General features: G+C 51.9%; 1 protein-coding gene across 1 annotated transcript; it reads right to left on the bottom strand.

The window, feature by feature from the left end:
• Positions 1 to 30,753: 30,753 nt before the first annotated feature.
• Positions 30,754 to 61,122, bottom strand: CUNH1orf127 (chromosome unknown C1orf127 homolog). The gene is given in 11 exon segments (XM_029227063.1): positions 30,754 to 30,836; positions 41,473 to 41,542; positions 49,303 to 49,453; positions 49,776 to 49,893; positions 49,896 to 50,081; positions 50,084 to 50,129; positions 54,890 to 55,009; positions 55,244 to 55,328; positions 55,330 to 55,431; positions 57,270 to 57,356; positions 60,961 to 61,122. Coding segments are annotated over 11 exon segments (1,140 nt in total). The 5' UTR covers positions 61,053 to 61,122.
• Between the last annotated feature and the right edge of the window lie 10,331 nt (positions 61,123 to 71,453).

The raw sequence follows: 71,453 nt of genomic DNA, 5'->3' as shown, positions 1-71,453 counted from the left end.
TACTTTTAGCCTTTTAAAATTATCCCAAACATCCCCATTTAATGGAACACACATGCCTTCAATTTCAATGTGAAATACTTTTTTTCTGCTAAAGTGTGACCTCAATATATTTGAAGACATAAATTACACCATGTATAAACCATAAAAAATGAATGATGAATTTAATTCTGGTGAAGCATGAGGGATTGAGGAGGCAGGCGGGCAGAGGTGCTGTTTATCCAGTGCAGAGGGGACGGTCAGAAGCAGGAGGGGGCAGTGGGGGCCAGAGGGGGTGCCTGACCTTCAGGGGCACAGGAACGGGGCTCGGCGCTCTCCAGGACACAGGCCGAGGAGGGACTGTCTGAACTTGTGGCCACTTCCTCTGCCCACCTTCCCTGGGGAATGCGTTTCCAAAACCTTGCAGTTGCATGGTCTGACTTGAGTCTCCAGCCTAACTCTGCCCATCATAGGTAGTGTGGTGTGGTTGCTAAAATGCCGTTGCTCCATTTTATCTATTCCAGCATACAGATGAGCAAACTAAGGCTGAAGGAACTCACCTAAAGTCACTTGGGGAATAAGTGGGGGTTTTGGGTGCTGGCTGCAAAGCCAGAATTGGGTACTCTGCAGCCCAAGAGCTTCCGGCTGTCAGAGAAGAGCCTGTAGGAACTGCATTCCCATGGACCTCAGGGCAGTGAGCAGAGTGGCTGAGGACACAGGATTTTGAGCCAGACACCCTGGGTTCAAATCCTGGTCCCCTTATAGTGCTATGAGGACTCTCTACCACTATAAAGCCCCTAGCATGTTATTTCTGATCTTCTCTTGCCCAGAGTCTATGCTGGGGGTCAGGGTGGGGGGCTTTGGGCCCAGCAACAGGGGTTTTCAAAATCTGGGTAGGGATTTCTCCTGCACCCTCAGGGTACGGCCTCCAAACCTCTGTCCTGGGCTTTCCTGGTTCCTGTACACTCCTCTTCCCCAGGTGACTGGTAGCTCATTATTTGGGGACCCTCTTGCCACCCCTACTACATCGTGAGACGCCAGAGGGCAGGGGCCAGCTCTCCTTGTTTGTTGTTGTATCTTCAGCAATGGCACATTGTGGGAACTCGAGAAAACTGCATGAATGAAATGCTCGGTCGGACTTCCCTGGTGGTGCAGTGGTTAAAAATCTGCCTGCCAATGCAGGGGACATGGGTTCGAATCCTGGTCCAAGAGGATCCCACGTGCCGCTGAGCAACTAAGCCCGTGAGCCACAACTACTGAGCCCACATGCCACAACTACTGAAGCGCGCCTAGAACCTGAAGGTCCGCAACAAGAGAAGCCACTGCAATAAGAAGACTGCGCATCGCAATGAAGAGTAGCCTCCGCTTGCTGCCGCTAGAGAAAGCCTGCACACAGCAATGAAGACTCAACACAGCCAAAAATAAATAAACAAAAATTAATGAATTTATTAAAAAAAAAAAAGAAATGCTTGGTCAACTGGTCACTTTGCTAATTTCAACGTTCAGTTCTCAGCCCATACGCAGCACTGGTCACGGGCGCCTCCCTCCTCCCTGGAACACTCTCTTGCCTTGGCTTCCCAGCTCCCACTTTTCCTCTAACGTCCTAGGTTGCTCCTGTCACCTCTGGTGTGTTTCCTCTTCACCCTCTTCACCTCAGGGGTTCCAGGGCTCATCCTTGGGGCTTCTCTCTCCCATGGTCACTCCCACTGTGACCCCATCCTGCTCTCACTTTAATGACCATCTAGACCAATGCTGTCCAATAGAAATAGCATGTAAGCTTCTTAGGCAGTTTAACATTTTTGGATACCTACATTTTCAAAAATTAATTAATTAATTAATTACTTTATTTATTTATTTTTGGCTGTGTTGGGTCTTCGTTGCTGTGCACGGCTTTCTCTAGTTGCGGTGAGCGGGGGCTACTCTTCGTTGCGGTGCACGGGCTTCTCATTGCGGTGGCTTCTCTTTTTGCGGAGCATGGGCTCTAGGCACGCGGGCTCAGTAGTTGTGGCTCGAGGGCTCTAGAGCACAGGCTCAGTAGTTATGGCGCACGGGCTTAGTTGCTCTGCGGCCTGTGGGATTTTCCCGGACCAGGGCTCGAACCCGTGTCCCCTGCAGTGGCAGCCGGATTCTTAACCACTGCACCACGAGGGAAGTCATCCCTACATTTTAAAAAAATGAAATAAAAAAGAGTAAGGTAAATACTGTATTTTATCTAACTGAATATACCCAAAATTATTTCATTGTCATTTCAATATAAATGATCAATATAAAAAGATCATTAATGAGCTATTGTACTTTTTTTTCATCTAAGCGTGTGAAATCCAGTGTGCATTTTGTACATACAGCATGTCTCCATCGGACCAGCTGCATTTCAAGTGCTCAGTAACCACGTGTGGCTTCCGGCTACTGTGTGGGGCTGCAGAGGTTTATACGCTGACCGTTTCCAACACGTATCTCCAGCCCAGATCTCATGTCTCAGTGGTGGACACTTATTCCTACCCAGTGTCTCCATCTGGAGGTCTGAGAGGCATCGCAAACTCCAAACATCCATAGCTGAGCTTCTGTTCTTCCCCGCACCTGCTCTACCCACCGCCTTCCTGCCTCTACCAACGTTAGCTCCGGCCTTCCAAGGCTCAGATCAAGATCCTCAAAGTGACCCTTGACTCTTCTTCCCAGCCAATTCTGGTCCCCCATCTGATCCATCAGCAAATCCTGTCTGTTCTATCTTCAAAATACATCCAGAATCTGACCACTTCCCACTCCCTCCATTGCTGCCACTTGGTCCAAGCCACCAATACTTCTCACCTGGATAACTGAAATCGCCTCTTCCCTGGTCTTCTCAAGCCCACTCTTGCCCTGGACGCTACAAACAATGCTCCACCCAGATCACAGAGTGGTCCAGTAAAAGCATCAGTGAGCTTCTGTCACACCTCTGTTCATAGCCCTTCAATGCTGCCGATCTCCTTCAGGGTGAAAATTCAAGTCCATGAAGCAGAAAACACATAAAACATGTTCCTGCCTCAGGACCTTTGCCCTGTCTGTTCCCTCAGCCCAGATGGCCCTTCTTATAGATATCTACAAGGCCAATGCTCTCATCTCCTTTGAGTTTTTGCAGAAATATCACCTTTTCATTGAAGTCTTTCTTAATCTTTCTATTTTAAACTGCCATTTCTCTCCCCATCCCCTACCCCGCCTTTATTTTCTCCTTTTATTTCTAATACATATAATTTACTTATTTATTTGACTGACTGCCTCTCTCACCAGAATGTCAGCTCTACAAGGCCAGGAATTTTTGTCCTTTTGTCTATTTTATTCACTATTCCACCTCAGCAGTGTCCACATGCATGGTGCCTAGCCTGTGTTAGGCATTCATAAATATTTGATGGAGAAATGAATAAACATTCACCACTAAATGGATAGCCATTTGAACCAAGACCATTTATTGAATTCTGTTTATTTGAAATGTCATCTTTATCATAAACTACACTTTCATATAAACATGCATCTGTTTCTTTCCATTGATTGATTTATCTAATCTCATTCCAATACTACACTGTTGTAATTACTATGACTTTATGTTTTGCCAACTGTTAAGGTTACTCACCTTCGAAATTTTTTTCAATATTATTACACATTTTCTTTCTCATACAAACTCTACAAGTGGACTATCATGTTTGATAACAATTTATGTCAGGAGCTTCACTGAGACTGCAGTAGATTTATTAATTCAAGAATTTATTATATTTCAATATTGTCATCATATCCAAAATATGTCTTTCCTTCTTTTTTTTTTTTTTTTGCGGTATGCGGGCCTCTCACTGCTGTGGCCTCTCCCATTGCGGAGCACAGGCTCCGGACGCGCAGGCTCAGCGGCCATGGCTCACGGGCCCAGCTGCTCCGCAGCATGTGGGATCTTCCCGGACCAGGGCACGAACCCGCGTCCCCTGCGTCGGCAGGCGGACTCTCAACCACTGCGCCACCAGGGAAGCCCTCTAACATTTTTATATTTAAAAGATGTAGAGACTCGCATACTGCAAAAAAAAAAAAATATATATATATATATATATATATATATATATATATTAGAGGAAAATATTTTCACAAAATTGGAGTAGGAAAAACAACACCTGAAACCAAGGAGCCATAAAGGTAGAGGGCTGCAATCAAAATTTAACATTTTTATGTCACAAAAGATCATCAGCAGGCTGGGAGAAAGATGATCCATATCCAGGATATATAAAAATATTCCATTAGAAAACTGGACAAAAGATATAAACAGACATTTCACAGTAGACGAAATTTAAATGGCCAATAATCATATTTTTTTAAAGTTCACACTCAGTAACAGGCAAATGAAAATTAAAACAACAATGGATTTTTTTGTTTTGTTTTTTGCCTGACAAATTGGCAAAAATTAAGGAGACTGATAATATCAAGAGCTGGTAAAGATGCAGTTAAAAAGCAGTCTCATACAATGTTGAAGGGTGCATGAGTCAAATTTTCAGAGAACAATTTGTTAATATCTATTGAAATTAAAAAAAAAATTTCACCCAGCAATTCTACTTCTAGCTCTTTCTTTACCAAAAAGACTCACTTGGGTGCACAAAGATGTGTATAAGGGTGTTTATTATCTTGTTTGCAATAGAAAACATTTTTGAAAAAACGTAAATGTCCATCAATCAGAGATTGGATAAATACTTATAGCACAGCCGAACTATGAAACCTTGAATAGGTACTTAAAAATAGTGAGGTAGATCTATAAAAATCTATAAAGATCATGGAGAGATCTCCATAGCATGCTGTCAAGTACATAGAAGCAAGTGAGAACGATAAACATGGTGTGATGCCACTTAAGATATTTGAAAAACCGGCAAAGGGTTTGAACAGAAACTTCTCCAAAGAAGATACACTAATGTCCAAAAAGCATGTGAAAAAATCTTCAACGTCATTAGTCATTAGGGAAATGCAAATCAAAATCACGATGAGATAACCACTTTACACACACCAGGAAAGCTATAATAAAAAAGACAGATGATAGCAAGTGTTGGTGAAGATGCGGAGAAACCAGAGCCTTCATAAGTTGCTGGTGGGAATGTAACCTCGCGTACCCGCTTTGGAAAACAGTCTGGCAGTTCCTCAAAAGGTTAAACATGGAGTTACCATATGACCCAGAAATTCTACTCTAGGTATATACCCAAGAGAAATGAAAACGTTATGTCCACACAAAAACTTGTACATGAATGTATGTAACAGCATTATTCATTATGGCAAAAAAGTAGAAACCCATATGCCCATCAATCGATGAATGGATAAGTAAAATGTGGTATAGCCATACAATGGAATATTACTGGGCAATATAAAGGAATGAAGTATTGATGCATGCTACAGCAAGGATGAACCTTGAAAATATTATACTTAAGTGAAAAAGCTATACACAAGAGACCACCTCTTGTATGGTTCCATTTATATCACATACACAGAATAGGCAAATCCATAGAGCTGGAAAGATTAGTGGATGCTAGCGTTGGGGAAATTGAGGGGAATGGAGAGTGGCTGCTAGTGTGTATAGGGATCCTTTTAGGGGTGATGAAAATGTTCCAAAATTGGTGTGGTGATGGTTGCACAATCGGAATATACCAAAACCCATTAAATTGGACAAATCATATGGCAGCAAATTACATCCCAATAAAGCTGTTTTTTAAAAAAAGACAATTAAGAGGCTTGCATTTGATACTTTCTAAGTAGTTAACCATGATCATGGCCATAGACTCTTGCCCACAGTCCCAGTACCCCCTGTATCAGTCTCCTTTAAAATCAAGGTGAACAAACCATGATGGACAAAATATCAACATTTTAAATAAAACAGGATCATATTCCTGATTGTTCATTTGTCACAGGCTCCAACATGGCTCAGTTCAGCGGTTACTGATCTTGTCTTTAAAGTGTTGATATTTTGTTCACCACTGAATTTTTGGCATTAATATTTCTTTTTAAGACTATTGCATTAAAGTATCATTTATCTTGGTTTCTGAGAGGTTTTGGGGGCGCTCCTTAAGTTTGGCCCCCGAGTGCCTCATTCGCCCCACCCTTGTCTCTGTCCTGGGTCCCAGGACTAGTGCCACTGGCCTTGCCCTTGTCCCCAGAGGTGCCACCTGGGACTCCCAGGCTCCCAGCGGCTAGAAAGTGGAGCCTGGGGTCGGGAGCCTGCAATGCCACTGTCCCAGGCTGTGGACAAAGGCCACAGCCTCCCGCCTGGGACGGCTGACCCGTCCTCCCCAAGACCTGTATAGGGAGAGATGGAGAGACAGAGACCAAGAGACTCAGACCTCAGAGAGATAGGAGATGTAGGGGGAAACGGACGGAACCCGAAGAGGGGGAGAGAGAGACAGAGAGAGCCTGGGGAGGCGGAGAGGAGCCGGGCGGGCGCGGGGCCGAAGGTCCCACCGCGGGGCGCCCCTCCCCGCGCCCAGCCCGCCCCCGCCCCACCCCCAGCGCGGGAGGCCCCGGAACAACCGTCAGAGGCGCCCGAGGGAAGGGGGCGCTCCCGGCCGCCCGCCGCCTGATGCGTATCGATCTGCGCCCGGGGTCGGCGCGGGGGCACCAGCTACCAGCGGGAGGGGCGACCGCACATTAGCGCGGCCGGGGACCACTCCCCGGAACGCGGGCCGGGCAGCCCATTAGACGCCCTGGCCGGTCGACCGCGCGACCACCGTGGGCGGGGCGAGGCTGGCCGGGAGGGGATGCAGCAGCCTCCGAAGCCCCACCTCGCCCCATTGCCCGCTCCGAACAGCTGGTTTCCTCTGTTTCCTGAACTCCTCTCCAGCCTCTAGGGCTTTGCACATGCTGTGCCCTCTGCAGGGACCCGATCTCCCATCGCGCCTCACCCAGCTGAACCTCCATCGTTCTTTGGCTCTTGCTTGGAAGTAGATTCCTAGGGAAGCCTAGATTCCTTGGGAACCCCCCAGACCCAGTTGGGTGCCCACCTTTGCACCGACCTCCTGAACAGCCCCCCATGAAAGCTGGGGGCTAGTCACAGGGATCAAGGATTGCCCTCCCCAGGTGGTCTGTGAGTCTTTTGGGGGCTTCTCCCTGTGTCGCATCTTGGGAATCCTGGCACCAATAGTGGCCCCAACTGGCACACCTGTAAATGAAAGAATAAACACCAGAGCTAGTCAGGAGGCAAAACCTGCACAGCCCACGGGGACCTTTGAAAAGGACCTCTTGTCCCCCTTACTTATCCTTGGAGAACGGTGTTGGGCATAATTGGGGTCGAGATCTAGTTCTGCCACTTAACGGCTGCATGACCGCGGCAGGTTATTTAACCTCTCTGGACCCCCATTTCCCCATCTGCAGCTTTATCAAGGTCTGCATTCTAATTGCTGCTCTTACAGGAGACCCCCAGAGATCTATACCCAAGCTGGGGAGGGGACTGGAAACCGCATAAGGGGTGACTGCAAAGGGCACGAAATGCTTCACCGGGGTGTAGAGCATGCAGGAAAAACAGGCCACCCTCACATGCTGCTGCTGGTGGGGGTCAGGGAAGGGGGACTTTCTGGCCTCAGTGACTCTCCCTCTTAGGGGTCTTTCTCATCAGCCTCATTTTTCTCCCGTGCATCACTTTTCCCTTGACACCACTTCTCTGCCATCTACCACCCTGTTCTCCGCCCTTTACCCAGTAAGATTCCGTGAGAGGTGCCCCTGAGCCCACTGTTCTCTGGTTCTTCCCTTTCCATCCTCTCTTGAACCCACCCCCACGCAACTGCTCTGTTCCAGAACACCAGTGACTCCACAATGTGAAGTCCAACAACGGTCAGTTCTCAGCTGTCGATTTACTGGCCCCTCAGTGCCCTGGACCCAGGTGGTCCTGCTGTCCTCCTTGGAACCCTTTCCTTACGCCGCTGGTCCTCTCCCTTCTCCCTAGCTGTTCCTTCCTGTCTCCTCTGCAATATCAGAGGCTTGGTCTTCTGAGTCTTCTCCATGTACCCCTCCCTCCGTGATCCCCCCCAGTGCCATGGCTCTTTAAATGCCAATACATGCTGACAATTCCCAAATGTATATCTCTAGCTCAGCCCTCTCCCCAGAGCTCCGCGCTTGTCTGCCTACTCAACATCTTCACTTGGGTAATAGGCAGAGCTGCCTCTAACTCACACAGCCCCATGCAAGTTAGGAGAAGGTGCTTTTCTTAAGTAATTAATAAAAACAAAAAACAAAAAAAAACCCACTTCATACTACATATTATTCTGTCCAGCTGTGGGCAGGCCAGCCAGGAGAAGGCAGAAGTCACTGACCCGCTCCAGGCCCTGCTAGGCAACGAACGCCAGGCTGGCTCTTGTATAAAGGAGGGGGATGGGAGGAGAGGGAAGAGAGGCAGGAGCAAAAGAGGTGGACGGGGAGAGGTAGAGGGGGCACTGGGTCCGGGGTTTAATCAGTAGCATCCAGCTTAAATTCATCTGAATGGCAGGTCCATAAATCAGACTTCTTGTTAAATCTGTGGCCAGAGCATATGCTTCCCGTTAGGAAGCAGTGAAGCTTCTGGAGCATGGCTGTGCCCCCTTGCTCATCCCCCTCAGCTTGGCCTGGATCTGCCCCAGAAGACTTTACTGGGAGCGACAGCCCTGGCTGGGGCTCGCTTGTACCCAGGCGCTAAGGCAAGTCACACAGTGTACAGTCCTTCCACTGCCCCTGCTCTGTGAGGTGGCTGTTGCCTGTTTAGAGTTGGGTGGGGGTAGGGAGTGGAAATCAGGCCTCTGAGAGAGTCTGGTAAACAAGAAGAGCAGCCTCAGGGGATGCCCCGAGCATGATTGCAACAGGACATAATCCTTCACACGTGTGCAGGATCTAGAAGTTAGACAAGTCTATGATTATAATGAAACCTCCTCGGAGATGCTGCTGTTGTACAGTGTACAACCTGTGCAACCTTACATGGCAGTCCTACTGACAGGTGCCTGTATTATTCAGGATAGGATAAATTATGCTGTGTTAGCAAACAACATCTAAATCTCAGCGTCTTAGAACAACAAACATTTATTTCTTTGTGATGACACATGTCCAGGGCAGGTGGGCAGAGGGCTCTCCTCCATGAGTCACTCAGGGTCCCAGGCTGATAGAGCTTCCACCTCGGCCAAGCTCCGGAGATAGTCTCCACAGGGCACCAGCAGAGCCGGAAGTGATTAAAGCTCCAGCCCGGAAGTTACACATATCACTCCCACCCACAACTCTCTGGCCAGAGTTCATCCCCTGGCCACATCTAACTTCAAGGGGGCAGGAAGTGCCATCCTCCTGTACACCCAATGGAGAAGAACAGGATATCAGGCTGGCAGTGATGGCTGCCTTAGCTCCCCAAACCGAATTCCTCCCAGGGTTTTCTCTGCTGTGCTAAATGCATCTCTCCCTCTCCAGGGTTCAAGCTCCAGACTTTGGAGGCATCCTTGATTCCTCTCTCTTTCTAATATCCCATAGACAAGCGATTTGCAAATCCCGTCAACTCCATTTTCAAAATATATCCAGAAGGAAACCACTTCTTTCCACCCCACACCACCAGCCTGGTCTGAGCCACCATCATCTCCAGCCCAGCTGTCACAGGGACCTCCTTGCTGCCACCCTGGCCCTATACAGCGATTCTTCACCCAGTAGCCAGAGAGATCTCATTAGATGTAAGGGGAACCACATCACTGCTCTGCTCAGAACCCTCATGGCTCCCACCTCCCTCAGAGAAAAGTAAGTGTCCTCACAGTGGCCCTCAGAGCCCCGAGATCTGTACCCCCTTCATTACCTCTCTGACCTCACTGCTCCCACCCTCTACCTCTCTCCCTAGTCTAGCCTCACTGGCCTCCTTGCTACTCCCTGGACAGTCAGCTCACTGTTGCCTCAGGGCCTTTGCACTTGCAGGTCTCTACCTGGCATGCCCTCCCCTCAGATCCCAGCCTACCTCACTCGTCCTCCTCCTTCAAGACTTTGCTCTAATGCCCCTTCTCAGTGAGGCCTTGCCTGGCCTCCTTATTTTAAATTGCACACCCACCTCTGCGCTCCCATTCTATTGTTTTTGTTTGTTTGTTTTTGGCCAGGAAACTTACTTCCAAAAACCTAAGGATTTCACTTATTGTGTTTACCATGTGTCTTCCCAGCTAGAATGTAGGGCAGAGATTTTTATCCGTCTGGTACACTACTGTGTACCTATTATCTGTAATAGTACCTGGCATATATAGTAGGTGCTCAGCAAACATTGTTGAATGAATGAACAAACCAAAGCATGGCATAGTGGCTAGGAGCTCAGGCTCTAGAACCAGGCTGCTGGTGTTCAAAACCCAGCTTTGCCATTTACTATCATGTGATTTGGGGCAATTCCCTGACCCTCAGTTTGCTCATCTGTACAATGGGAATAGAATAGTACCTACCATGTGGAATTGTAAATTTGAATGAGCTAATGCATTTAAAGCTGTCCAACGCCTGGCAAAGAAATGCTTGGCATACGTTGGCTATTACTATTTTAAAGCATTGACCCTACAATTCTACTTCTATCTACTGAAACGAAGAACTAGTGAGAGGTTGTTTTGATTATGGGCAAAGATTTACATATGACTGTGCTCATCACTGTGTTCTTTTTTTTTTTTTTTTTTTTTTTTTATTTTTTTTTAAACATCTTTATTGGGGTATAATTGCTTTACAATGGTGTGTTAGTTTCTGCTTTATAACAAAATCACTGTGTTCTTTTACTAGTAAAAAGTTGGAAACAATCTAAATTTCTAAGAAGATAAGATTTGTTAAATAAAATATGGTACACCCTTTGAAGGAATACCAGGCAGCCATTAAAACTCAAGTTCTCAAAGAATATTTAATGGCATGGGAAAATGTTCAGAGCCTAATGCTAAGTGAAAAAACAGGATGTAATTCTTAAATTAAGTTGTGGCTATCTGGCTGTTTTATTTATTATTGTTCTTTAAAATGTACATATACTCTTTCATATGTATTAATTCATAAAAATGCAGGAAAAAAAGCAGGACACAAAGCTACATGATCTCAATTTAGATTTACATGTTTTTATGCGCCTTCCTACACCCCTACACGTTCAGAGAAAAAATTAAAAAGACTGAAAAGAAATGGACCAAAGTGTTAACAGTTGTTCCTTCCGGGTGATCAGGTATTGAAAGAGCTAAACAATCTTTCCTATTCCTTATTTTATTTGTTAGATTTCTTTCAATGAAAGTGAAAAACTGAAATGCTTTAGTAATCAGGAAAAAGGAGGGTTTTAAAGATTCAGGTCAGAGTTTTCCAAATAGCACATTAATAGGTGATCATTGAAACATCAGTTCTGCAGGATCAGAGAAAGGAGACAACGGTAGGGTAAAGGGAGTACAAGCAGTTTCACCCCTGCAGGACGTCTCAGAGCATTTACTGTAGCACCCGTGATGGCTGTCAGTAAGAGGGGGCCCTTTGCTGCACAGTAGCTCATGGCGAATCCCTGGGTATGAACTGGCACTGGGGGGGCTTGGTGCCACGCTTACCCGCTGTGGGGCCTCTGTGCTGGTCTCTACAGGCTCCCCACACAGGATCTGGAGCCTGGGCCTGGGTCTGCCTCTTTTAGTCCCTTTGCCAAGCCTCTGTCCATCTGGAATGTCCTTCTTCTGCACTAACCCCAACCCTACCCATCCTCAGGGCCTCTCTCCCCCTGGAAGCCTAAGGCTGCCCAGCACCCTTGAGTGCCAGTGACAAGGACTGAGTTACCAGACTGGGTTTGGGGGGTTATCAATGCCTCCACAATGGTTTCATGATTGTATTTAAAAGGGGGAAGTGATTTGTCCTCCCAGATGACCTGCAAGAACCCCAGAGGCCAGGCTGCCTCTGGGGGCTTCCCCAGGTCTTACAGGGCACCCAGAACAGCCTGGACAGGTGCAGATGCCCCATGAGGAAGCCCACTGCATCCCTGCTGCCCACCGCTCCCAGAGGGTGCCTCCATTTGCTCAAGCCAAGACACTCAGGTGACACCAACTCTCGCAGGATCCCATCCCCCAGTTCCTGCTCTCCTCCTTTCTGAAGGCCCACTGCCCACCCCCTCCTCAAAAAGTCCCTCATGATCCTCGGGCAGGCAGAAGTCATCCCCTTCTCAGTCATTGCTAGAAAGAGCTGCTTCTCTGAACGCACACCTGTGCCAGGTCCAGGGGCACCGAGACAAATGTGACACATGGAGGGGCACTGGCCTGTTTTTCTGGAGGTGACTCACCTGGAGTCTGAATCACTTTCCTTTCCTAGGTTTCGGTTTGCCTATCTCTCCAATAGCAACAGGGAGGAAAAATCCCCTTTCTAGTCATTGAAGACTCTGTTGTCTGTGTGCACATACCCAGACTGGTCTGGAGGGGGCCAGTTATTCCCGTCACGTGTCTTCTTGGGGTACACGGATCCGTCTGAGTGCAATCCTGCAACAGAGCACATCTGTGTAAAGTGTTCATTTTTGTGGCTGTGATGCCTCGAGGACCTGACTCTGTCCCTGTGAATCCTGCTGTGCTCTGTGTGTGTGTGTGTGTGTGTGTGTCTGTGTGTGTGTGTGTGTGTGTGTGTGTCTTGGGTCCCTACTGAGCTCTGCAGTTCTCTGGGCCTGGATCACAAGGCCAGAGTCCCAGCCAGCCTGGGGTCTACAGGGGGTCATGAGGCAGAACATCATCCCCCTATTCCTCCACTCCCTGCCCAGAGAGACACTACAAAATTCCCACCAAGCAAGGGAGGGCTGAGGGGACCACCCCTCCCAATGCACATGTGTCCTGGCATAACCTGGTCCCTGAACCCAGCCAGCCACGTCCTCTAAGGGGCTGACCAGGAGCCCAAGGTGTCAGAGGCTGGGCAATACTACTGGGTCCCCCCCACGGTCCAGGACTCACTGTGGTGGGTCCCATAGGGCCCTCCCTGTCCCACGCAGCTGGGCTGAGCTGCTGGGGAACACCTTCCACCCTGCCTACAGGGACCTAGCTTTGACTCGCAGCCACAAGCAAAAGCAGTGAGGACCCCTGGCGCCCCGGCTCCCCGCCTCGTGGCCGCTCTTCCCGCAGAATCAATCATCCTGCCACTGTGTTTGCGGGAAGTGGGGGGTGGGGCTGGGCAGGAGGCTTGCAGGGTACCTGCTCCCCAGTGGGGTGGCAGCCCAGTTGGGGCAGTGAATGGGGCTCGCGGGCACCAGCACTCCCAGCAGACCCGCAGCCCCGGCTCTGGGCCCCTTCCCTGCTGGCGGAACCAGACCCTGAGCAAAAGGAGAGGAGTGGGTGGGAGTTACCTCAGGGGTGTGGCCAAGGGTGGGGCAGACGAGGCTGCACCAGAACAGGCCCCCCAGGAGGTGGGGGTGGAGGGAGGTGAGGGGAAGGGTGAGAGTAACTGCTTAAGCCGTGTTAGGTGTCCCCCGAGTGGGAAGTTAGATCAGATTCTTTCATTCATGGGTTCAGGAGTCTTCCCCACGCCCCCGCAGACCGAGGAGCCCTCTCCACCCTCCCGGAGCTGGCAGGTCATGACCCAGGAGTCTCGACTGTGGGTGTGGGCTGGGCCGGGATAAGGAGGAAGAGCCCCAGGCACCTCCTCCATGGTTGGTGGTTGGCCTCTGCTGCCTGGATTTTACCATTAGAGAGCCATCTCCCCACCCCAGGGAGGGTGACCACCCCTGCCCCTCTTTGGTTACAGGGAACGCCCCACAGTTGGGGAACAGATGAGAAGCTGTCAGCTCGACTACACCCTCCACTCCCACCATCACTATTAATAAAGACCACAATTAACGCCTAACATTTACACTGGGCTTTAGCAGGTGAAAAGTGCCCTGTGAGGATGGGCAGGGGAGCAGGCACTATTATTTTCACACCCATTTTACAGATGAGGAAACTGAGGCTCAGGGAAGTCCACCTGTTTGCACAAATGAGCAAATGGCAATGGGCTAGAACAGCTAGAGGTGCAGGGAGGAGGCCTGAGTACGCGGGGCGTGTGGTGGGAGGTGGGGTGCTGAAGGGGCGGGGAGGACCAGCTCCCAGGAGACGTGTTCTCCTGGGAAGAGCAGCAGACTAGGAGTCCTGCAGCCTGGGTCGCGCCCTGACTCCTGCACTGGCTCGCTGAGCAAGCCTCATCTCCTCCCTGGGCCTCTACTTCCCTCTCTGTAAAATGGAGTTAATAATCCCTGCCCGGCCCTGCCCTGTGGGATGTTGCAGGGACCAAACCAGTGTTACTGGCTGGGAACTGGCTTTAGAAACTGCAGGGAGCTGCCAGCCTGTAGGAGTAATCAGCCCACGTCTGCCTTCCAGCAGCTCTGGGCCCAGAGGAAGGCAACCCAGCTGGACCCTGGTCGTAGAACCTGGAACTTTTCCCAGCTTGGAGTCTCAGAGCCACACACCTCTGAGCCCCATCTGGCTCGCCCATCGCTGTCTTCTCCAGGCTTCAAGGGCTGAGGTGGCGACGGAGAGCGGCAGCCCGAGATCCACGGGGAGCTCCCTCCACCCTCCTCAGATCCTGGGTTGAGGAGGGGGCGTGGGGAGTCCAGGCTGCCAGTGTGAATATTAGCTGGTGTGAACTAATTTGATGGTGCTGATAAAGACTGGGCTGCCTGGAGCCCCTGAGCCCCACCCAGCCCCCCACTCCACCCCCGCTGAGAACATCAAGGCTGAGCTGTCCCGGCTCTGTTCTCGGTGATGAAATCCCAGCTCAGTCGGGCTGGCTAGCGCTGCAGTTACCAAATCACTGTAATTGAGATTAATTTGGGTGCCAGATTGGGTCGGTCCTCACCGGCATCCATTAATTAGTGGGGGAGGCTCAGAACCCCAACAGCTGGGCCCTGCCCCCAGCAGGAGCTGGGGCCTGGGATGAGGGTGCTGAAAGATGCCCAGGTGGGTATGTGGGGTGGAGCGGCCAGCTGGACAGAGCCTCCCCCACCCCATCCAGAGCTCTTCCTCCCCTGCCCAGGAGGGGAGGGTGCAGCGGATCTTTGACTCAGGCCCAAAGGCAGCTCTGGGTCTCCAAGGGTTAAAGGGCTCATTACAGGGGTGGGGAGGATGGGTGGGGGGCTCAGAGGCTTCTTGGACATCAAACAGCTCTTGCAAAACTTCTAGATGAGTTAAGTGCAAATGAATTTGAAACAGATAATGACGGTCCCTTTATTGACACCTGGGCAGAAAATAGCAGGGAAAAGCGCCCCAGGGGGGAGCTCAATTAGGGATTTTTTTTTTTTTTTCCCTGAACCCAAAACACACAGGGAAAAACAATCCCACCCATCTACACAGGCTACACCGGTGCCAGAGGCAGGCTGGCACGCCCTGACTCAGGGCTGGGCTGGCAGTGAGCTGGGGACACACGTGAGGCCCCAGGCACACGCAAGTGAATGGAGAGCAGCAGTACAGACCTGTGCAGAGCTGGGAGCACCAGGCACACACGTGTGGAGGTGGCACAGCCCTGGGAACGGAGCGCAGCCCGGGCTCGCTGGTGGAGGATGCGGGCATGCGTGTGTGGGCAGCTAGAAGGAGGCCAGATGGGGGTGGGGGCTCAGGGTCTTCTGGGGTGAGGCGCAGAGCCCCAGGGCCCCCCAGGGTGACAGTGAGCAGGGCTCCCCCAGTCATGTGAGTGCTCCTGGCCTGGACAGGGCCCTTTGGATTGCCAGGCAGGTCCCCACCCGCCCTGCCCCACTCACCTGACTAGCTCCAGTTAATTGCCTGGGTGTTTTATTTTTTCCCTGTGAATCTCACAGAGGGACAAAAGCAGGTTCTGAGTCACCAGGAACCAGCCCCCGCTTCCACCCACTCTGGAGCCTTACCCTTGCCCCTACCCCAAGGACCTGAGGACCCTGAGGCAGCTGGGGCCTGGCCCAGGGTGACTGCGGGACCGCTGCCCTGTGAGGTGTTCCCGCTGCTGACCAGGAGCCAACCCCCCCCCCGCCCCCCCACCCCGGGGGCCCAGGGCGTGTGACCTCCCTGGGGGCCTAATGGAGCAGCCTCCCCACTGCAGCATATTTACAATTCATGGCTCCAGCTGAGATTGCATTAGGGCCTGGCTGTCACTCTTGATGAATGTCGCTTGTTTTCCAGAAAAAAACGGGCTCTGGATGCAGAGTGACAGGGCGGAGGGAGGCGCCCGGCCCTTCCCCTGGCTGAGGACCAGGGCAGGGCCTGCCTCCTCGGCGGCCTGTCAGTGGCCTCGAAACTTGACCCGTCCACGGGGCTCTCAGGGGTCCCGCACGGCCTCTCCGGTTCGCCAGGCCCTTCGTGTTGCCTGCCGTGTGGGGTTCTCCCAGCAGCCCTACAGAGGGACTCTGAGCAGCTCCACTTGACAGATATGCAAACTGAGGTTTGCAGGAAGAGGGAAGCTGATGAAAGTGTGTTGGCTGGAAGTGAGTTGGAGAGTGGTGAGGAAACTGAGGCAGAGTGCTCATGGCAAAAGGCAGGGACTCTGTCTTGGGCTGTGAGCGCTGCTTTGCTCGCTGTATATCCCTGTCCCTAGAGCAGCGTCTGGATTACAGTAGGTATTTGCTGAAAGATTGAGTGAATGAATGAATGAATGAATGAGCTAATGGCCTCAGCAGCTGTGGGATGCTGGAGAGGCTGAGCCATGGGTCCAGGCACTCAGGCCCTTGATGCCCCCTCTCCTGACCTCCCTGCTTCCCTCTGCCCTCGGCTTGGGAGCAGGCAAGCTGCTGACACAGCCTTACGGGTCCCCTCCCCCCCACCCCGTGGCAAAGGCCTCTGACAGGGGTGGGAACCCGGCTCTCACCCAATCGGAGGCCAGGTTTCTTGGCATTCAGCCCCACAGCCCCAAACCCACACAAAGGGACTGGGGCAATGCAAACCAGCAGAAAAAAACCCCTATTCTTTGGGGGTCTGGAGCCCAAGTCGGATCCCAGATGTGACATCGTAATAGCGGCTACTGTGGCCACGCACCATGCTTGTGTCATTTGCTCTCCGGGACAGTATACCACTGGGAAGTGCTGTCTTTCTCCCCATTTCACAGTTGTAGAATAAGACTCAGAGACTGAGAGGCAGGTTGGGACCGCAGCCCATGTACGTGAAAACATCCCTCGTGATGACTTGGATCCTCCTGCCAGTCCTTTCCGGGCTCATGAAGCAGCAGGGTGCTACTCCTCTTGTGGTCCTCCCCTCCCCAGTTCAAGCTGCTGTCCTGGCATTTTTGTCCAGTGCGGAAAGCCTCACCTAGAATACCAGGCGTCCACTCCCATTAGCTCCCTGTCCATCGGTTCCAGAGTGGTCCCAGGGTCATCACTGTCATAGGGCATCCCTCACTGTCCAACATGTGGGTTTCCTTAGCAACAAGGCCAGAAGTCCAGCTCCGGAATCCCTTGAATGACCCTCCCTGGCTCCCCAGGGACCAGACAGTTTTCCAGAATCAAGATGGGCCAAGTCCCTGCCCCTTCGCCATGTGGGCAGATGTTGGTCTTGTCTCCCTGGGCTGTAAACAGATGCATAGCAACTCTGGAGAGTGTCAGAGGCCATGGCTCAGGGCCAACACTGTACCCACCCTCCGACTGTATCTTCCAAGCGAACATGGAGCCAGGCAAAAAGAGCATTGGCTCTGGAGTGAGCTGGCTCTGCGTTCAAATCCTCCTGTTGTCCCAGCTGTGTGACCTTGGACCAATTCCTTCACCACTCTGAACTCCAGCTTTCTCATCTATAAAATGGGCATGACCGCGCCTCATATCGCATGGTGGATGTGGGACTCACATGGGCTATATGTAAAGCACCAGGCACCCAGTAGGCGCTGGCTAAGTGGGGTGGAGGATGACCGGTTCTATGGACTGGGGGTGCAGTTCAACGCTCTGAGCCAGCGGACACCACCCCCAGGTCCCTGGGTCCCGTCCACTCCTGTCATCAATCAACGCTGCTGGGCCGCTTCTACAGCCATCTGTCAGCACCAGCTGCTGCCTACCGCCACCAGGGCACCTTGCGGGCCCCAGATGCCCCAGGGACCCCGCCACACCCTGTCCTCCCCCGCTGACTGCCCCAGCCCACCTTCAGGCTTTCAGATGCAGGGACCCCAGCAGCTTCCCCCCATCCCAAGGGCACCCTGTTTATCCTCACCCCAGGGCCTTCTGCATCCCCAGGGGCTCCTCATGAAGGCCTGGGGCCCAGGGACCAGGCTGGAAGGCCCTCTGCTCCCACAGCCTGGCCCCCGCCTGTCCTGCCCGTCCAGCCCGTCTGCTGGCTCTTACCACATCCTGCCTCAGCCCTGCCTCTATTTCATCAGGCCAAGGATTGCTTTTTAAGTAAATCTAAAAAACTCCACTTCCTCCTTGGCAAGTTCATTTTAAGTCATTTTATCTCTTTCCCCCCTATATTTTTCCCAAATAATGTGATTAAGTGACTCAGCGCCGGCTGCCTCTGGCAGGCCTGGCCTCTAATTCAGTTTGAGGACGGCCACCTCTGACCCCACTCCACTCTGGCTAAGAGAACACTTAAGCGATATCCTACCGCTTCCTACAGAGAGAGGCTGGCGGGGTGGGCGGGGGCGCACGGGGGGGGGGGGGGAAGCGAAACAAACTTTCACATAAAATTATGGTATATGGATAATTGAGAAGTTTAAAAACATGAATCTAATTGTACAGTCCCCGGAGAAACCCATATCGAGCCACCCTATAAGAGGCCTGGAATCTCCCGATGATGATTTATTGCTAAATCCTAGTATTTTTCAATACATTATAGTTTTTAAATTGTGTTTAAATTGAGTGTAGAGGAGCAGAGGCCATTAGGAGATGCAGAAATGATGATTATATTTAAATATTCATGCACGCAGTACCTTATTATTGAATCTGAACACTAACAAAATCAATATTAAGTGCGGTTTGACATGAATTTATTTATGAATTTCGACTTTCTAAGTACTGTATTTTTTCACTCAAAAATTGTGAGTATAATGTAGTAATGATATCAGAACACAGTGTCGGGGAGCGTTGGCTGGGGAGGTTATAAAGCTCTGGATTAGGGGCCCCGATTGCCCTCACAAAACCCAATGCCTTTTTTTTTTTTTTTACCTTCCCTGTTTCTGAATTGTGCAAATCCACATACACTCAGAGAGGGCGGTGGGGCAGGGTTGGGGAGGGAGGGCAGCTCAGCTGGAGTGGCAGGCGGGGCTGCGGGCACTCAGCTCATCCAGCCTGGGGTGCCGGGGATCCAGGCTTCTCTGTGGGCTCCTCGCCTGAGCTCCATGCCCGGGGAAGCAGCCCTCTGGCCAGGGGGGCTCCTAAGGGTCTCAAGGAACCTGCTGCCGCGACTCCCTAAAGGGAGATGCCATGGGGGTTGGGGAGGGGGGTGTATGAAGGTCTCTTTATTTCCCAGACTTTTGATTCTGGGGGCAGGGTGAAAGCTGGTGGGGTCTGGCCCCAGGAAACCAAGACATACGGAGCTAGGAGAGCCTTTGCCCCTGCCCCCAGATTCTGGGTCGGGCCCCCAGGTGCATATCCAGGGCAGGTTTAGGGCCCCTCCTGCTGCTCGGGCCACCAGGACCCAGGCTTGCGTGCTGATGTTGGCCAAAGTGATGAGTGTGCCGGCCCCCACCCTCCCCGGCCCCCTTTCCTTCTGTTCATCCACAGCTTCTCTTTCGCGTGGCCTGGGACCCTTCCCCTGGCTGCTGCCCTGATGCCACCCGTGCCAGGAGGCCACCTGCAGCTGTAGGGTTGCCCCTCCCTGTCCTTCCAGAGATTTGATGTCTGCCTGTTGGCTTAGGCAGCATCCCAGCCCAGCACAGCCACAGCTGGCAGTGGTCCCCATACATGTGGAACCCCCTTGGCACGCTCCATTCATATACGCCGAGGCCTTACAGAGCCCTGTGTAGACACACACACACGCACATATACACACCACTAGAGTGAAAAGGGACCAGTGGCCAGCTGGGGTGACAGCCCATTTTTCAGATGGAAAGTGACTCCTGGATTTGTAGTCTTTTGGAAAACATGCAACGTGCATTTGAGAAGAACCAAGTACAGAAATACAGCTAACGATCCCTGACTTAAGTTGATACATCTCAGCCCACCCCGCACTGTCACGCAATCCTGACTCTAATGATCAGTGGCCACAGTATCTTCCAAATAGACTCATGAACCCCCCATCCATAAACCCACAAACACCCCACGGCCCGGCACTCACCACATCCCCCCCCAATAATGTAACACACAAACACACACACCTCGACACCCACAACTCCCCAGCTCTCCTACGCAGAAACGATCACACAGGCACACACGCTAGCACACACCCTCAAACATAGTCAGACCGCAATCATCTTTAAACATAGCCCCACACACCTCAACACATGGATGCCCCCGCACAGATACACCCCCCCACTTCCCGACACCCCAAGTCCTCAGCACACGCACAGCCCTGTCCTGAAGCTGGCTGGGGGCCAGGTGATCAGTGCTGTCTGTCCAGCTGTGTGCGGGTGGATGCAACCTGGGGTCAAGGGTCAAAAAGCACTTAGAAGCTTTGCTTCAGAACATTCATCAGCCTTTGGGGAGGGGGAAGAAGCCCACACAGGGGGAGGGGGAGAAAAAACTCAACCTCGACCCAAACTCTTTTCCAGTAAATCGATGTATTTTGCTATAATTTTATTAGGAATATAAAAGGAGCCTTTTCAAAAGTGCTTAGGACGCAAAAAAAAGAGGCGGGCGATGGAAACATTAGTCTGTCTGTATTAGCAATCCCATAGTCACATTTTATTGTTACTGTCAGGATGCAAAAGCTGTGCTTAAAACAAAATAATACATAATGTATTACTGAGGCATAAACATCAGCGAGCCGCGAGCGGTCGGCGTTTTTATTTTAAAAAGAAGATGCAAGAAAAAAATATATCGAGGGACAGAGGGTGGGGGTGGGGTGCGGGCAACCTCTGGGAATCAGAGTTGAGCTGGGATCCCAGACCCGGAAGACTAGGGAGCCCAGAGCAGGGGTGGGGGCTGACCCCCAGTGATGATTTCAATCACAATGTCGCCCCTTTTTCTGCTCCCCCCCAGGAAAAATCTGTCCCCCAAAGTAACCCCAGGCTCAGGGAACTCCTACCTTCTAGATGCACCTTAGCACCTTACGGTTTATAAAGCTCTGGCTCTTTCTCCTTCCCCAACCCTGACCCTCACTGCATCCCGGGGAAGGAGCCCAGGAAGCTATTCTTGTCCCTATTTTGCAGATAAAGACATTGGGGCTCAGAGAGGGACAGTTATCTCTAAGTCACATAGCCAGTGAGTGATGTGCTCAGGACTAGAATCCAGGGCAGAGCACCAGAGTCCCAGTTCAGTGCCCCTTCCACTGATACCAGCTACTGAGGTGCCTGACAGTCACCAGCGTGGGCCCCTAGCTCCCTGGGGGTGATCTCTCTGCCCCACCCTTGCCCCCTGTAATCCATTCTCCAATATCAACAAGTATAATCTTCCAAAATGCAAACCAAATCTTGCCTCTCCTAGCACCCTCCAAGCATATTCCATCCTGCTTAGGAGACAATCTGGCCCTGGCAGGGTCCTCCTCCATCTGGCCCTGCCCTCCTCTGGCACCTCCTCTCCCGCCCCCTGCCCAGTGCTCACTCTGCATCAGATCTACTGACCTTCCCTCTGTGTCTTCAGGCCACTAAGCTCACTCCTGCCTTAGGGCCTGGGCGCCTGCTGTTTCCTCTGCCTGGGAAGTCTTTTCTGGCCCTTTACATCAAATACCACCTCCTCTGAGAAGTCCTCCTGGATTACCTGATCTAAACTTGACCCTGCATCACTTTTTGTCTTATCTCTCTGTGTTTTATTTACTTGTTTATTGCCTATTTCCCCCAAACTAGAGCATAAGTCCCAGGAAGGCAGGGACCTTATTGGTCTTGTTCATTGCAGTGTCCCTAGCTCCTGGCACATGTACAGTCCACATGTGCAGATGGAAGGATGGATGGATGGATGGACAGCACTGCCGCTTGGCTGTCATAGTGGGCTGAGACTGGAGCACATCTGAGCCTGTGGCTTATCCTGCTCCAATCCCCAGAGTTCCCAGGGCAGGCCCAGTTTCCTGTGTTTGGGGGCTCCACCACCCCACCAGATCCAGGGGCCCCAACCTGGGCTGGGCCCACTGCAGCCTGCACAGTTGAAAACAGGGCCTCCGGATTTCAGCACCATCTGGACCCAGCACTGCCTCTAACACCTGGGACGGCTTCTCCCCCATCCTGTTCCTGCCCCCCAAGTTTCTCCCACCTGTTCTTGGCCCTCTGGGGAAGCTGGCTCTGTTTCCCCACCCTGGGTTTCCCCTCCAGGCCTTTCCTGTTATCTCTCCTCCATTTCCTGGACCCCTGGCAGTCAGGCAGCTGCTCGGGGAGCACGACTCTTCCATCAACCTCCCCTCCATCGTGCTCTCAGACCCTAGCTTCTCCCCTTCCAAACCCACCCCAATCCTCCAAGTTAGCCTCCCTACTCTGAAGGCTTCCTCAGAACCTCTGCTCAGCTAGCTCTGGGGCCCCATGGTTCACTCTGGGGGCCACTGACCCTTGTGAGAGAGCTTTAGGGAAGCAGTAGCTAAGAAGAACCAGGAAGACAGGGTTAGAGTCCTGGCCATCCTTATTATTATCTATGTGACTTGGATACATTGCTTTAACCTCTCTATGCCTCAGTTTCTTCATCTGTAAAATGGGGACAGAAATGGTGTCTACCTCATTGGGCCTTTGTGAGACTTGTGGGGGAATGCAAGGTAATGAATGAAAATCCTTTAGCACAGGGCTTAGAGGCCACCATGCCATTCAAGGGAAGGACCATGGGGGCAGGAGGTCCAGCCAGTGCCAAAATGGAAGCCCCTCCACCCACCCCTGCCCCTGAGCCCTTCTGGGAGAGTTCCCCACTGTCTCAGGGCTCTTGGTGCCACCTAGTGGTGGGTGGGGGCACCAGGGCACCTAGCAGGGGCAGGGTGGGGCTATGGGGTGTGATGGATACCAGAGAGGGGAGAAGTGGCCAGGCACAGGTATCCACCTCTCTGGGCCAGCATACACCCAAGAGGCCACCCTGCCTTAGGCATGGCAGCCTTCCTGGGAGAACAGAACCGGGAGGAGCCACCTCCAGGGCCCCCTGTGCCAGCTCAGGAGTCCCCAGCCAGGCCCACTAGCCACACTTCAGATGCCTTCACTTTCACTGAGGGAGAACAAGAACGATGGAGAGGGGAGCTAGGAATGTCATCTGCAGCCCTCAAGTGGCCCCAGCCTCCTGCCCATCACACCCTGTCCCTTCTCAGGACCCGGGGCAGCAAGAGGTCCTGTATGTCAAGGCTAGATGACCCTGTCCATTCAGGCATCAAGTCCTTCCACGCAACACATATCTGTTGAGTCCCTTCCAGGCAGCAGGACGCTGGGGATACAGAGGGAACAAGATAAATGCCTGTTTGAAAGTCAGTGGGCTTGTACTGGGGTAGTGACAGGTGGGGAGAGAGAGGGGAAGGGACAGAAAAGCAAATAGCAAAAATTCACGGTGTGTTTAACCAGCACAGAATGTTAAAGTACTGAGGGCTACAAAGCAGAGGGGAGGGCAGGCAGGGGAGGCTGTGATGGAACAGGGTTCGAGGGCCTACCCACGGCCGCAGCATCACCTGGTGGTTAGGGCCTGGGGCTCTGAGCTGCCAAGATGCCTGACTCTAATCTAGCTGTGTGGCTTTGGGTGAGTTATTTAACCTCTCTGGGCCTCTTGTTTCATCGTTGCTGAAATGAGGAATAATAAGAGCTACTATCTTAATACCTGATGGGTGGGTTTGTCCCCAGGACTGAATGAGGCTCAGAACACAGGGAGGATCTGTGGCTTTGGTAGTAGCGTCAGCTCCAGGACCATCTGCTTCTCAAGACCCCACACCAGCTTCTTCACCACACATACACACACACACACACACACACACACACACACACACAGAGCCCAGGAACACCGGGGGCCGTATCCATGTAGACATGCCCAGGTGGTCTCAGGAATCAGGGCTGAGCCTGGACAGGTGTGCAAGGCCCTGGATGTGCAAGGCCACGCGTGCCTGTGGATACCCAGCCCAGGGAGTCACCTGTGCATCCTCACACGTGGTGGGCATGCACACATGAGCCTGTGAACACAGCTATGCATGTACCGATGTGTCTACACGGTTGGGGGTCTGCCCATGTGTATACCTGGCGTGGGGGTCAAGGCTGCCAGGAGCAGAGCTGTGCTCGTGGGTGGGGAGGGCCCTGACGAGGGCTGTAATTACCACCAATTGCCTGGGGAAGTTACTTGGGGGAAAACCTGCTCCTCTTAGCCCGTCTCCAGCCTGGCGGGGTTACCCCTGTCACAGCCGCTGCCTGTCAAGTGCCTTCCTGGTGCTCACTCGGAGATCCCCCTGGAGAGTTGAGCAGGGGCTCAGCCCTGGGGCTGGAGAGTCTGCCCAGGGAGGCCGCACTCCTCTCTTCCATCGACAAAATCATGGGCGGTGCTGAGGTTGGCTCTTTGTGCAGCGGCGTCAGCTGTTGCAGTTCTTGGCCCTGCCCTGCCTGGAGGTACCCAAGGACAGGAGGCCACAGGATCTCTGGGGTCAGACAGAACTGGGTTTTAATTTCCAGCCCCACTTCTTCATGGCTGTGTGGCCTTGGACAAGTCTCTCTGCGCCTTATTCCGTCCCCTATAAAACAGCAGGATTTCTGGCGGGAACTGACATCATGAGAATGTGTGACGCTTGGCCCATGGCACTTGGTAGGTTCTCATTAATGGGCCTTCCATTATGTTACTGGCCATAGAGCACGTGGACACCATGCAGAGCCCTTTGCCTGTCCCATCTCAGTCTTCAAATCCTCCCAGGAGTTCTCCACGGTGGCTGCTTTATTGCTACCCCCATTCTTCAGATGAGGAAACTGAGGCTTGCCGAAGTGGAGTGATTTGCCTGAGTCATACAACGAGTGAGGGGGAGAGTCAGGGCCTGCATGTGTGCAGGCAGACTCCAAACCCGCATTCTTGCCCGGCTGCAGCCCTGGCCCTGCCCTTGGCCTGCTCCTGATCCCAAGGGACCCTCCATCAGGCCCCAGTTCGGCACTCCAGGGCTGGATTTTGCTGAGGGTCAGCAGGCTTCAAACAAAGGCTGTGAAAAGGAACCAAGACGGCCAGGCAGAACTTCCTCGCTACACCCCATTTCTCCTCCCATCCCCCCTCCTTCCCTGTTATTAGGTCAGTGGTGGAGAAGCTGCCTCACCCCTCTCCAAGGATCCCAGAGCCAATGAGCTGGAGGACCCTCCAGTTCCAACGTTCTCATTTCACAGATCGGGAAACTGGGACCCGGAGATGGAAAAGCCCAACCCCAGGTCACTCAGCGTCCAAATCAGGCCCACTTGTCCAACGGTGATCTGTACAATGAGAGCTCAGTGGATGCAGGCAGGGGGCGGAACCCAAACTTGAGGGAGGGCTCCCCAGGCTCCTGGGAAGAGCGTGCATTCTCTGTGCCTTCCAATCAGTCAAACAAGCTTTTCCTGGGCCCTTCCTCTTTGCCAGACACAGCTGGTGATGGTCTGGGCAGGAGGCAAGCGTACCCGGGAAGAACAGGACCTGTGGCCTGCACACCAGGAGCTTGTGGCGTGGTGGGGAAAACTGACCACTAAAGCTGGGACCTCCACTGGGCTCTTGGCCGGAACCCCACATGTGACCTCTCTATGTGGTCTCTCCACGTGGGTTAGCTTGGGTTTCCTCACAGCATGGTGGGGCTAGGTTCCAAAGGCTAGTGTCCCAAGAGAACAAGTCAGAAGTGCGTGGAGTTTTAATGATCTGGCCTCGGAAGTCACACACTGTCACTGCCATCGCGCTCCATTGGTTGAGGCAATCACAGAGGTCTGCGCAGATTCAAGGGGAGGGACACAGACCCCGCCACTGGGAGGACTGTCGATATCACACTTAAGTAAGAACTTGTGGGATGAGAGACATTGTGGCAGTGCATTTGGAAAACACAGCTGGCTACAGAGATCATGCACATCTTGAATACTGGGCTAATGGGGCTGACTTACCCTGGTACAGGAGGGAAGGAAAGGATAGCAGGGAATAGAGAGAAAAGAAGACAGAAAACCTTGGGGGTCCAGTCGCCAGGCAGGGGCAGAAGCTGATACCCTGGATTAGGACTTCCCGGATGGTCCACCAAGGATGCTGCCCAGACCCAGCCCTCCTTGCACCCACCCAAGGCTGGGGTTCCAGGGCCCCTCCATAACTTTGGAAGGCACTGAGGCACAGGTGGGCTATCCCCATGGAGCCCCTTTATTCCGGGCTGAGGGTCCCTGCCTCTGGCTGCCTTCTCTCAGGGGCTGCCCTGCCTAGGCGCTGGTGAAAGAGAGCAGCAGCTCTCACACCCCTGCCTCTGAAGGAGCCCAGGATGCCTCCCAGCAGGTGGTAAACCTCACAAAAGGGCCAGCTGTCCTCTTGCAGTCTAAGACAGGGATCAGTGTGCAGGAAGGGGAGAAAAAGGAGGCTTTCCTCCCAGACGCGGCCAGGCTGGGCCCTGCATCTCCCCACCCTCATGGGCCGGGACAGGGGTGGCCTGTCAGCTGCAGAGCCCCTGCCTTGTCGTCAGACTCACAGGTCCAGGTGGCAGTGTCAGCAGCCGGCAGGGTCTCCCTCCCTCCACAGGGCCGCCTCCGTCAGCAAGGAAAGATCTGGGGCAGGGTCTCCCTCCCACCACCGGGCAGCCTCCATCAGCAAGGAAAGATCCGGGGCAGGGTCTGGCCTTCCAGGCTGATAAACACAGCGAGTCTGGGTTTACCTGCCTGGAAGTCTGTCTTCCCAAGTTCACGGTGAGCAGTTAAGGGTTGGCAGAGCCTGCTTCGTCTCTGTGACCCGGCGCAGCACCTGGCACGTTGTAGGTTCTTAGTTAGCATACGCTAAATGGACAAACGAATGAATGAATCTTTTCAGTGTCTATATTCCCAGTGCATAGCACTGTGCTTGGCACATAGACACCCAGTAGGTACCCAATAATCATTTGTTGAATTAATGAGTTTCGCTCTTCTCTGGATCCCTAATGCCCAGCACATAGTAGGCATTTAGGATCTATTGAACTGAAATGACAAAGCAAAACTCCTGAGGGCCCATCTGGTCCAAAGGGGACTTCAGGAACTTCCCTGGTGGTCCAGTGGTTAAGACTCTGCGTTTCCACTGCAGGGAGCGCAGGTTCCATCCCTGGTCAGGGAACTAAGATCCCGCATGCCACGCAGCATGGCCAAAACAAAACAAAACACACAAAAAAAAACCCAAAGGGGACTTTAGAGATGGGCTACTGTTTATACTGGCCCATGGGGCCCCCGCCTTAGCATCCTGGGAGGGCCTGGGCTCTGGGCATGCCCCATGAGTTCCCACACCCCACCATCTCCCCACCCCTACCCTCCTCCACGTCCAGGGCAGGGGTGAGGCGGGGGGAGCTTTGGACCCCCTGGCACAGGAACAGATGGATCAGAGGCAGGAGGGAGAGAGGAGAAAGGCAGACAGTCAGACAGACAGCACCGCAACGGGCCCTCCCCACGTAGGTGACACCAGGGCCGTCATAGGCACCCCTGGAGGCCCCTCCCCTGACAAACCAGGTCATCCTTATGAGCCCCCTCAGTGGAAGGCCTCCTCCCCCTGCAGCCCCTTACCCCCAGGGCCCTGCTTCCGGGCCCTGTGCACACTCTGTAAGTCGGGGTTGGGTGGGTCGGTGGGGAAGGGAGGGGGAGATAAAATTCTTCCTGGCAGTTTCAAGAGTTTTGGCATTTCCACAAGGGTGCATGTAATATTTAAATGACTTCCCCTCAGCACGCCCTCATGCCTGCCTTGGCTTCCCCAGGTGAATTTGTAGGCGCTGAAATGGTCTAATTTCCCACACAAGCCATGTCAAATATAATTTGGGTGCGAAGTCGGTAATTATACGTAACATCAGTCTGATGTTAAAAACACTGAAAAATTTAGCAAGAAGAGAGTACTGGAGAGACATGAGTCTGAGGCCCAGCCAGAAACAGGCAGGCCCGGGCTCCGCAGAAGCCAAAGTCTTTAATTAATGATAGCATGTTTTCAGGGACTCATAGGACGCAGGTCCCCAACTGTCTGAAACTCCTTTGTCTACCAATTACCAGCATCTGGGGAGGGGGAGGCAGGGAGGAAGTCGAAGGGGGGCACCCAGATCCTGGTGGAGAGTTGCCAAGGTTTGGGCTGGGGCTGCGGCTCACCTGAGGAGAAAGATCCTGCTGTCAGGTGACCCCATTCTGCTCTTCCCTCACCAGAGGCCAATCCCGGCATCCAGGGTCGGCGGGAGGAGGGGGCTCGTCTCCCCTTGACTCTATGGGTGAACTGTGGGGAGGGGGCGAGGTTTGGCTACTAGCCAAGCAGCCCCACAAGGCTTAGAGGGTCCGCAAACAATACCTGTCCCCCTCCTGATTTAGGTGGGGCTTTTCCTTTTCTTTTCAGTTTAACGGACTGTTTCTATGAGGACAGGGACCACATCTTGTTTGCTCAGCTCTGTGTCCCTGGATCTGGCACATAGTACGTGCTCAATAAATATTTGTTACCCGAATATACTGTATGAAACAAGCTCAAATTACTCCTCACTCTAATCCTGTGTGGACCGAAAGGGACCCCAGCACAGGAGACATTCGAGGGACTAAGGGGACAGGCACCAAGCTTGGATTAGGGTGGTGATTCTACACTTACAAGTGCTGTGACCTTGAGACAGTTTCCAAAACTCTGCCTCAGTTTCCTCATCTGCAAAATGGGCATATTAATAGATCTACCTCCTAGGATGACTGTGAATTCTGGATGAGATTCTCAGCGTAAAGCGCTCTGAACAGTGCCTGGCAGGTAACTCTTGTTTTGCTGAGGGAGATGGGTGAGGTGTGGCTTTGTAGAACAGCTCTTCAGAAGGGTTTCCAGAGGCTGTATGAGGACCAGGAGAGAAGGGGCGGCCAGCAGGGCACAGGAACCTGGAGCAACAAAACAGAGATTTCCAGTGGACAGCTTGGAAAAGTTTCTGCCACTGGGGGCATGACAAGAAGACCTTCTCCCTTGACTCCCTAAGAAATCTTTAATAAAATATTCTCTGTCTCTTGGTACATGAAAGGGAGTTGTTTCTGTTTGGGATGTATAGCCTCCAGGTGGGCAAGGAGGTAAGCGGACACCTGTGAGAGGTGACCATATCCAGAGGTGGGTACTATTATTGTTATTGAGGTTTTTAAAAAAATTTTATTGGAGTATAGTTGATTTACGATGTTGTGTTAGTTTCAGGTGCACAGCAAAGTGAGTCAGTTATACATATACATATATCCACTCTTTTTTAGGTTCTTTTCCCATATAGGTCATTACAGAGTATTGAGTAGAGTTCCCAGTGCTGATGTGAAAGCAAGGCTCAGAGAGGTTAAGTGATGGGCCCAAACTTCACACTTTGGCGTGGTGGGTTTGCCTTCCCACTCTCTGCTCTTAACCCTCTGTGCTCCACTGAACATACCAGAAATTCTGCCAAATAATAACAAAAGCCGTAGCTGACATGAAGAACTTTACTGAGAGTCAGACGTCCTGGTTTACCCCCACTTCATCCTAACCGCCCTTGGAGGCAGGAACTGTCGGCATCCCCATCTTACAGATGAGGAGGTTGTGGCTCTGAGGAGTTAACATGCCCCAGGTCACAGGATGTGGGACATGGAATGAAATCCAGGCCGACCCCACAGGAGCCCTTAACTGGGAAGGGACCACCTCCTCAAACGCTGCCCTTATCCTGCACCCCTGCCACAGCTACACCTTCTGCAAAGTGGTCCTCAGCTCTGAACATTGGAATCATCTGGGGACATTAAAACCACAGATGCCCAGGGCTTCCCTGGTGGCGCAGTGGTTGACAGTCCGCCTGCCGATGCAGGGGACACGGGTTCGTGCGCCGGTCCGGGAAGATCCCACATTCCGCGGAGCGGCTGGGCCCGTGAGCCATGGTCGCTAAGCCTGCGCGTCCGGAGCCTGTGCTCCGCAATGGGAGAGGCCACAACAGTGAGACGTCCGCGTACCACAAAAAAAAAAAAAAAAAAAAAACCCACTGATGCCCAGGTTTGAAGTGGCCTGGGTCCTGCGTGGGCAACAGGATTTTTTTAAAGCTCCCAAGTTGTCCTCATGTTGAGAACCCCTGCCTTTGTCCTGCTTCAGCTAAATCCTCTTAAGCTTTTCTATAACTATAATTCTGTGCAACTATAACGTGCACACAGATCACCCGGAGATCCTGATAAAATGCAGGCTCTGATGCAGGGGATCTCTCTGGGTTGGAGCCTGGGATTCTGCATTTCTAGCAAGTTCCCAGGTGATGCTGAGGCTGCTCCTACAAGGACCACGCTTTGAGTACTGAGGCTCCACACCAACGGCTCTTGAGCGTGTCTGCACATCCAACTCATCTGCGGAGTTTGAAAAAATTTGGATGCCTGGGTCCCAGCCCAGAGATTCTGGTGTCACTAGAAAGGAAGACTGGCGATTTTGGGGGCAGGGGCACTTTGAAAAAAATACCAAAGCCCAGGCCACATCCCCGGCCAATTAAATCAGAGTCTCTGGGGCGGCACCTGGGCACCTGCATTTTTTAAAGCGCTCAGGTGATTCTGACCAACAGCCAGGCTTGAGAACTAGAGCTTTGAGCTGCGTCTCACATAGTGTTTGCTGTCACCAAATCCCATCAAACCCAAGATTTTATTTCCTTCTTCAGGGCTTCACATTCATCGGGTCTGGGGTGGAACCCAGGAGTCAACATTCTTAACACACTTCCCAGGGGCTCCTGATGCAGGCAGACCCCAGGCCATGGGTCAAGAAACGCTCCTCCGCCGTCCTCACCGTCAGCCGCCGCTCAGCTGACCCCTCTACACAGCATTCCACCTCAGCCAGCAAGAAGTATCCACCGGGCCTGTGGGGCCACATTCCTCAGGACTCCGGGAACCTCCACCTGGGGAGATGAGAAAGGCCACAGAGGGAGACCGGAGGCGAAAGCTGAAGAGTGGCTGGCCGTGGCTGTAACCTGTCACACCTCTGTGGTTGACCAGTGCTCAGAGGTCAGCTCCGCCCTGGGACAGGCAAGGATTCAGGACTGCTGGCTTCTGAGGAAGGCAGGGGTCGGGCAGAGACTGGAAAACCAGACAGGAGGACTCCTGTCTAGCCAGGTCCTCTCCGCCCTGCACTCCCCCCCCCCCCCCCCCGCTCCCTGTACCACCCACCTGGGCAAGTCAGAACAACAACCCCACCCCATGCCTCTATTCCCACATTTCTCAAATAAAAAGAATAAACTCTCCCCACCCCACCGTGTATGTGTGATTGTGTGTGTTTTCTTTTTAGATTAAAGTAGTAATTGCTCAAGGCAATGAATTAAAACAGATCAGAAGCATATGAGGTGAGGAGTCTCTTTTGGAGGAACCACTGTTAATAGTTTCTTGTGTGTTTCCAGACATTTTCTTTGCAGGTACAAACACGCCAACATCTGTATACACTTTTTAAAAAATGAGATGGTATATGTTGTTACAATTTTTTTTTTGCACTTAGCAATATATCATGGGTACCTTTCCATGGAATTCCATAGGATCTCTCTCATTCTATTTGGAGGCTGCATAATATTCCACAATATTGATGTACCATTTTTTTATTTAGCTATTCTTCTGCTGGTGGGCATTTAGGCTGTTTTCTTTTTTTTTTTTTTTTTCCTACAATAGGCAATGACGCAACAGACACCATTATATGGCCACCTCTGAATACTTCTACAAGCCTGTCTCTAGTACATTCCTGGGAATAACATTAAGGTTCACCCAAATTTCCATCTCTCTCATTTCATAAGAGGTTGACAAACTGGAGTTTGCAATTTGCATGGATCTTTAATGAGAAGGGACAAGCTGGTGTAACTCTGTCTAGAGTGGACAGGGCTGCCATGGATTTTGCACCACAGTAGGATTTCACTTAGAAACTGATCAGCAACACCTCCCTTATTTCCATCCTAAACAGCAGCACCAACACTATCGTCAAATCATGACTGCCAGTACCACTGTCCCCACCAGCCAGACCATCAACACCAATGCCATCACCGTAACCACCCACACTGTCATTTCCATACCAGCCTGGGTTCTCAGTTGCAGACAACAGAACCCACTCTGATTTAAGTGGAAAGGTATTGTAAAGAGGTATTAGGAAAATATCCAAATGTAAAACCTAGAATTAGAAAACTCCAAGAAAAAAGAAACATAAGAGAAATTCTTTAAGACCTTGGATTAGGCAAAGATTTCTTGAGACAAAGGCACAGATCATAAAAGATAAAAATCGATGAATTTAACTTCATCAAAATTTTAAATGTCTGCTTTTGAAGACATTGTTATGAAGATGAAAAAAGAAGCCACAGACTGGGAGAAAATATTTGCAAAATGCACAACTCATGAAAGACTGGTAACCACATATACAAAGAACACTCAAAACTCAAAAATAAGAAAAGAGACAATCCAATAAAAATATGGGCTAAAGATTTGCATAGACACTTTCCCAAAGAAGGTATATGGGTGGAAAATAAGCACTTGAAAACATGCTCAACATCAGTAGTCACTAGGAAAATGAAAATTTAAACCATAATGTGATACCACTACCCACCTATTTGAATGGTTCAAATTTTAAAAAACTGACAATACAAAATGCTCGCAAGGATGCAGAGTAGCTGGAACTCTCATACACTGCTGGTGGGAATGCAAAATGATGCATCCACTTTGAAAACTTGTTAGGCTGTTTTTTGTAAGGTTAAACATATACTTAACACATGACCCACCAATCCCACTCCTAGGTATTTACCAAAGAGAAATTGAGGTATATGTCCTTGCCAAAAACAAACAAAAAAAACTATATGTGTAGGTTTATAGAAGCTTTATTCATTACCAAAAATTGGAAACAACCTAAATGTCCATCAGCAGGTGGATGGATAAACAGATTATGGTATATCCATTCAATGGAATACTATTCAATAATAAAAAGGAACAGATTACTGGTATATGCAATGACATGGGTGACTCTCAAAAGGATTATGTTAACTTAAAGAAGCCAGACTCAAAAGGCTACATACTGTATAATTCAATTTATATGACATTCCAGAAAAGGCAAATCTATAGCAAAAGAGATCAGATGAGTGGTTGTAGGAGGCTGGGGATAGAGGAGGGGATTCAACAGCATCAGTGATGTTCTGTTAATGTTTAACAACCAGCTCAGGACAAGTGAGAGATTTTCTATATATATATATATGTAAATGTATGTATGTGTATATAGGTATACATGTGTATACCCATGTATACGCTTATCATAAATCTTACTGATATAAAAGATGTGTAGCACATATAGTTTTTTATTTGAGCAAAATTCACCTAACATACAATTGTACCATTTTAAAGTGTACAATTCAATGGCGTTTGGTGCATTGACAGTGTTGTGCCACCACCACCTCTCTCTAGTTTCACAACATTTTCATCGTCCCTGAAAAAAACCCCATACTCATCAAATTCTCCCCATCCTCCCCTCCCCCATCCCCTGGCAACCACTGCTTTGCCTTCTGTCTCTATGGATTTGCCTGTTCTGGATATTTCACATAAATGGAACCATACAATATGTGACCTTTTGTGTCTGGCTTCTTATATTTAGCATAACGTTTTCAATGTCCACCCAAGTTGTAGCATGTATCAGTACTTCATTCCTTTTCACTGCTGAATAATATTCCATTGTACAGATCCCCAGAAATTTGTTTATCAGTTTATCCATAGATAGATATTTGGGTTGTTTCCACCCTTTGACTATGTGAATAATGTTGCTATAATCATGTACATACAAGTTTCTATGTAGATATATATTTTCATTTTTCTTGGGTGTAATACATAGGTAAGGAATTGTTGGGTCATACGGTAATTCTACGTTTAACTTTTTGAGGGACCACCAAACTGTTTTCCACAGTGGTTGCACCATTTTATATTCCCTCCAGCAATGTACAAGGATTCCTATTTCTCCATATCCTCGTCAACATGTGTTATTTTCCCTTTTTTTTTTTTACTATAGCCATTTTAGTGAGTATGAACTGGTATCTCACTGGGTTTTGGGGGGGTTTTTTAAAGATTTTAATTTTCTTTTTTTTTTTGGCTGCATTGGGTCTTTGTTGCTACGCACGGGCCTTCTCTAGTTGAGGTGAGTGGGGGCTACACTTTGTTGTGGTGAGCGGGCTTCTCGTTGTGGTGACTTCTCTTGTTGCGGAGCACGGGCTCTAGGCGCGCAGGCTTCAGTAGGTGTGGAATACAGGCTCAGTAGTTGTGGCGCACGGGCTTAGTTGCTCTGTGACATGTGGGATCTTCCTGGACCAGGGCTTGAACCTGTGTCCCCTGCATTGGCAGGCAGATTCTTAAGCACTGTGCCACCAGGGAGACCCATCTCACTGGGTTTTAATTTGCATTTTCTTAATGATAAATAGTATTGAATATTTTTTCATATGTTTGTTGGCCATTTGTATATCTTCTTCGGGGAAATGTCTACTCAATCCTTTTGCCCACTTAAAATTGGATTTTGTGTCTTTCTGTTATTGAGTTGGAAGAGTTCTTTAGATATGCTGGATATTACACCCTTATCATATACATGCTTTGCAAATATTTTCTCCCGTTCCATAGGCTGTCTTTTCACATTCTTGATAATGCCCTTTAATGCACAAAAGTTTTTAATTTGGTGAAGTCCAATTTATCTAATTTTTTCATTTATGCTTGCGCTTGTGGTGTCAAATCTAAGAATTCCATTGCCAAATCTGAAATCATGAAGATGTACTCTCATGTTTCTTATAATAGTTTTATAGTTTTGGCTCTTATGTTTAGGTCACTGATCCATTTGGAGTTAATTTTTGTACAAGGAGTACAATTTCTCTGGTGCAAATACCCCCACCCACATGAGGTCACTGAATTCAGAGTTGAGAAGAGCTATCACTACATCGTATTTCTACCAAACTGATGTAATAAACATGATCTCGCAAGCATAAATAGTAAAATGTAGTGAAATCTTTAGAAAGTAATGAGTTTATTACGGCTGCTTTTAATATAAGTTATTTGTAGGTTTATATAATTTAACATTCAATGAGGGCTGTGTTTAACAATCAGCTTGTGAAATTTCTGAAAATTCAACAATTGACTCTCACAAGGTAGCCAGCTCTAGCACACCACCAGGGTCGACTACCAAGTGGCACTTGGGAACTTCCGAGGGTGACAAAAATGTTCTACATCTTGACTGTGGCAGCAGCTATAAGACTGTATAAGTTTGTCAAGATATATAGAACTGTGCATATAAACAGGCTAATTTTACTGGATGTCAGTTATACTTCAATAAACCTGAAATAAGGGGCATATGGTAACTCACAAACTTCCCAGAGGCACCACAGAATCAGACTTGGAGGCTGGAATAGCACCCAGGGCTAGTGGCGAAGCTTCTGCTACTGTCACTAACACAGGTGTGGAGGCTCCCACCACAAAGGAGGGCAGGGAAGCCCCTGCCAGGACCCCACCCCTGCTGCCACTGGACTCTGGCTGTCTCTCCATCCTACGCTGACAAACTCATCTGCACTGAGCCTGCCAGTGCCTCTTCCCTGTCAGAACCCTGTGTCTGCCTCTGACTGATGGAGGTGAGATCACACAGCTACACTAGCTGCAAGGGAGGCTGGAAAGTGAATTTCTTTCTTTCTTTTTTTTTTTTTCCCATGCCATGTGGCATGTGGGATCTCAGTTCCCCGACCAGGAATCGAACCTGTGCCCCCTGCAGTGGAAGCGCAGAATCTTAACCACTGGACTGCCAGGGAAGCCCCTGGAAAGTGAATTTCTGATTTCTACCTTGGTGGAGTAGGACTCGTAGAGTGGGAGACACCTCGAATCTAGGAAGAGAATTTACAGGATGCAAAGTGGCCACGTGAGCATGAAAACGGTCCCCTACAATGACCACCAGTTACTGTCACCAGCACATGACCACGGATACCAGCAACGGTGTCATCCTAGTTATTGTTATAAGCCTGGTTCCAGCCCTTCTGTGTGAAGGCCACACAGGCTGTTAGAACCCACGTGGAGACAGGTGTCAGCCAGGCCTCTTCGTAGAGAAGCTTACCATCTGGTCGGAAGGCCTGGTCACCCATCCTACGGGGCAGTGTGTGCTCAGCTGCCACAGGAGGACTTGAGACAGACAGCTACAGGAGCCAGAGGGAGAGGTCCCCTGGGAATGGGGAGGAAAGGGAAGGCTTCCTGGAGAAGGGGGCATTTGAACTGAGCTTTGAAGGGTGGGAAAGACTTAGACAAGGGGAGCGAGGAGGAGGGCACCTCATAGGAGGACCCATGTGGGCAAAGGCATGCTAGGGTGTCTGGCTGGTGAAGAAATGTAGGCAGTGCTTGGCAAAATTCTTGACCACAGCTTCAGAGTGAGAAACACATTTTACCTGTAACACACACATATACCTAAATGGATAAAAATTTCACACAGCAGTACCTATCCCACCACATGCTGTGCACTTTGATGTTTTCTATTCTAGCTGATCCTATTTTACTATTTTTTTCAAGTGCTAGTCATCACTCATTAAATTGACGTCATGACCCATCAGTGGGTCACGACCTGCAGTTTGAAAATCACAGATGCATGCAGGGGCCATAGATCTGGGGGAAGAAGCAAGCGTGGGGCTATAAAGGGCCTTGAACACCAAACGACAGCATTTTTGTTTGTCTGGTTTTTGTTTTTGTTTTGTTTTGGCCACACCGTGCAGCTTGTGGGATCTTAGTTCCCCGACCAGGGATTGAACCCAGGCCCGAAAATGCCGAGTCCTAACCACTGTACCGCCAGGGAATTCCCAAATTCACTGCATTTGGACTCCGCCCTATAGATTCTTGATCCCGGAGGTCAGGTGTGGAGTTGCGATTTGAAATGATTACTATACACCATCTATCAGTCTTTAAAATGCACATAATATTTGACCCAGCAATTCCACTTCTAAGAATGCAGCCTGGAAAGACACCCATCAAGGAGCTCAAAAGAGGGTGTTTGCTGCCACACTGCTTCTCACTGGAAGAATTGGAAGCAACTAAATGTGGAATACTATGCAGCCCTTCAAAAGAATGAGGTCAGCCTTGATTGTGAAGAGATCTCTGGGACATTTTGTGGGTTGGGGGGAGAAACAAGATCAAGTCACAGAGCCAGAAGTGTTGTTTGCTTTCAGTTTTGGATAAAACACACTTGTACGTGTGTACGCACATTTACACGTGTGGATGACTTTTTAAAAGATCTAGAAGGAAATTCGGACACATGCTACAACACAGGTGAAGCCTGAGGACATTATGCTAGTGACATAAGCGAGTCACAAAAGGACAAGTACTGTGTGATTCTACTTTTATGAGGGACCAAGAGTAGTCGGATTCATAGAGACAGAAAGTAGAAGGGTGGTTGCCAGTGGCTGGCTGGAGGGAGGATGGGAGTCAGTGTTTTATGGGGACAGAGTTTCCGTTTGGGAAGATGAAGAAGTTCTGGAGATGCATGGTGGTGATGGCTGCACAACGCTGAATACCACTGAACTGCACTCTTAAAAATGGTTAAAATGGTGAATTTTATGTTATGTATATTTTACCACATACACAAAAAAAGATTTAGAAGGCCCTACACCAGATCTAACAGTGGTTGCCATGGGAAGGGGAGAAAACTGGGGTTAGTGCAGGTAAAGGGGGGTCTTTCACATTTTACTCTCTATGCTTCTGTATGGTTTGTAATCTTTGCAATGAGCGCTTGTTCTTGGATAACTCACATGATTTTTTTAAATCCAGTTTTTAAAAATATATACATATGTAAAGTTCAGGTGGCCCTAGGAGGGTCAAAGGGTGGACATGAGGGAGGGGTTAGGGTCCAGAGAGGCCTGGAGGTGCTGGAGGGTATGGCCAATGAGGGGTTACCTTATTAAGACCAATACTGAGCACGGTGCGTGGGATGTCTAAATAGCTCCCTGGAAGACGTGGTTATAATCCACTGCAGGAAACATTAGGAGCTCTGGGACCCCAGAGGAGGTGCTTAACCCAACCAGAGAATCAGGGAGGGCTTCCTGCAGGAAGTGGCCGGAGCAGGAGTGTGGACTACGAGAAGGCTGAGCAGTAGCAGCAGGAGACTCGGAAGCAGCACCTTCTGCAGTCCAGAGCCGGAAGCCCCAAGCATCCCCTGGGCTGGAGGCTGTTGGTCCCACCCCCCCACCCCCCACACGGTTCCTGCCCAGCCCCCCGCCCCCCCAGAGAATGGCTGCAGGGCAGTATGGGGGCAGTAACGCAAATCACCTCCTGGGTATAGCTCTCATTACTTCTCAGTGACTGGCGCTGCAGAACCACTTTGGCCTGGTGGAGGTGGGAACAGATGCTTTGCTCCCTGCTCTTCCCCCAGCCCTCCTGCAAGAGCCCCCAACCCTAATCACATCTGGTTCACATTGGTCCTGTTTGGTTCCAATTGTCTCACTTCCTGCTACCGTCTCTGGGCACCCCGCCCCCCCCCATCTGTGGGAACAGACCCCTCCCCCTGCCCTCCTCTCAGCCTGGAGCAAGTCCCGCACAGAGGAGTCCCCCAGCAGCCCTGTGGATCCCCCCTTGACCGCTCTCATGAACGTGATGGGTCATCTCACTGCCCCCTAGATGTGCCTCCTGGACATTATTCTGGGGTGCCCTGGCTCTGGTGATGCCCACCTGCATCCTACCGGGTCTGACCCAGACATCTACTAGGAACCCCGCTATCCCCGTGCCTTGCCCCCTTCACCTCCTGGGGAGGGGCCTCCTGTGTCAAGCAATGTGTCGGGCTCCTCCATCCCCACACCCAGCCCTCTCTGGGAGGTCCTTGGTGAGAGTGAGCCAGAGAAGGCATGTTTCCCTGGAGGGCATTTCTCTCCAAAGGAAATAGTCCTAAAGCCATTTCCAGGGGTTGCCGGACCTCAGGGACAGAGCTGTACAGGGTGAGGATGGGGGGGCGGGGTCAGGGTGCAAAGAGCTGATGGGACAGGAGGAGATGGGGGATGACTGACCCCAGAGAGCAGGCACTCCAGGCACCCACCCATGTGGAGCCAGAGGAGTGATGTGGAGGGAAAGTCAGAGAGTTCCCTCTACTCCCACCTCTGGGATCAGCTGGGAGTGTGGCTCTCTCTCCAGTGCAGGACGGTACCCAGGTGATACATGCTCTGTAGCATTTGTCCCGAATTATCACTAATCAGTGACACGCTGCTCTTACCATAAGCCAAGCCTTGAAAGTGTGTTAACTCCTTTTATCCTCTCAGCAACCCCATGAAGGCACTATCGTCACCATCATCATCACCATCCCCATTTTACAGATGAGAAAGCTGAGGCAGGAAGAGGTTAAGTAGCTGGCCCAAGGCCGCACAACTTGTAAGTAATGAGGCCAGCATCTGGGCCCAGGAGCCTCTTAATCTCAAAGGCCAGGAGTACCCAGTGAGCTGGGGTCTCTGAACCCACCACTACCCCTACCCCCGACTGGACCAGACCCTGCACTGGGAACTCCTTGAGGGCAGGAACAGGGGACAGGGTTCCTCTCTGCCTCCCTCAAAGCCAGCAGTAGACATTCACTCATTCATTCATTCATTCCATAGGATTTTTGCTGAGTACCTCCAGACAGTCATGTGCCAAAACCCCCTCCTGAGCCTCCGGCCCCCCATCTGCAAAAGGCGAATGTTGTCTGAACAGAGGGGTCCAAATATATTACAGCGGCCCATGTATGTAATATCTCCTAGTAGCCACGTTTAAAGGAGTAAAAGGTAACAGGTGAAATTAATTTTAATAACGTACTTTTTGAACCCAGTATCTTCAAAATACTAGCATTTCAGCATGCAATCGATGTAAAAATAATGAATGAGATATTTGACACGCTTTTGTTTGTACTGGCCCCGAGAAATCCTGTGCACATCCCCCTTCCGGCACATCTTCCTTTGGACTAGCCACACATCCATTGCTCAGTAGCCACGTGTGGCCATCGTACTGGACAGCACGGCCCCAGACTGGAGGGTTCAATAGAGATCAGAGGGCACGGGTGTATAAGCCTCCAGCTCCCAGCCTGGCCCACAGGAGGAACACGTACAGGTGCGAGGGTCCCAGCGCCTTCCTGCCCTCAGCCTGGCAAAGCCTCCCCTTTCCTCCTGCACAGCCAGGAGTCAAGGCCCCTCTGGGGTGCCCCTGGGACTGAGGCACCGCTGGCTTTCCAGGAAGAAGCAGGAGGAGGAGGGGGAGAGCAGTCTGGGGCCTCGAGGAGGGAGCTGCTGCTGCCGCCTGGCACGGGGACAGAGTTTGTTTGCACCTCTTTGAAGCCGGGAGATGAAAGCGGGGCCCACACGGCTGCCTTTGATTCCCTCCTCCCTGGGCCCTCGCAGCTGCAGCCAGGCCAGGCCCAGCCCTTCGCTACCCGGGCGGGAGCAGAAGAGGCCCCAGGCCAAGGGCGTTTCTCCCCTGGGTGGCTTGGAACGTAAGCAGAGGAAGCACCCTCCGTGCTGGGGGATCTGCCCTCCCATAGATGGACCCACCCAAAAGGCAGAGTGACAGCTTCCCTGGAGAGGAAGGAGCAGGCGTGATGTGTAGGATGCGGGGGAGCCTGCAGCCTCGACTCTCTCTTCTGCTGACGCCTGAGTGTCCACCATCAGTGGTCAGGCCTTACGAACAAACGCAACAAGAGCATGGCGGCGGTTGAGAGCTGGGTGGATCCCTGCACCTCTCTAAGCCTCTTTAATTCAACCAGTATTTATCGAGGGCCTACTGTGTGCCTGCCAGCTGCTGTTCTAGGTGCCCTCCTGGTATGTTTCACAGAGCAGATGGAATGAAATGATGTATGCAAAGCGCTTAGCATGGCGACTGGCATGTGGAAATAGCTCAGTACACGTCAACCGGCATCATCATTACTGCTAAGTACTGCAGGGCCTCTTAACCACTCCCAGGCAATGAGGGAAGAGAACCAGCTGCTGAAGAGCGCCCACCCCCAGGGCTAATCCTTCATCCTTTGGCCTGAGCTCCTACCTCCTCTCTCCTAGGTCCCTTGGGGGCAGGCCATGGCCTGTGGGGGAAGCAGGACCACTGACCTTGACCACTGATGTCTCTGGACCAAGAGTGGCAGCTCAGACCACAGGTATCATGCTCTGGGACCTCCCGCCGTAATGGACGCAAAGTCACATCTGGGATCCTAGAGGGCCCCTCCCCTGACCCAGGCCTGCCGACCCCTCCGCGTGCAACTGGAGGCCACGGGGCAGCGGCACTTTAGAGCAGCAGGCGGTAGGACATCTGCTGTACCAGGCACGTGGCTTCTGCAACCCCAGACCCCATATGGCCCTGGCAGCATGGACTGGGTGTCCTCTGCCCTGATCCCCGTCCAGACAGTGTCTGGATTCTCCCAGCCACGCCACCTTGGAGGAAGACCCACCTCTGTCCTCCTCTGGTACAGGGCGCTGGCTGCACCGTCCTGGTCACCTCGTCCTTGCACACACATTGCTTGTTCACAGTGCTCAGAACATGGCGGGGGAGGGAGGGGGTCTGTGAGCCCCACACAGGCCTGCCCCTCACTCCTGGTCCTCTCCTGCTTGACGGCTTGCTGCCTCTCACGGGTCAGGGAGGAGACGTGGTGCCGCCAGGGCTGCAGAGGAGAGCAAAGTGGGTAAGACCCAGGTCCCGAGCGCTCCTGGGCAACTACTGGGTTTGTGGGCGTGCGTGTGCAGGCCCTTCCAAGATACACGTCTGACCCTCACCGATGGTCGTCCCCATTTCACAGATGGGGAGGTCCAGGCTCTTCCACAGTCACACACTTAGGAAGGAGGGCAGCCCGGATTTGGAGCCAGGTCTGATTGATTCCAAAGTTTGTGTTCTTTTCACTCAAGCACAGTGCCAGGCCCTCTCCTCAGCTCAGAGCAGCCCCAGGTGGCTTCTCCAAAGCCTGAAACTCCAGGGCCAAGAAGCCTGCCCTATAGACAGATGTGCTGGAGCAGAGGAATACCGGCCTTGGAGACAGACCGGCTGGCTGGAAATCCCACGAGTCCTGGGGCCCCGGGCAGGTCATCTCACCTCAAGACCTTCATCTTCTCTTTCAGGGATTTCCCAAAGCGTGCATGGCTGGCAGAATGATTTTAGGTGGTACTCAGCCTTTTCTTTCTATTTTAGTTGTTAGAGATTTGTTCTATTGTGTATTAAACCAGAGAGATGTGACTAGCGCGTCCAACCCACAGTTTCGCGGATATATTTGCTTAGGTGGTGTCTACATAAGTGAGAAAAGTGCGTTGACTGGAGGGATGATACTAAGTAAGCAAAAACACAGGTGGTAGGAGGATGTGGCATATCAGCTGCCCATGTCTGGGGAACAGGAGCTGGTACAATGACCCCATCAGCGAGAGGAGGATACCAGGTGGCTAGGGGGGCTAGAAGCAGGGTGCCCTGGCCCCATTGGCTGGGGCGAACCCCATGGAGGCCTGGACAGGAGAGAAGGAAGCAGGCAGGGAGGTGGGAAGAGGGAGAGAGGCCAGCGGGGCTCCAGGGCTTACCCCAGCCGGCTGGCCGGCTGCATCCACCCGGGCCTCCGAGCCTGGAGGCCACATTGCCGCCTCCCCTCCCCAAGCCATGCAGTCCACAGCTGGCTGATGTAAAACACACATGTTTTGACTGAAGCCGCTCTCCCCGCCCCCCCAAAAAACGCCAACATTAAAGGGAGCGTAGCTTTGTAAAACTGAAACTGTAAAACGCTTCTGAAACCCAGCCCGGGGGATTAAAGAAACCACATGAAAAGGGATTTGGGACGACCTGGACCCTGACTTCCTGTTCAGAAGTTCACTCACCATGTGCCTCCCACCCGGCCGGTGGCATGTAGCCAGGAGGAGGAGGGGGAGGGGGGAGGGGGAGGGGGAGGGGAGGGGGAGGGGGGGGGGAGGGGGAGGGGAGGGGGAGGGGCGAAGAGGAAGGCCAGGCCAGTGGGGGACTCAGGGGGCCTCCAGAAGTCCAGGGCTCTCTAAGGTCCAAGGCCTCACAACCTCAGCCGTGGCCTTCCCTGGCCTCTGACCTCTGGAGGCTCTGAGGAGAAGATGCCATGTTGCCCTCGGCCTTGGGACACCCTCCCTTGTAGTAACAGAGGGGTGGGGTGAGCAAATGAGACCACAGCCAGCCACCATCGACCTCCCTCCCGGCCTCTGCCAGTTGCCTCTGCTGCTCCCAACTTGGTCCTCACTGGTCCCGGATCCTTGGAGATGCAGGAAGTGTTTGGACCTCAGCTCAGCCTCCCATCCAATCATAGTTAAGAGCTTCCCCCAGGCCCATGAGCGACTGTGAGTTCAAATCCCAGCTCTGCACTTATTCACTGTGCGATGCCCACGAGCTCCCATTGGAAGCTCCCTCCCTTTTCCCTCTGCATGTGTTAGTGAGCAGCGTGGGGAAGGCTGTGTGCAAAGGTGCCGTGACTGGGATGGTGCAAAGGTGGCCCTGCCCCCGCTCTCACAAGACTGGGGTTGGAACTCCCCCATGGGTCTCTCTCTTGCTACATGGCCCTGGGCCCATCACATTCCCTCTCTGAGCTCAGGACCCTCATCCTCGGAAAAAAGAGGATAGGATGGACTGGGTCAGAGGGGAAGCCTTGTCTATGGACACCCGCACACGCACACATCATATCCACTCTCAGATGGACACACACTCACTGCCCCCCATCACACACGTCGTAACACACACAGACACACATCACAGGCCACCTGGCCCCCGCCACCCCCAGCTTCATTACAGCCCTCCTTCCCTTACATAAACTCCCCGTGCCCTCCAGTGTCCCCCGCAATCACTTACCTACTATTAGGATATTAAAAAATATGGCAAGATCTTAAGAGACTTATTAAAATGCAATTAGCAGCGTGTACGACTTAAGCAGGGAGATTATTTTTAAAAATGACTTGATTGTGCGGAATACCACGCACCTTCCCGAGGCCGTAAACCTGCCAATCACACACATTCTCAAATGAGGAGGTCTCCTCGCTTTCTCTTTGTCCTTCAGGGTTTTCTCCTGCCCCCAGGGACCATGAAGGCTGTGGTCCCCCGCCCATAAAAGCCACCTGCTCACACACAGACACTCTGAACCCCTCAAGAGGTCCCTCAGAAGGAAGACAAGGGGTTAATCAGGTCCAAAGCCAAGCCTGGAGAAGTTTCTAGAAACCGGCCGGAGGGTAGGCATGGGGATGGAGACCCTCCCACCCCCCACTCACGCCCACCCCAGTTAAGATTTGGGTCGGGCAGGGGCTGCAGGCAGGGTACGGGTGACAAACTGTCCTTCGAAGGGGCTGAGGATGGGAAGGGCCCAGGGAGGAGGAAGAGGACCAGGGTAAGGGGGGGTGGGCTGCTGATGACCCGCTCTGAGGGCTAAGCCTCTGAGACCCCCCCCTGCTATTGCCCCCCACCCAGCGGCCACTCTCCCGGCTGGAACGGTGGGTTATGCTGCCCCCTGCTGCCTGCTCTCCACACTGCAGCCCCGCTCAGGACCCAGCGGCTGAGCAAAAGAGCTGGCCCGGTCCAGGGTCAGCCCGTCTCCAGCTGCAGGGTCCGCGAGAGGGACCCCAGGAAGCCACCAGGCTCTAACCTAAATAGAAACTCGCATCTGGAAACATGGGGCCCGCTCTCCGGCACCCCCTCCTGGGCTGCCCCACCCCTGGCTGAAGGAGTTTATCAAATGTGCTCGCTACTTCCTGGCATTAGGCTCCCACTGGCACTTTTATTCCAACCATAAAAAGGCTATTTCATTGAGAAATAAAGTCCCATCTCCCTGACGCGTAACTCCTTTCAGAGCTCTTATTCAGCCGTCAGGCAAAATTTATGCTTCCTGGATGCCTTCTCTTGGGATAGCAGCTGGAAATTGGGGAGAGGGGGCTGTAGGGAGGAATTTCCTTTCTCGCCAAAGGACATGTGTTTATTCCTTCGGTCTAAGGAGCCGCAGAAACCCAAGGTGTGCAGGAGGGAGCCCTGGCCTTGGAATGAGGAGGCCAGGGTTTGAGCCCTGGTTCTCTCTCCTATTAGCTGTGTGACCTTGGGTAAGGCCAAGTTTCCTGGTCTGTAAAATGGGAAGAACAATCCTTCTCTTCCCCAGAGCGATGGTGCTAGATGCCGTGAGCAGAGAGAGGTGGAAAGTACCTGGACGTTGTAGAAGTGCAAGTACTGCTTTTGTATGAAGGCAGAGGAATTCTCTGACTCTGGGAGGTGTCCCTGGCACAGATTCTCCCAGGCAGTGGTCCTCAACTGCCATGTGCATCAGAATCAGCTGGAGGACTTGTTCACACACAGATTGCTGGGTCCCACCCCGTGAGTCCCTGGAACTGTAGGTCCAAGAGTTTGCGTTTTTCACGAGTTCTCAGGCGAAGCTGATGCTGCTTGTCTGGGGACCCCACTTTGAGAGCCACCATTCCGAGGCTTCTGAGATCTGGGATGTGAGGTAGCACAGCCTGGGCCTCAGGAGAGGAATGAGGAGGAGAGGGGAGGTCACCTGTGGTGCCAGGTGGGGCTGGGCTGTAGCCAGCTCCATGGGAATGAGCATCGGTCCACATCACCCCATCTTGTCCCCCCACTGGCTTGGCCTGAGGTCTCCGGCAGCCCCACCCCCAGAGACCAGACCAGCAGCAGGAGTGTCAGGAGGTGGGCTGAGCTGGGGAGGATTGACGCTCCGGGGTGAGGGGTTCTCTCAGAGCTGTGTTAGAGACTTCTGACTTGTCATCTTCAGGGGCTGACCCCCACGTCACCCTAGAGCGGAGGTCGCCTGGACGACTACTCCTGTTTCCAAAAACCCCATGCTGAAGCAGGAGCTCAGAGAAGTGAACTGATTTGCTCAAGGTCACACAGCTTGGGCAGGACACCCAGAAGGACACCCACCACCACGCCGCCTCTCTGGTTACGCAGTAATTTGGAGGATTACTAAATTGACGACTCCAATTCCAGTTTAAGTAATATTCAAATACCCAACAGAGACTTGCAGCTAAGGCTGAAAGAGCGTGTTGTGATGGAAGAGGTCTGACGTGGGAAGCATCTAAAATCTGGAAATTCGAGACCTTCAACGAGGGAAAAACAAGGAGCCTGGATGTTTCAGGGTGTGAAAACTGGCTTTGTGCTCAAGGAGGAAAACCCAAAAGGGAAACTGGACCAGTGGCTGTTCCCTGTCACAGGAGAGAAGGACAATAAACGCATCACAGACCCTGGACTTGACACACAGAGTCGTGTGGGGAATGCTGAGGATCCAAGCTGCGGGGGGGGTGGGGGGGGCCCGATTTCTAATTACCCCCAAATCCCAGGTTGCCTGAGATCCCACCTGGCAGGCCACTGACCGGGAGTGGCAGAGCTGCCCTCTGCCAGGATTTCGCTGATCACAGACGTGTCAGCTGTCAGCCATAAACAAATGACCGCACGACCGACCGGGGAGGTCTCAACAGGAAAACCGGAGGTCCCCAGGGCAGAGAAAACACTGACGCATGTGTACATCATGACTGTGGGTCAGACCCAGGAGCCACCCAGGCCCTGGCGGACCCGGAGCCCTGGTCACAGATCTGGGGTTGTCCCGTGTTGAGGGAGAACAGGAGACCTCCGGAGAACCCCGATCACTTTCTAATTAAACACGACTGTCCGGGTTTTGAGCCGAGGCGGAGTGGAGCAAAGGGAAGGAAGAGAAGAAAAGTGGTTTGTTCCAGCTGTGCAGAACGCTGAGCTGGGAAGAGTGTCCAGAACAGTTAATGCCCAGACCCTCTCAGCCCTGCAAATCGCCACCTGCCTGGGGGGTGAAGCGCCGTTTATGCCAGGTAAAGGCAGGCGATTTCATTAACTCCACTCCTGGTGTCTCATCTCCAAGGGTGCGGGTGGTTAAACGTGAGCGGGATTGGTAAAGGGTCAGCCTGGTTGGCAGGACTTTCTGGGGTGGGTATGTGCCCCTGGTCTACGAGGTCCCCAAGCTGAGTGTCTCTGCAGAGACAAAGAAGGGAAGAGGTGATCGGGGGTGGAGGAGAGACAGACTTGAGACAGAGACTGAGTCCTAGTAGAAACACTGCAGGCCGGTGTTGAGGTAGATGTGAACACGTCTCAAACATCACCAGCGGCCATGGAGTCCTCCAGGTGCAGGGCAGGAGTGGCACAAGCCCTCAACAAGGACCCCTTGGAGTCACTTCTCACGGGGCCTCTCTCATCCCCCCCACCTTGTCCCCCTGCTGCTCGTCTTGTCCCTCTGATGTCCAGCCTTTTAAAGCCAGAATAAAGCTGGTCTCCTACCTCAGGCTTCAGGCCCTGCAGGCCCCTGGTCCCTTCCACTTCCTCCTGTCAGATGGCCGTCTTTCAGTTCCTCCAACCCTCCCCAGGACTCTGGAACTTGCCGTGCCTCTGCGTGGATACCCTTGCCCCAGCCCTTTCCAGATTTACTTCCTCGGGGAGGCTGTCCCCGCCATCCCACCCAAAGCAGCCCACAACCTGCCCCCACCGACGTTGCATGTTTAGGACTCTTCAGAGCACTTGGTGTGAAAACATCCATGCATATGTTTATTGTCAGTCTCCCTGCCCCTTCACACACGAGCACGTGGGCCTTTCTCTGTCCGATTCACCCTTCCCTTCCAAGCTGGATCGGTGTCTGCACAGAGGACGCGCTCCATAACCTAGCCGTAGGGTCCAGGAGACGCTCTACGGAAAGGCAAGTGATCCGGGGAACCAGCCAACGGTAAGCCCACGACCTCAGCGCTGGGCTCTAAACAACTTCCCCACCAGCCTCTGAAGACCTTGTAGCCCCGAAGCCACGGGCTCCTACGAGCTGAGCCAGCCTTAGAGGAGGTCAAGGCCTTCCTTCTTCACCAGTCCAGGCCACCCAGTCAGGTGTCCAGGGCAGTGGTCAGAGGCTTGGTCCTCCTCCTGCTGGCTTCCCCTCTAGGTGTCAGGCTTGCCCTGGCATGGGGGCGGCCTTCCCGGGGAAACGCCTGGCAGGGCTGGGGGATGAGGAGGGGGCCGGGCTTGCAGTCACGGCTCCGAGTCAAGAAAGGAAATCATCCGAGCTTTTAAAAAATTAAATGGAGTCAGTAATTTGATTTCAGAGAGAAGCTGAAAACCTCGTAATGGCAGGAGCAGCTCAAATCCGTGGTGAAAAGGAAAAGCCTTAAATGGGGCTATTAAGCTTTTGCTTGGGATGGATCTGCCCGGAGAAGGAGGAAGAGGGAGGGCGGGCAGGGGGAGAAGTCGTCCTCGAGGCAGAGACCGTTCATCAGCCAAGACAACCCTGATTATTTATTTATTTATTTATTTATTTATTTATTTATTTCACGTTCCGGGCGTTGCCGAAGGCCTCTTCTTGGCTGCGTTTCAAATCCCTCTTCCAGTGATGGGCCGGCCTGGGAGTGGGGGTAGGGTTGCTACCCTTCCAGGGAAGCACTGGGTACCACTCTAGCTCAGGCCACAGCTGGGCTTCTGGGCCAGGGAGCCTGGGAACACTGGCACCCCTGGGGGTCAACAGGGGTCACCGGAGCTGTTCAAGCCAGCAGGGTACCAGCTGCTGCCATGGAAACAAAAGGAAGGGAGCGGTGAGTCATGAAAACAAAGCAGTAACACTCAGGGGGTTCTTTAGAGACCTGGGGTCATGGCCCCCTGGGGCCCAGGGGAGAGAGAGGGCTTCTCACATCGTAGGATCTTATCACCACCTACCTTCTCAGAAGGATGTCTGAACTATGGCTGAAGGCTTTCCATGCTCTCCTGGAATAAGCAAACATCCCCTCTGCCTGGGCCTGGGAGCCCAACTGCTCAGCTTCTCTGATTTGCCAGGACGGCAGCAGTAATGACCTCAAGAATGACTCACTTGGGCTTCCCTGGTGGCGCAGTGGTTGAGAGTCTGCCTGCCGATGCAGGGGATACGGGTTCGTGCCCTGGTCCGGGAAGATCCCACATGCCGCGGAGCGGCTGGGCCCGTGAGCCATGGCCGCTGAGCCTGCACGTCCGGAGCCTGTGCTCCGCAACGGGAGAGGCCACGACAGTGAGAGGCCCGCGTACCGCAAAAAAAATAAAGAATGGCTCACTGGTTCTGAGCTAGAGGCCTGTGTCCATCTTCCTGCTTGCCCCTAAACAGACCCATTGGGAAGAACTATTATCACCCCCTATTTGACTGAACGGGAAACTGAGGCACAGAGAGGTTAATGCCTTGCCCAAGGTCACACAGATAAAGAGTGAAAGGACTGGGCCTTGAACCACGGCAGCCTGGCTGCAGAGCCTGCAAACTTTCCCCTCCCCCATGCCTCACACATCTAACAGCGAAAGGGCAAGCCCAAAAACGCTGGGGCCTGCACTCGTGGGCAGTCCACGCGGGTGGGAGGCATGCCCCGATGCTGCCCACCACACTGTTCCACATTTGGCATCCCCTGGGGTGCTTCCAGGACTCACCCCAGCAAGGGGGTCTCTCAGAAGCCCCTCCGCGATGTTCTGAAGCTCAGGAGGCCTGTGCCTCTCAGGGCTGGTTGCCAACGTGGGCTCTGCTGGCTCCTGCCGGGGGCTACCCCGGCCAGCGGTGAAAGGGTCTCTAGGCTCGGCCAGGCTGGATGAGGAAATGTCCGTGGGAGCCCGCAGGCTCTGAGGTTGCTGGACGTGTGTGTGGCCCCCCTCTCAGCCTGCTCCACTGGCCAGCTACAGGCTGACTTAAGGCCTCAGGCTCTACCTGACTTTCCCACAGATGAGGCAGTGGGCTTCTCGGAGGCGGAGGCCGGATGGCTCTTGGGAAGAGCTGTCAGGTGGCTGCACTCTGCTGGCAGCTGCTCAGCAGTAAGAATTGGCAGGGCCCTGCTGGGCCCTCCCTGTGCCTCCCCTTGCGCTCCGGTCCTGAGGCCCTCAGACGGCCACTGGGGCCTGGCTGCCGTCACCACACCTTGGAAGTATTCACCACTGGGGCAGTGCTGTGGCATCCATCCCCAGAAGGAGGGTGCGTCCCCTCCAGGTCCTGACTTGGTTCTGGGAATGAGAGGTCCAGGTGCCCTCTGGCCCCTCCCTGGGTAGCCCCCCAGCTTCCATCCTGGAGGATGTTTCCGGGGGCTCTCCAGGCGAGCGGCGGGAACACAGCACCTCTTCAGCCAGGCTGGTCATCAAGGGCTTTGTCAATGGCTGGACCTCCTTGCTGGCCTGCCAGGGCCCCCGCATGGGCTAGTAGGCAGCCACATGCCCCTGTGACAACCTTCCAGCAGGAGGGGACTTCCTGGTAGCTAGGCGGGGCTCTGCTCCTAGACTGCCAGTTAGGGTAACAGAAGGCCTGAGACTATTGGGACCCCCAGAGAGGCAGCTGGAAATGAGACATCTGAGGACAAAGGCATGGTCCAGGCCCAGGGGCCGGAGGACTGGACAACTACTATGGACGCTGAGGACAGTACAGCTGCAGGCAGGGGGTCCAGGTCACCCCACTTTCCCTGGGGGAGCTGACCCTCTGGGAAAGGGAAAAAGGAAGCCAATAGATGTCCACCTTCTTCCACAGGTTTGGCTGTTTGCAGAAAAGGTCCAAGCCCCTTCTTCAGCGAGAGAACAGTGGAGAGAGAAAAAGCATCAGAAATAAAAGGATGTGGTTTCGGCCACCCTGAGGATGGCAGCCCGCGGAAAGGCCTGTGGCAGCTGCGACCTCAGGCTGGCTCTCCAGGCCCGGCTTCTGGGCTCCAGCCTGGCTCCTGGGCCCCAGCTCCTTTGAAGCGTGCCTCGGTTTCCCTCCTGTCTGTGTGCACCGCCACGGGCCCTCCCCTCCACCTCCTTGTGCCGGGTCCCAAGGCCCTGCGTGGCTGTGAGCCAGGCAGGACAGCTGGGCTGCGCTCAGGTGGGAGCTCTCGGGGAGCCCCGCTTTCTCTGGGGAACGGTCGGAATTTGAAGAGGAGGAGACATGGCCGGAGGTCTGAGTGGGACTCCCTTTGGCAGAGCGGTGGTGAAAGAGAGGGGCCTCGTGCCTGGCTGGGTCCACTGACGCCTCGTGGGGATGCACCCTTCAAGGGAAACCGTGGGTGGAAGTCAGGGCAAGGGACTTCCATTGGCCAGTGCACGGGAAGGCTAGTGAGCGAAACTCTGAGGAAACCCTTCCCGGAGGCCTCCAAAGGCAACTGGTCCTGCAGTTTGGAACTGGGAAAAGGCAGCAGATCGTATTCCTCCTGGAGGGGCTCCTGCTGGGGAGTGGTCCTTGGCGTGGCAGCTCCCTTCCTAAACCTCCCAGAAAGGAAGCAGAGGTCAGTCCTCCTCCTAAGGGAGCAGAATCCTCCCAACACCCTGCTGGAGGGGCCACATGGGTCCCCTCTTTACAGACGGGGAAATAGAGGCTTTAGAGGTCAAGTTCAAGCACCGGACTAGGAACTGTCCTCCTTGGCTGAATTTCACAGACCTTTGACCTGGAGTCCTTTTTGAGATCATGCAGGCATCAAAATATATTTCTTTTTTTTTTTTAATTTTTATTTTATTTATTTATTTGGTTACGCCGGGTCTTAGTCGCGGCATGTGTGTGGGATCTAGTTCCCCGACCAGGGATGGAACCTGGGCCCCCTGCACTGGGAGCGCGGAGTCCCAACCACTGCACCACCAGGGAAGTCCCTATTTCTGAAATTGAATCACAGGATTTCAGGTTTTCTCTAAAGAGCCCCTGTCCCTGACTCTCTGACTCTGCTTGATGCCACCAGCCGGTGTCGTCTCTGGGCCATTCCCTATTCTGAGGCCAAATCCATCAGCCCAGCCCCAGGAACCTCACAGACCCAGACTCTGCCTCGACCCCGTTGACATCCTGGGCAAGATCATTCTTTGTTGTGTCGGGAAGAGGGCTCCTGTGCACCGTAGGATGTTTAGGAGGATCCCTGGCCTCTACCCACCACATGCTCGTAGCGTCCCCCTGCGTTGTGACAATCAAAAATGTCTCCAGACATTGCTAAATATCCCCCCGGGAGGCAAAAATGCACCCCCAGTTGCAAATTCTGGCTCACGGGTCAAATACAGCCCTTAGACATGTTTGGTTTGGCCTGCAGAGGGTTTTAAATATTTTAAAATTAACTGACAAAATTTTATAATTTTCCGGCTTCTCCTGGAAAGTCAGAAGATTTGGCCACACTGGACTGCCTCCCTACAGGGCAGGAATCGGCTCCACTTAAATGAGACTACTCTCTTGAAAAGGGTCTGGTGGGACTTCCCTGGTGGCGGCGCAGTGGTTAAGAATCCGCCTGCCAATGCAGGGGACACGGGTTCGAGCCCTGGTCCGGGAAGACCCCACACACCGCGGAGCAACTAAGCCCGTGTGCCACAACTACTGAGACTGGGCTCTAGGGCCCACAAGCCACAACTACTGAGCCCGCGTGCCACAACTACTGAGCCCGCGTGCCACAACTACTGAAGCCTGGGTGACTAGAGCCCGTGCTCCGCAACAAGAGAAGCCACCGCAATGAGAAGCCCGCGCACCGCAACGAAGAGTAGCGCCTGCTCGCTGCAACTAGAGAAAGTCGTGCACAGCAACAAAGACACAATGCAGACAAAAATTTTAAAAAAGAAAAAAAAAACAAAAACTGGTGGCTGGTAGTTCACCACTGGAGTCCCCACCACTCCCCACTGGCTCCTACACTGAGCTTTGGCATCCTACCCTTGAGCCATGGATTTTCTTACCCTCATTCCTTTACACTCCCTGCCTGACCCCTAGAGGCATTTTTGCCAGTAACCCCTGCTTTACAACGTAAAACAGCTGTAGCTAAACCACCCTCTTGGCTTCTCTTAGGCTGGGCACTCCATTGCCTCCACTGCTCTTGACACTTCCGACCTTACATAATTAGGATTTCTCCCACAGGTTCTAATCACTTTTTGGCGGAGAGGAAGGAGATTTTTTAAAAATCTGTAACCACCAAGTGCTTAGGCAATCCTGGTGCCCTAATATTCCAACATATTCGCCACATTTTATCCCAGAGAAATGTTCTTTGTCTAAAACATTTTTTTTTAAATGCCTGGTGAAAATTCAATCCAACAAGCATGTATTAAGTGCTTACCAAGGGCAAGGCAGTATGATAAGGCCCATGAAGAGTAAAATGCTGAATAGAGCAGAGCCCCTGATGGCAAGGAGTTCATAGACCACAGGGAGAGCCAAGAGCATGTACCACTAACAATAAGAGGAGAAGCTGCAGGGGAGGTGCAGGGAAGGTGTGCTGGAAACCAGGGAAGGGAGAGGTTAATTCTGGCTGCTGATATGAAGTTAATAAAACGAGCAAGAGAACATTCTTTCCCCGTGTAAATCTTTCCAGAGAGGCCAAAACGCCTTTCTAAAATGTTCTTATTGCTGTCGCCGCAGTTATTTTTCTATTTTAGGTACTATGTCCCTATCAAGAACCTACCCTCTCTCAAAGCCCAGGCCAAAGGTCACCTTCTCCTTGGCGTCTTCCTCAAGCCCGCCTGCCCTCGTTACAACTCTCTGGACATTGCTTGTCTCCCCTTCCAGACAGGCCACTAGTTGAAAGCAAGGACCAAATCTGGTGGCCTCTGTTCCCTCCCACGGGGCCTCACGCATGGCAAATGCTTAGTGAATATTTGTTGGATAAAGTTCTGGCCCTCCCTTTCCAAAATCAATGTCATCGCTGCAGGAAACTGTTAAAATAAAAACAGCCGAAATGTGTAAAAACTTTCAGGAAACATTTCCATTTTTAGCAGACTGTTAGAACTCATCCCCGCCCCGCCTTTTCCTTTGTTTCTAATTCTGAATTTGGGGCTGGATGGTAGGCAGTCCCCCTTTTAATCTTTAAATATAGTTCTGAATATAATTACATTTTTATGCGGCACCGAAACATCATATCCTGGTAACGGGGCATTCTTGCACTATTCACATCTGAGTTAAATCTCCTTTGCGTCTGTCTTCTATTGGGGACAGTTAGGAAGTCAAAGATGAAAGTGATCGACATCATTTGTGAATTATGTGTATTTCCTTGTGCTGTATTTCAATGGGTTCTGCTCCTAGTGATTTTGTGAATACCAGGTTGTCTGGTAGCTGTGCTTTCACCAAAAACGCCTTTCAAGACTTGAATCCCAGCATCCTGGCACGGAGGACACACACCACGTTTAGAGGAGGGTTTGTCTTGGTTAAGAAATAAGTGGTAAAGCAACTATACCCCAATAAAAAAAAAAAAGAAAAGAAATAAGTGGCCTCAAATAGTGCTCCTTGCTAAGGAGCCCACTCCGTGCCGTAGGTCGGCGGACCCCAACCTTTTAGGCACCAGGGACCAGTTTCGCAGAAGACAATTTTTCCACGGAAGGCGGAGGGATTGTTCAGGTGGTAATGCAAGCTATGAGGAAACGCAGATGAAGCTTTGCTCGCTCGCCTGCCGTCCACCTCCTGCTGTGTGGCCTAGTTACTAACAGGCTGCGGCCCGGGGGTTGGGGATCCTTGTGGTACGTGACCCGTGGAACTGGAGCCCACGCCAGATCGCTGGACAATCGCAACAGAAGTGGCTCATCTTGTGCCAAGAACTCTGCTGAGCTCCTAACTCCATCATCTCCAGTCCTCACGACAGGTGGTGGTATTCCCACTTTAAAAAAAATGTTGATTTATGTATTTGGTTGCACCCGGTCTTAGTTGCGGCAGGCGGGCTCCTTAGTTGCGGCATGCATGTGGGATCTAGTTCCCTGACCAGGGATCGAACCCGGACCCCCTGCATAGGGAGGTCTTAGTCTTATCCGCCGCGCCACCAGGGAAGTCCCGGGCTATTTCCATTGTGCAGATGGAAGAAACTGAGGCTCAACAAGGTGAAGTGAGTCGCCCAGGTCCTGCAGCTAGCTAGAAAGTTGATGTGCCCGCCGCCCCCTCCCTGGCACTTTGACTCCAACTAGCTCCCGCAGCCCTCCTACTCCCCAGCCAGTTCCAACCAGTGTGCCTGACACCATCGTTTCCCTGGGTTGGGTGTGGGACCTGTCAGGCCAGGAAAGAGGAAGCCTTGTCATGGGAGAAGGAACCACAGGCAGAGCCGGCAGGCACACCCTCACCGTGACTCTCACCCACACAGTGGAAGGAGCTCTCCACCGTCCAGAGGATGGGGGCGGCCACCTCAGCAAACCCCAGGCTCAGGACCACCCTATAGAAAGCCTGCGTCCCCAGAGCTCCTTGGGCCTCCTGGCATTGCTGTGGGGCAACGAGGAGTTAGTCGCGTGTGGCAGGGTGTGTCCTGTGGCTGCCCTCCCATGGGGCCACCCTGGCAAGAGTGCCAGGCTTCCGGGCTATAAGTGGCAAAGGTCCATTTTCTGCTGGCTCCACAGCTCTGCTGTCATGTCTCTGACTCCACATGGCATCAGTGGCCCAAGGAGAAGGGGTCTCCAGAAGGGGCAGGACAGCCAATGCCACCACCAAGACCCTGACCTGGACCTGGAGCGCCCCAGCCGCCAGGACGCCGACCAACGCAAAGTCCCTGTTTTCGGTCACTGTGAAGGTTAAGTGGGCTCGGGAATTTTAGGCGCAGGCTTTCCTCCAAGTAGGAACCTCTTCTGACCAGATCCAGTCTCTGCTTTGGGATGTGAACAAGACCTCCATCTCTGGCTGGGATGACACTGCAATGGGGAAGGACACGTGACATAGAAAAATACACGCTCTGCAGGCACGTGGACGAAAGGGTGGTGACAGGACCTCAGCCAGGGGCCACGCCCGTGGCCGGCACTTTCGGGATTGGTGACATGAGATTACTTGGTGTTTGGTATCACTGCCTGGGCTGGAACGTGACTGCACTGATGCAGAAGAGAAGGAAAGACCATCCCCGAACACCTGGGGGTCCTGCCGTTTGCAAAGACCCGTGAGGAAGCAGATGCTACGAGCGGGGCTGCCCGTGGAAGTTGCAGAAATGTCTCTGCCAAGACTGTCTTCAGCTCGGTGACCTAGCCTGGTGCCCCTTCCATTACCAAAGCTGCTCTTAAGCAATAAAGCTTGTATCAGTTGTTTACACTTTAGCAAGAATTTCGTTGTGTCAGCCCTCTCACAGGGGCATTTAAAGCCAGCTCTGCAGTGGCTAAATGAAAGCATCCGTCTCCACGTAAAAGGATTTCAGGCATCGTGAATAAGGAAAGGGATGTTTGGGGGCTTGGTGAGGCCGTCCCCGATGCCCTAAATTCCCCAGAGTCCCATCATGAAATCTCGTCCATGATAAAATTCTATACAAATGTCGAGTCTTAGTCATCTCAGACCTACCCACTCAGGATGAAGCCTTTGATGTACCTAACTTTGCATACAGAGTTCCTTAGAATTTAAATTCCCTGGAGGTAGGAAATGGTCTTCCAGATTCCGGGCCTCTCTGTATCACACCCCAAGCTGAACGAAATAGTTATCACATGCAGGGTCTAGATGAAGGGTCCCAACCTCTGTCAGAGCATGGAGCACTCAAGAACCTGATGAAGACTGCAGACCCTCTCTCATCTTTGTTCTCGGACCCCCTGGAGGCCATCTTGGGACTTCCCAGGAGTTCAAAGAGCCCGGGTTTGGAAAAGTGGATGATTCCACTTCTCATCCACTCTCTACACCCCACCCCTGCTCCACACACACCTGTACCCGCCAGAAAGAGCCGAGGTCTCTCTGTCCCAAGCAATTCAGGAACGCATGGCCAAGATTGGGGCTAAGAAGAGGCGAGGTGAGGTGGGACCACGGACATAAGGTGCCAGAGGAGGGAGGAACAGAAGAGGGACAAGGGAGCGATGTAGCCGGAAAGGATGGGCATTGGGGGCCCTCTTGGGTCTTACCCCGTGGGCCAGCGGCTCCTAAAGACAAGGCATAGCCGCTCCCCACGAGCAGCAGGAGGCCTGTGGGGTGTGCAACACTTGCTGAGGCAGGAGTGCCTCCCCGTGGCCTCCGAAACTGCTCCTTCTAGAAGCAAACTCCCTCCACAGGGCCCTCCTCCCACCTTCGGACCAGCCTGTGGACTGAACCCCCAAGGGTCCCAGAGCTCAGGTCAGGGACTGTTGCTCCAGTGCAACCAGGATATATTATTTAGCCTGGATATTTTTAGCAGGAAAGCGAGCTCGGAGCAAATGTCATGTGAGCCGTCTTCTCTTACATGGCAACTTTGGGCTATTTAAAGAGATGGTAATTACGCTCCTGCCACCATGATCAGGACGACGAGCTGAATGCGTGATTGCAGGAGCCGCTCATCTGCCACGCGGAGCGCTTGACACTAATGGAGCCCAATTTTCGAAGCTGCCTGCCTAAATCTGTCCGGTCTCCAGGTGGACATTTGAATCGGCACTGGAGCACCGGCAGACTGCTCTCCGGGGCCTCCCTGAGGGTGCCACGCCTTGAGGTTCCCCGCCTGGTAGGGGCACTGGGCACATGCTAGGTGCGCCACGGGGCTGAAAGACCCAATGAGCCGTTACCCCCACTAGCAAGGCCAAAGGGTGACCCATACTCTGCCCAGTCTAAGTCCTGGCCTCGGTTCCCTTTGCAATGCTCCAGAGAGACATTGGCCATCGGGGCCTTGAATAGAGGCGGGTGCCTGGAGGGCGGGAGGGGGACAGAGAGGGGTCCCCGGCCCCTATCCTAGGGGGACTAGCAAGAGAAATTCAGGAGAAGACTTGAAGAAGGAAAGGCTCACTGACTTCAAACATTCAAAGGGCCGTGAAATGCAGAAGGGACCGGCTCCTTCCAGGGGGCTGCGGAGAACGGAGGACCAGCAGAAGGAAAGTTTGGGGAAACATCTGTGCAATATGGGAACAGGTGGTCTTGCAAAGGAATGAGCTCCCCGTCAATGGAGACTGTGCAGAGAGAATCTTAGCACGAGGAGGACCTCAGAGGCCTTCAACCCAAAGCCGGGACCCCTCCTCAGATTTCCTCTCAGATGGCCTCTGCCTGCAGGACACCAGGGAACACTTCCAGCCTCGGCTGCCGAGACGCGAGCCCAGCAGAGCTGGTCTTGTCCACCAACTCTCCAAAGGAGAATAGAAACCAAAACCTCCTGCCTCAGGGTGTCCCCAAGCACCAGGCCTGGCAGAACCTTCCAGAAAGTTGCTCCTGACCCACCTACCTGTCCACTGGTGCTTCCCAGGGGTAGGGGCAGGGAGACCTGCAGAACAAAAAGGAAGCAACATCTCCTGGCAAAGCAGTAAGCGAAGGTGAGAGTAAACATTTCTGTCTGAGCACAGAAGCGCTGACAATTACCCCAGCAGGAGGCCGGCGAGAGAGCCACATGGCTGGGTTGTTTGCTCATTAAGACAAGAACATCATTTACGTTCTGAGACTCCAGTGTCAACAGGCCCAGGGAAATGTCGTTGCCTCAGCTGCCACCCTGGGCCTGGCCAAGGGGGCGGCGAGGGTCCCGGGAGCAGCTGGCAAGGCCAAGAGCACAGGCACACAGCCGGGATGGTCCTCTCCCAGTCCTCCCAGCTTGTTTCTCTCCCGAGTTCACCCATTTCTCCCTCGCCCTTTCTCTTTCCTTTTCAGATCCAAAAAGCAATGGTGGAGGGAGGGCTTCCAAGGACGGACACTTTCACCACTGGCCCTGAACTTGGGGTGACCACCCCACCCAGTTTCCTGGGGACTGAGCAGGTCCCCCTGGGACTTAGTGCCAAAACAGGAAAGGCCCAGGCAAACTGGGATGGTGGGTCACCGTACCGCCTGTGAACCTCGCAGCCACGCCACGGGGGGACCGTTCTCCCAGACGGTCATCTGAGAAATGCACAGACGAAGGGAAGGTGATGGTGTGGGCTGGGCACCTTTCCTGGAGCCTCTGCTGCAGCCCACACCCTCCACCCTGCCCTTCTCTCAGTTCTTTCTGCTTTCTCCAAACTCCACTTCACATTTGCTTCAGACCTTGGCAGGGAAGTCTCGGCACAAGGAAGGAGTCACAGACCAGCCCGGGGTCCCTCGGAGATCATCTGATCAACACCCCTCGCTATACAGTGTGGGGAGGAATGAGGCCAGAGGGGACTGACTTGCCTTGGTGATGCCCCCACCCAAGACCACTCCCACTCCATACGGAGGGACAGAGAGGGGCTCCCTGCAGCAGAAAGAAGCAAAAGGGACTGGGAGGACACCCCAGGCAGCTCAGCCTTCTCAGCTCCCCAGCCCTACTGCTCCTTGGCCCTGAGAGCCCCTCCTGGCAGCAGGCTCACGATGGCCCACGGGGAGCCCCTCCAGTGAGCCTGGCTGTTTCCTTGTCTTTGGAGGTGCTGCCTTCACTTGCGGGGCGAAGGGGCAGGAATGGGACATATGCCTGAGGTTTGGCGAGAGGATGGAGAGGATTCGGCATCTGCCTTTGCCACCACCAAAGCTGTCCCATCGTTCCCACTCCTGTCCTCCACTGCAGCCTGGAGGAAGGCAGGGAAGCCCCCCGGAGGCTGAGCTTTGAAGAGGGAGACAGTTCTGCTCCAAGAAGGAAGAGACGACAGACCAAGAGCAAAGCAAAAACGCACGGCCCTTTAAGGCCCCACGCGGAGGCTATATTTAGGGCCGCAGGACTTCGGGCAGCCTTCCCTGGGAGCAATCGCTAATCACTGCATTGAGTTTATGGGTGCCCCTGGGCACACTTAACCCAGGGCAATGAATAGTTATTGCTCGGCCTCCCGCTCGGGGCCTGCGGGCACACTTAAGCGAGTGCGCCGGATCGCTGGGAGCGGGCAAGGCTTGGGTACACCCTTGGGCACCCTGCGCTTTCAGCGGAGAGAGGCAGAGTATTAAATATCTATGTGCCCTGTGCCCACAGCTGCATTTAGCCAAGGGCAAGGCCTGTGAAACGGCTTTAATTAAAACTTAATGCAAGTTCAAGGTGCAGACACGGAAGCCGCGGCTGCAGGTCACCAGGAATGAATCAGTCGATTCGATGAGGTTCTCAGGTGGGGGAAGGGGGTGGCGAGGAGGGGGGCTTGGGCTGCGGAGACCTATCCTTTGCTGAGTACTTGCTGCCCACCTCTCTGCATCTGTGCTCTGGGACTTGGGGCCACCGCACACGCCCATACCTCGCTTGGTGAAGGATGCTGGCATTTGGGTATCCGGGCTTCAAAGGCAGGTGGTTGGAAATAAAGCAGGCCCCTGGGCCGGGAGCGGGTCCTGCTTTTCTCAGCCACTCAGCCCAATGTCGCGTGACACGGGCAACGCCGTCCCCCTGGCGGCAGCTCCCAGAATTACAGGCCCAGTGCAGAGGGAGGAGTGACCAGCGCTGGAATGTCAAAGGAACGCGCTGGTGGCAATGCTTGGGGATCCTGGGGTCCTACTCTGCGATTCTTAGGAGAACCAGCACCAGGCTTGGTGTGGCCACTTGTGCCACTAAAAAGGCAAGTAGGCAGAGGAAGCCTTGCCACTCTGCCCCTTCTCCTTAAGACTGGGAAGCAAAGGAATCTCAGAGAGGTCTGCCCATCGGCCCAAAACGGCAGTGAGCTGGGCTCAGAGTTGGAGGAGCTCAGGTCCTCTGAGCCGTGGTCCAGGGATGCTCCCTGCCAGACACACCTGCTTTGAAATTCAGACCAGATGAGAACACAGCTATAAAGCCTTCCTGGGGCAAAGGCTCCACGTCTCATTCAAATCTGTTCCCTTAGCAACAGCACAGCACCTGGCATATGTAGTAGGTGCTTAATAAATGCTTGTTGCGTGAATGGTGATTGTCATTAGCAGGCTTTTTGTGCCAAACTCCTCTTTTCATTTCTCCTTTCCTGTTTCCTGATCTTTAAAATGGAGGCATTATACCTGATTGTAACGGAAGTACTTTTATGACTAAAAGTCTATAATTCCTTGGCACTACCCAGGTCAAGAAGGAACATGCAAACTGGCAACTTTTTTCAACGGAAAGAAAAAGAACACAAGGACATAATATTGCAGCTTTGGTGATAATCCCGTCCTCCCACTGTCCCCAGTGCCAGCGACGATGGGAAGTGGAGAATATTAGTTCAGAACCTTTAATAGCCCCACTCCCACTCCATCCCATCTCCTCCCAGTTTGCTCAGACAACAGCACAGCAGACCCGGGCATCCAGCCAGGGCCCACGTATGTCTGCAGAAGAACCATGCCACATGGCACCTCCAGCTGCCACCTGTGGGCCCGGCCACATCTTGAAGCTCAGGAGCCACGGCCTCTGGAGAGAAGCCCAGCCTGGGAGCCCCTACTCCCACCCCCAGGCCTCTGAGCCCATTAGCTGAATGAATGTGGACCGGCAGTGGACACTCTCTTGGCCCAGCCTGGACACGATCACTGGACACTTCATTATGTAGCAGTCACTCTGCTCCAACCTTTTCACCTCCCCTTTGAAATATTCCGGTTTCCAACCTGTAATTTGCTTTCTAGAAGTAGGACAAAATTCCTGTGTGCAAACGAAAGAGGAAAACACAGTTAATAGGCTGCAATTATAGGTCACTGACTATTCACAGCAAATATGACTAACATCAACCCACTGGAGGCTGGGCAGTTCTCATGGAAGAGGCTAGGAAGTGAGCTGAGGCTGCCGGGGATCAAAACCTGGGTCCAGCTTCTGGAATCCAGCAGTTCAGCCTCCACCAGGGAAGCCCTCAGGGCCAGTGGATTTCAGGAAGGTCCAACCTGTCCGGACAGAACAGCAGCTTGTGCCTGAACATCCCTTGACAGGTGTCAAGCATCTGCTCACAACTTGTCTCCCTCGATCCTCACAAAGATCCCATAGGGTAGGCTTTCTTATTCCCATTTTACAGATGAAGCAGCTGAGGCTCAGAGGAGGTAAATAACTAAGCCAAAGGCATGTGGCCACTCTGGAACTGCCTGGCTCATTCCACCGTGTGCCAGATGGAGCTTCAAAGATGTCAAACCAGTGGGTCCCACAGGGGATGCTGGGGCTGACCTCATTCAGCCACAGAGGACGAACCCAATTCGAGGCTTTGTGGTGGGGCCTGAGAAGAGTGTGTACTGACGGGGTGGGAGGTGGGGAACGTCAAAGAGGGTGATTGCAGAAAGGAAGAGAAAGAGAAGGAAGAGGACAGTTCCTGAAATTTCTCCCCCGTTATGGACCACAACCCCCTCGGTAGAAATTCTGGGCTAGATTGAGGGAGGAAGACAAAGAAATGAAGGAAAGAGGAAATGGAGGTGAGGAGAAAAAGAGAAGAGGAAAACATGAGGGTCCGTGGAGCAGTTCACACCGTCTTGGGGGCCAGGCGGTGGAATAAAGCGACAGGTGTGCCCAGGGAGCTGCCACCCTCCAGCCCCCAGGCCATCGGCCACCGCCTAAATCAGGGCGGCTCCTTGTCTTCCTGGCCCCCAAAGAAGCATCAGTTCCCCCTCTGACTGGCATGAGCCCACCCCTCCAGCCCCAGGTTTGAAACCTGCTTCCCTGGATGGGGTCCATGTTGTATGGGGCCTGCAGCTCATGCAATTTGGGAGAAGGACCTCTTTAAGAAAAAGAATATAAAAATATCTTACTTCTGCAAATTTTACAGAGTCATATGGTCTTGTAGGCATGTAATGGGCCATGCGACTGAGGGGTCCTGGGCTTATGCTATGTCAGATCCGTGGTCAATCAGCATTTACTCACCTCACTGAGCACTAACTGAGCACCTACTGTGTGCCAGGCCCTAAGTCAGGGGCTTCCCTGGTGGCGCAGTGGTTGAGAGTCCGCCTGCCGATGCAGGGGACGTGGGTTCGTGCCCCGGTCCGGGAAGATCCCACATGCCACGGAGCGGCTGGGCCCGTGAGCCATGGCTGCTGAGCCTGCGTGCCCGGAGCCTGTGCTCCGCAATGGGAGAGGCCACAACAGTGAGAGGCCCGTGTACGGCCAAAAAAAAAAACCAAAAAAACATAAAAAACAAACTAAGTCAGCTCATGTGCCTCCTCTGTTCAAACCTCCCCATTTTTCACTCCGAGGAAAAGCCAAAGTCCTTGAAGGCCCCAGTGATTTGCCCCCTCACCTCCCTGACCTCCTCTCCCACTTCCTCATCTCCCTCCCAGCCGCACTGCTCCAGCCACACTGGTCTCCCCGCCATTTCTCAGGCATGCCAGTCCTGCCTCAGGACCTTTGCATGGGCTGTGCCCTCTGTGTGGAACTCCTTCTCTTGGATACCTGCATGGCTCACTCCCTCACCTCCTTCAAGTCTTTGCAAAAATGTTGCCTTTCAGAATTGGAGACACAGATGCAGAGAATAAATGTATGGACACCAAGGGGGGAAAGTGGCGGGGGTGGGGTGGTGGTGGCGCGATGAATTGGGATTGACATATATACACTAATATGTATAAAATCGATAACTAATAAGAAACTGCTGTATAAAAAAATAAATAAAATAAAATTCAAAAAAAAATGTCTCCTTTTCAGTGAGGCCCACCCTGACCTGCTTTATCCTATGGCCCTGCTTCCTTTCTCTGTAGCACTTGATACCTTCTAACCTTATTTGTTATATTTAAGGCTCATGTCACCCCACCCAAAGTCAGCTCCATGGGGCCAGGGAGTCTGTTTGGCTCATCGCTGCATCCTTGGTGCCTTGAGCAGTCAGGCATATAGAGGGCTGTCAATAAATATTTGTTGAATGAGTGAAATATACAGAGGACTGTCTCTGGGCAGAGAGATTATGGGTAATTTTCATTATCTCCTTTGGATTTTCTCTAGTTTCCATAATTATCGCATACTGCTTTGTCATGATTTTTTTAAGTCATTTTTAAAAGCTCATGGTTTCTTTTTCAAATGCTTGACTCAGTTGTGTACTTGATAGGAGATGAATGCGTTATTTCAAAAAACAGCTCTGGAAGCCTTTCTGGAGGGGATTCTCTGGTGACATGCTTTTCTGTTAAAAGCACGCAGTTTCCAACTCTATCTTAGCAAGCGATCACGGCCCTGCCTCTGGCAGAGGGAAGCTCTGAAAGGTAGATCACTGGGGAAATAAAGTGTCTTAGCCTGGATGTGCAAATTGACCTGGATTGTTTTAGTTTTGCATTCACGTTTGCACTTTGTAAATATTTGCCTGTCACCCTGCTGCTCACACCTGCTTGCTGTCCCCTCAAGTTTATGGAAGGCAGCAGGCACTGTCATTTCTCCAACCCCACCTGGCGCTGCTGGCGCTGCCAGCACGGCCGTGTGAAAAGGAAACTCGCCCGCAAAAGCCACAGGTGTCTCTGACAGCGCCTAAAACTAATGGCCTGTGGCTGGCCGCTGTGACTAATTCTCTGATTATTGACTTTATGATTTTACGCTTAAAACTTCTTTATAATAACACACAGAAATGTTTAATGAGCTCTATCCAGAGCCATAAAAATTACTTATTGAACAAACGTTTTAAAACTATTAATCTATTGTTTTCCATTAATAATGGCTCTCCAAAGAACGGGCGACAGCTTAATGTATCCACGGCATTTCTCCGCGAAAAGTGGCCTTTTAAGACATAAATGCCGCTCCCAAAGCATTATGGGCTGGCCGGCCATTGGGTAGCTGACCCTCCCAGGACAGATTTAGGCTCTACCAGTCCCAGAGGGTGCTTTAAGGATTTCCAGAATGAACAGGGGCCCTGGGAGATTTTGCTAGTCTCTCTGGAAAGCCCCTCTCCTCAATTTCTCTCTTTTTGTGAAAGACGAGGTGTTCCGGGGGCCTGTTTTGCAATGCCCGATGGAGCGCACAGAGGGAAGCAGACAAGTTATACATTGCTATCCTTGTTCCTTCTGGAAGGTTCCAGGTACCCATCTGGTTGTACCCATCCCCCCTTCTTCTGTTGGCAAGCCCATGGCTGAAAGTTTTCCATGATACTATGCCCCTGTTTTTGCTATTTTCGGGGCACAATTCCCCCACTAAGCATGAGATGGCTTCCTACTTCAAGTGTGTAAGAATAATCCCTTTAAAATAAATCATCCGGGACTTCCCTGGTGGTGCAGTGGTTAAGAATCCGCCTGCCAATGCAGGGGACACGGGTTCGAGCCCTAGTCCGGGAAGATCCCACATGCCACAGAGCAACTAAGCCTGTGTACCTCAACTACTGAGCCTGCGCTCTAGAGCCTGCGAACCACAACTACTGAGCCCGAGTGCCACAACTACTGTGCCTGAGTGCCACAACTACTGTGCCTTTGTGCCACAACTACTAAGCCCGAGTGCTACAACTACTGAAACCCATGCGCCGAGAGCCCGTGCTCCGCAACAAGAGAAGCCACTGCAGTGAGAAGCCCACACACCATAACAAAGAGTAGCGCCTGCTCGCTGCAGCTAGAGAAAGCCCATGGGCGGCGACGAAGATCCAAAGCAGCCAAAAATTAATTAATTAATTAATTAAAAAACATTATATTTTAAAAATAAATAAATAAAATAAATCATCCATTTATTTTTCTGGGTAATTTAGATTGTGAAACATATTGGCACCAGATGGGCACTTCTTCTAAGAGCTTCAGGCTGTTCGTTCATTCAGCAAATATTTATTGAGTGTATACTAAGTACCAGGCTGTGTTCTAGGTTCTGGAGACACAGGAATAAACCAGAAACACATGGGCCTTGCCCTCACAGAGCCCATCTGTCAGAGGGGAGCGAAGATGACAGCAGGTGAACATTGTAGAAGATAATTTTAAGATCATTTAAGTAATAAATGCTGAGAAGCCAACGGGATAAGATTGTGACAAGAGTGGGTGGGGACTGCTTTTGATGGAGAGTCAGGAAGGCTTCTTGGGGAGGCGGCCTTTGAGCAGAGATTTGAGTGACAGAAAGGAACCAGCTGTGAGAAACATTCCTGGCAGGGGAAAGGCAGTGCAAAGGTCCTTGGGTGAGGTATACATACAGGCGTCTTTCCCTAGGTGAAGGCCCTGCCCAGGCAACAACTGTCCCTTACCTGGCACATGCAGGATCTGCTCAGCCACCGCCTCAAACCCTCCATGTGGCTCCTGGGACCCATAGGGCATGTAGTGGAGAAGCATTCAACCTCGTCTGTTGAACAAGAAAATACTTCTCCTCCGAGCCCTACTTCAATGGAATGGTTAGGAAGAGGTACAAAGGAGTCATATTGTCACAATGAGAAAGACCCTTTACACCAGGCAGAGGTCACAGAACAGTGTCAGAGGGGATATGTTTTAAGGTGCAGCTTCTCAAACTTCAGGTGCCTACAAATCACCTCAAGGTCTTTTTAAAATATAGATTCTGAGTCGGTAGGTGCAAGGTGGGGCCTGAGATTCAGCAATTCTAACAAGCTCCCAGGTGATGCCAATGCTGCAGGTCCAGGGACCACACTTTGAGCAGCAAGATCCTAGAGGTCATTAAATCTCAGCACTGTGTTTTACAGGGGGAGATGGGGAACGGTGTGACTTCACGGTAACAGGGATCTGAAGTCAGAGCACCTGGGTCTGTTCTGTGTGTGTGTGTGTGTGTGTGTACCCGTTCCTTAGCTTTAGTTTCTTCCTGTAAATTGATTGTATGATGACAATGGCAGTGATGACGGTCACAGTAGTGGTAGAGATACTGGTGATGATGGTGATGTTGATGGTGGGATAATGGTAATGATGGTGATGGTGGGATAATGGTGATGGTGATGGTGGTGGTCATGATGGTGATGGTGGTAGTGAAAACGGTAATGATGGTGGTAGTGATAATGGTGCTGATGGTAGTGATAACGGTGATGACGATGGTGATAGAACTTCACAGGGTGGGTGTGAGACTTGAATGAGGTCATGCACACAATGATCTTCACGGAGTGCTCATCCCAGAGAGCGGTGCCTAAAGATGACAGCTCTTACAATGATAATTACTGTCACCCAGAGATTAAAGGACTTGTACATAGTCACGGAGCAACAGGACCAGGTGCCTAAACATTCCTACCATCATTTTCCAGCTCATAGTCAATAAATTAGGGTGTCAGAGAAATCGAATAAACACTAGAACGCACATGACCCCGAATCAATACTGAACCCAATGTGATGTTCCTCTGCTGGTATGAGAAGTACATCTGCCCGCTGGCTGGCCTCAAGGTCATTGTTGTGGACACAGCCTCCCACAAGGAGGCTAGAGAAAATGCGGGCTCTGGGCTGAATCTGTCCAACGTAGATAACGTGATAGGCATGTGCAGTTTAAAGGTATGACTTGGCCCTGAGTAGCAGCTTGTTTACAAGTCACTCAACTCATAAAAGTGAAGTAGGGGGAAACCAGGGCATTCTTGGAGCTTTGCAGCTCAGCTGAGGATTCCAGCTAGTGGGCACAGCCAGAGGTGAGAGGCAGTGTGCAGTGTCCTGGTGACACCCTATCTTTACCTCTGCTCCCCACCCCCAATCCACCCCACATGGCAGCCAAGAGGGATCTTAAAGTGTAAATAAAGGACTTCCCTGGTGGTCCACTGGTTAGGACTCCACTCTTCCACTGCAGGGGAAGCAGGTTTGATCCCTGGTCGGAGAACTAAGATCCCACAAGCCGCATGGAGTGACCCCCCCCAAAAAAGTAAATAAAATCATGTCAGTCCCTTCTCAGAACCCTTCAATAGCTCCCCACTGCCCTTGGAATAAAATCCAAACACTTTCACACCCCATGCAGCCCTGCTCACCTCTCTGTCCTCTTTCATCACTACACTCCAGCCAAGCCAGTCTTTTCTCCACCTCAGGGCCTCCGTAATACTGTTCCCTCTGCCTGAAACACTGTTCCCCATTCTTCACATGACTGGCTCCTCTTCATCCAGCAGGTCTTAGCTTCAATGTCAGCTTCTCTGGGAGGCCCTCCCTGCCCACTCCCATCTCTTCTCTACCCTGACTTTGTGTTTGTTTCCTTCCTGGCTCACATCTCTGTTGGACATTATGTTATCTAGTGGTTCACAGGATTTTTGCATATTTCTCCCAGTTGACTGAAGATAAGCACGGACAAGCTTGTCTCCCAGTCAAGTGAAAACGAGCTTGGGGAGGGCAATGACTGCATCTATCTTGTTCACTCTCTGTTCCCAAGGCCAGTGCCTGGCACACAGTAGCTGCTTAGTAAATATTTCTCCAGTAAATGGTTTTAGCTGCAGCCTAGCCTGTCTAGGAGACAGGGAATGATGGAAGAAGTAATGGCCTGGTGATTTGTCTATTTCCCTTCTTTCCCTGGCCCATAAAATATAAGTTCCATGGAAAGGTATAAATTGTGTCTAACTTACTCACAATAGCACCCCAACCCCTCGCCCAGTGCCTGATAAATAAGTGTTAAATATGTGTTTTCATTCCAAGTACAGTACAGTTTTCTGTAACCACACGGGAAAAACAATATTGAAACTTGTTGGACATGATGTAATTCCCCAAACAGAGCCCTGCCCAGGCCTCCTTAACGCATAGAGATGATAGAGATCTTAAATTAAATATACTCTAGACATGACTTATCTGACAAATAGAGAAATGGGGAGATGGAAAAATCTTAACTCCTGGGTTAACTTCTCTCTCAATGGAGACATTAAAGCTTCCGGGAAGAGCACAAGGTACATGGGGACCTGGGGTTGGACTGTCAGGTTTCAGATCCTGGATCTAGCTGTGTGACCTGGGCAAGTTATTCAACCTCTCTGAGATTCCATTTCCTCTTCTGAAAAATGGGCACATGTTCAATAAAGGATTAACCTTGCCCACAGCTCCTGGGAAGTAAATTCTAAGCCCTTGTAATATCTCACCTGATAAGCATCTTTGTCTACCTGGGGGCCTTGGACCACACAGGATAGTCTGTGTTAACTATGTGATATATGGTGGGGGGCTTTGAACCTTGTGGTATCAGCTCAACCTCTGGAGGGGCTGGAGACTGAGGTCAGTCACACAGGGGGTCAGCCATACCTACATGACTGACCCCTAGTCAAAACTCTGGACACCAAGCCTCAGGTGAGCTCTCCTGGTGGGCAATACCCTGACATACTGTCACACACCATTGCTGGGAGAAGTTAGCTCCGTTCTCATGACTCCACTGGAAAAGGATGTCTAGAAGCTTGTACCTGGATCTGTTCTGGATGCTGCCCTGTGTACCTCTTCCTTCGGCTCATCTCAATCTGTAACCTTTAACTGTAATGAACAAGAACCATGACTATAACAGCTTTTCTGAGTTCTATGAGTCCTTCTAATGAATGACCAAACCAAGGGTGGTCTTGGGGACCCCTGAACTTAAAGTTGACGTTAATGGGCTTCCCCAGTGGTGCAGTGGTTAAGAATCTGCCTGCCAATGCAGGGGACACGGGTTCGAGCCCTGGTCCAGGAAGATCCCACATGCCGCGGAGCAACTAAGCCCGTGCGCCACAGTTACTGAGCCTGCGCTCTAGAGTCTGCAAGCCACAACTACTGAGCCCGTGTGCCACAACTACTGAAGCCTGCGCACCTAGAGCCCGTGCTCCGCAACAACAGAAGCCACCGCAATGAGAAGCCCGCACACCGCAATGAAGCGTAGTCCCCGCTCGCCACAACTAGAGAAAGCCTGTGCGCAGCAACAAAGACCCAACTCAGCCTAAATAAATAAATAAATAAATTCATTTAAAAAAAAAATAGATGTCAAAAGAGAGGTTGGTCTTGGGGACTCCTAAACCAGCACCTCCCTCCTTGGGTGCCAAGAAGATAAAATGAGATGATGTACATACAACACTCAGAATAAGTGTTCAATAAAGATGTGCTATTTTCTAGTGTCTTCTATTTGGTGTGGTGGCAAATCCTCTGGAGCTCGCCTGCCTGGGGTGAAATCCTCTGGCTCACTGCCATGGGACCTCAGACAAGCCGTTCCCTCCCCTGGACTTTGGTTTCCTCATCTAGAAGTCATACTGTCATAAGGATGGGTCAATGGCCACGAATCCCTGAAGGCAGGCCTGGCACACAACACATGCTCCACACTGGTTTGTATTACTGAAACAAGTGCTGAACGCTGAGTCAGAGGATCCAGGTCCAACCCCAACTCAGGCACCAGCCATCCACGTGACCACCGGAACTTGGCCTCCCAGTTCCTCACTGGGAGAACAAGAGACTGAAATCCAGGCTTCTGCAGAAGGCTTCTCATTTTCCAAGTGACCCAGTATCACCAGGTCACTTAACAGTCTGCTCAGTGGAGAAATGCTTGAAGCCTGATGCAAGCCATAAAAATGTCATTCATATACCTGTTGAAATTTCAAGCGCAGGGATGGGCCTGTCTTTGTTTGATCTGAAGGGGAGGATCCCTGGGAACACCACAGGTGAACACAGACAAGACAGATGGACCAGCAGGAGAGGAGGGACAGAGAAGGGCCGTGGGTAGGAGACAGCTGCTACTGACCTACCTACCTTCATTCAGTCCATTATATTTATTTGGAGTGCCCACCCCATGCAGTGACCAAGACAGGGAAAGACCACCAAAAACAAGCAAAGAAATAAATGAACAAAGTATCTCAGAAGATGATCCAGCTCTGAAGAAAGTAAAACAAAGCAATGAAATACAAAGAGTTTGGGTTGGGGAAGGTCGGTGTTAAAAGATAATTTTCAAAAAGATGTAACATCATGACTCCTGTACTGATAAAAAAAAAAAAAAGAACCCACGTTAAAGATTTTATCTAACTCATTATTAATGAGGGAACCAGGCAGATGTTACAACCAGTACAAAGGAGAAATCAAAGAACAGACACATTTATGATGAAAAATGTTGGAATGAATTTGCAAATAGACCAAAACTGGGTTCTTCCGCAGGGTGTTGGAAGTTGATTGAACTGCCCTGGACTCAATTTATTTGCATGTCCAAAGACAAGGAACACTTGCATTGCCATAGGTGCTCTACAACTTCCAACACTGTAAAACAGGTCAGAGACAATGAAGGACTGGAGTCAGATAGAAGGAAGGGTGTCCTGTAAACGCTGGAGACAGGCAGTAATCTTTTCTGCTTGTTCCAAATTCCCTACGTCAGATAAAACATTGCTGAGAAATGACATCTGAACCAAGACAGTGTGTCAAGGAGTCCCGGGCAAAGCTCTGGGGAGAGGTATCCCCAGCAGAGAGAACAGTAGGTGCAAAGATACTAAAGTAGGGGATGAGTCAGGTGTGTTTAAGGAACCAAAAGAAGGTCAGTGGAGCTGGAGCCAGTGACAAGGGGGCAAGTGGTTGGCACAAAGTGAGACAAGCAGGCAGCGGACTGAGCAAGAAAGTGCAGAGTAGGATTTTATCTTAAAAATGAAGATTTTTACCCTGGAGAACTCTGAGCAAGGAAGGGACAGGCTCTCCCTTCCGTTTCAAAAGAAACTTTCTGGCTGCTGAGACTGTGGCTACTTAAAAATGACTTGTAGGAGCCAATATCACTGATGAACATAGATGCAAAAATCCTTAACAAAATACCAGCAAACAGAATCCAACAGCACATTAAAAGGATCATACACCATGATCAAGTGGGGTTTATCCCAGGAATGCAAGGATTCTTCAATATACACAAATCAATCAATGTGATAAACCATATTAACAAACTGAAGGAGAAAAACCATATGATCATCTCAGCAGATGCAGAAAACGCTTTTGATGAAATTCAACACCGATTTATGATAAAAACCTTCCAGAAGGTAGGCATAGAGGGAACTTACCTCAACATAATAAAGGCCTTATATGACAAACCCACAGCCAACATCGTTCTCAATGGTGAAAAACTGAAACCATTTCCTCTAAGATCAGGAACAAGACAAGGTTGTCCGCTCTCACCACTCTTATTCAACATAGTTTTGGAATTTTTAGCCACAGCGATCAGAAAAGAAAAAGAAACAAAAGG

The sequence above is a fragment of the Monodon monoceros genome, unplaced genomic scaffold, assembly GCF_005190385.1.
Source record: "Monodon monoceros isolate NGI ecotype Baffin Bay Population unplaced genomic scaffold, NGI_Narwhal_1 Super_Scaffold_18, whole genome shotgun sequence".
Classification (NCBI taxonomy): domain Eukaryota; kingdom Metazoa; phylum Chordata; class Mammalia; order Artiodactyla; family Monodontidae; genus Monodon; species Monodon monoceros.
The sequence above is the reverse complement of the archived record's forward strand: the minus strand, read 5'-3'. Positions and strand labels throughout refer to the sequence as shown.